This window comes from Felis catus, chromosome X, assembly GCF_018350175.1.
Source record: "Felis catus isolate Fca126 chromosome X, F.catus_Fca126_mat1.0, whole genome shotgun sequence".
Lineage (NCBI taxonomy): Eukaryota > Metazoa > Chordata > Mammalia > Carnivora > Felidae > Felis > Felis catus.
This window is the reverse complement of record NC_058386.1, coordinates 102973135-103045223: the sequence shown is the minus strand read 5'-3', so window position 1 is coordinate 103045223 and position 72089 is coordinate 102973135.

The window sequence follows — 72089 nt, the reverse complement described above, 5'->3', positions numbered from 1 at the left end:
TACTCAGTATTTACTCAAAGAAAATGAAAACACTATCTTAAATATTATATGTCCTCTCCATGTTTATACCTAAAATATGGAAGCAACCTAAATGTCCATCAATAGATGAATGGATAAAGAAAATGTTATATGTATCTATAACATTATATATAAATACACACACATATACACACAATGGAATATTGTGAAGCCATATAAAAAGATGAGACTATGCCATTTGTGACAACATGGATGGACATAGAGGGTATTATGCTGAGTAAATAAGTCAGACTGAGAAAAACAAATGCCATGTGATTTCACTCATATGTGGAATCAAAAAACCCAAATGAACAAAAAGCAGAATCAGACCAGTAATAATCAGGCCAATGCAGAGAAAAAACTGATGTTTGCCAGAGGGGAAGGAGGGAGAGTGGGCAAAATGGGGAAGGGTATTGGGACCTTCAGCCTTCCAGTTATAGAATAAGTAACAGGAATAAAATGCACAACATAAGGAATATAGTCATCGATAATGTAATAGTGTTGTATGGTGACAGATGGTAGTTACACTTGTAGTGAGCATGGCATAATGTATAAACTTATTGAATCACTGTGTTGTACACCTGAAACTAACAGAACATTGTGTGTCAACTATACTCAAATAAAAAGTTTTTAACACACTTATATTAATAAGCTATTCTATCTTACAGTAAATATTGAGAGTTAATGTTAATCTGTATTCTTTATCCCACATAAAACTCAATACAACATTTGGAAGTAAATTTTATTATACCTATTCACAGAATAGTAACCCAAAACTTAGAGAAATTGAGTAACTTGCCCCAGTTCACACAGGCAGTAAATTGTAAAGCTCAAATTCAAATCAGATTTGCCTGACTCCAAAATATATGCTTTTTTGAAGAGTGACTGTGGTTTATTAAAATAATTTACTTTTCACGTTTCTTTGTACAAAAGGAACTTTCCTTTTTCTGAATTTAGAAACCTAAAAAAAAATCCAATTTTAACATAACATTTATTCCTTGATGAGTTATATTTCTTCCTGATCCAGTTTTGGAAGGTTGTATATTTCTGGGAAATTTATCCATTTCTTCTAGGATTATCCAATTTGTTGGCATATAATTTTTCACAATATTGTCTTATAATCCTTTTTATTTCTATGGTGTCAGTTGTTATTTTTTTTTCATTTCTAATTTTATTTATTTGAGTCCTCTCTTATTTTAATAAGTCTTGCTAGTGGTTTGTCAATTTTGTTGAGCTTTTCAAAGAAACAGCTCCTGGTTTCATTGATCTGTTCTATTGTTTTTTTTTAGTTTCTATATCATTTATTTCTGTTTCTCTCATTATTTCTATTATCTTTATTATTTCCTTCCATCTACTGGCTTTTGCCTTTGTTGTTTTCCTATCTCCTTTATGTATAAGATTAGACTGTTTATTTGATATTTTTCTTGCTTCTTGAGGTATGCCTGTATTACTATAATCTTCCCTCTTAGTAGAGCTATTGCTGCATTCCAAAAATTTTGCATTGGTGTGTTTTCATTTTCATTTGTCTTTGTGTATTTTTAAATTTCCTCTATGATTTCTTGGTTGACACATTTGTTCTTTAGTAGCATGTCGTTTAACCTCCATATATTTGTGTTTTTTCAGATTTTTTATCGTGATTGATTTCTAGTTTCATACTGTCTAATCAAAAAAGATGAATGACATGATTTCAATCTTTTAATTTGTTGAGTCTTGTTTTGAGGTCTCATATGTGATCTATTTTGGAGAATGTTTCATGTGCACTTGAAAAGTATGTGTATTTTGCTGTTTTGGGATAGAATGTCCTGAATATATCTGTTAGGTCCATCTGGTCTAATGTGTTATTCAAAGCCACTCTTTCCTTGTTGATTTTCTGTCTGTATGATCTATTCATTGATGTAAATGGGGTGTTAATGTCTCCTACTATGACTGTATTACTATCAACTCCTTCCTTTATATCTGTTAATAGCTGCTTTATATATTTGTGTGTTCCATGTTTATTGCATAAATACATATTTACCCTTTATCATTATGTAGTATCCTTCTTTGTCTCTTATTATAGTCTTTGTTTTAAAGTCTATTTTTTCTGATATAAATATTGCTACCCAGCTTTCTTTTCACTTCCATTCATATGGTAAATGTTTTTCCATTCCTTCACTTTCAATCTGCATGTGTCTTTAGGTCTAAAGTTAGTTTCTTATAGGCAGCATATAGTTGGGTCTTGCTTTTTTATCCATTTAGTCACTTTATATATTTTGATTGTAGCATTTAGATCATTTACATTTAAAGTAATTACTGATAGGTAGATACTTATTGACTTATTGTTAGTTCTTTTATGGTTGTTTTTGTAGTTCTCTTTTTTTTTCCTTTTCTCCCCTTGCTCTTCCATTGTGGTTTGATAGCTTTCTTTAGTTATATGGTTGGATTCCTTTTTCCTTATTTTTGCATATGTATTACAGGATTTTGATTTGTGGTTACCATTAGTTTTATATATAATATCCTATGCATATAGAAGTCTATATTAAGTTAATGGTAGCTTAAGTTTGAACCTATTCTAAAAGCACTAAATTTAAAACTTTAAAATTTTTAAAAATGTTTATTTTTGTGTGTGAGAGAGACAGAATGTGAGCAGGGGAAGGGCAGAGAAAGAGGGAGACACAAAATCCAAACCAGGCTCCCCGCTCTGTGCTTCAGCACAGAGCCAGATGCAGGGCTTGAACTCACAAACCATGAGATCATGATCTGAACCAAAGTTGGACGCTTTACCAACTGAGCTACCCAGGCACCCCTAATTTTTAAAAATTAAAATTCTAAGTTTTAAATTTTAAAAGTACTTTCCCCCACATTTTATGGATATAATGTCATACTTTACGTCTTTTTATTTTCTGAATCTCTTGACTGACTTTTATGGATATAATTTATTTTATTGGTATTGTGCTTTAACCTCCATACTGGTTTTATTAATGATTAATCTACTACTTTTATTATGTTTGTATTTACCTGTGGAATTTTTTTCTTTCCTAATTTTCTTACTCCTGATTATGGCCTTTTCTTTCCAGTCAAAGAATATCCTTTAACATTTCTTGTGAAGCTGGTTTAGCAGTAAGGAACTCCTTTCTTTAACTTTTGTTTGGAAAACCTTATCTCTTCTTCTATTCAGAATGATGGCTTTGTTGGGTAAAATACTCTTGGTTGCAGGTGTTTTCCTTTCAGGATTTGGAATATATCATTCCACTCCATTCTGGCCTGAAAAATTTCTGCTAAAAAAATCAGTTGATAGCTTTATGGGGTTTCACTTGTATGTAACTTTATTTTCTCTTATTACTTTTAAAATTATCTCTATATCACTACTTTTTGCCATTTTAATTATGTGTGGTTGTGTGGACCACCTTCAGATGATGTTGGTGGTTCTCTGTGCCTCCTGGATCTTGATGTCTGTTTCCTTCCCCAAATTGGGGGAGTTTTCAGTTATTATTCTTGAAACAAACTTTGTGATCCCCTTTCTCTTCTTTTTCTGGGATCCCTATAATGTGAATTTTATTAAGCTGATGATATCACTGAATATACTGCTGGTTTTCCTGGTTTCTTTCCATTATTCTCTCTTCCAGCTCTCTGATCCATTCTTCTGCTTTCCTTAACCTACTATTTATTTGCTCTAGTGTATTTTTAATTTCAGTTTTGTGTTCTTTATCTCTAATGGGTTCTTTTTTATATTTTCTCTCTTTGTTAGAGGTTTCACTGAGATTTTCCACTCTATTCTCAAGTCCAGTAAGTATTTTTATGGCCATTACTTTGAATTTCCTAGCAGGCATATTGCTTATCTCCATTTCATTTAACTCTTTTGCTATAATTTTGTCCTGTTCTTTCATTTGGGATATATCCCTCTGTGTCCTCATTTTGTCTAACTCTCTGCATTTGTTTCTATATATTAGGAAAGTCAGATACATGTCCTGATCTTGAATGTAGTGGCCTTATGAAAAAGAGGTCCTGTAGTGCCCTGTACTGCAATGTCCCTTCTTCAAACCAGAACCAGGCACTTCAGGATGTCTCCTCTATGTGTTGTATGTGCCCTGCAGTTGTGGTTGAGCCATGTTTGCCTTCAGTCTAGTCACCTGCAATGCCTCTGTTTGCCTGTTGTGGGTAGAATTAGGTCCCTGTGCTATTAAGAGCCAGTCTGGGTCAGAACAGATGCCTACTCTCAGTCCATTGCTGGGAATGTGGTTGAACCAAATCGCAGGGTGTCTCCCTGCATTGTATCATGCATTGCATGAGAGGCTTTTGTTGGTGGGCAGGTCCTGCAGTCAGACCATATGTCGGCCCCCAGTCCATATGTTGGGGTTGCAGTGACCCCTAAAATACAGAGCTTTCTACTTGTGCTGCTTGCAGAATGAGATACACCAGGGACAGGTTTTGAGGGACTCCTACTGAGTGGAGTGTGTTGGATGGGGTGAGTCTGCAGAACACAGCACAGGGCACACTGTGTTAGTAAGCTATGCAGAGTGTTCTTGCTAGTTCTCACAGGTGTCTGGGTGTCTAAGCTGGAGGGTTGGGGGAATGATACCTGCCAGCTCTTTTGTTCTTGGAGAAGTCTCTTAAATATCCCTGCCTTTCCAGTGCACATTCTGAAATTAGAAAATAAATTTCCTTCCCATATACCCCAGGTGCTTTTCAAATTGCTGTTTCTGTGCTGTATCTTGGTGAGGTTGTTTGTTATGCTGTTTATTTCAGAGTAAAGACTCGGTTTTTCATACCTTCTAGCTCTTCCAGAGCTGCACCCACTGATTTTTAAAGTACCTGGAGTTAATAGAGAATAAACTGATGGTTACCAGAGGGGAGGTGGGTGTGGCAGGGGGGGATGGGTTAAAAAGGTGATGGGGATTAAGGAGGGTATTTGTTGTGATGAGCACCAGGTGTTGTATGTAAGTGCTGAATTACTAAATCCTACACCTGTAACTAATATTATACTGTATGTCAACTAACTGGAATTTAAATAAAAACCTGGTGAAAAAAATAAAGTAGCTGGAGTTAAGTCCCACTGGTTTTCAAAGCCAAATGTTATTGGGACTCATCTTCCCAGTGCAAGTCCACTGTGTCTGGGGTGCCTAGTGTGGGGTCTGTTCTTCTCCTTTCTCTGTGCTTGTGGTGTCCTTTCTGTTTGTGGTTAGTCTCCCCAAGAATGTTGTTCCTGACCAAGTCTCTACCCCTCCTACCATTTCTTTTCATTGAAGTATAGGTGATATACAACGTTATATTAATTTTAGGTGTATAACACAGTGATTTCACAATTCTATACATTACTCAATTCTCACCACAAGTGTAGTTACCATCTGTGACCATACAAGTTGTTATGATCTACTGAGAGCAAGACTTACTTTTCGGTAAGAGTAAGGCTGACCTCCTAATGCAAAGGTCCCAGGGTTCATACGTAACACATCCTGTTCTCTTTTTTATATTAGAGAGACAGCAAGTGGAGATAAAGGCAGAGGTGAAGAGAGAGAAAGAGAGAGAGAGAGAGAGAGAGAGAGAGAGAGAGAGAGAGAGAGAGAGAGTCTTAAGCAGGCTCCACGCTCAGCGTGAAGCCTGATGTGAGGTTCTATCCCACAACCCTGGGATCATGACCTGAGTCAAAATCAAAAGTCAGATGCTCAACTGACTGAGTCACCCAGGCACTCCACCCTGTTCTCTTTTACATTGCTAACAGGATTTCAACACTCTGAATATACATATTTTTAAACTACATAGCACACAGTATGTATCCTTTGTCCAATGTCTCTAAAACCTTTGACTTCCTGTCAGAAATTACTGCTGGATTCTATTTTTACAATCTTGCCTGTTGAAAGAAACACAATGCAGCAGTAGTGGAAAATGAAATTAAAATATATTGGGGAAAGTAACAGGAAAAGAACATGATTACTACTAGGCTGATTCATTCCAAACAGATTACAATAGTCATTATAATTATTATTAAGGTTCTGCTAGTATTTTCTTCAAATAGGATTACTATGTTCCCAAAAGGGGGTGGATTATTAGTATGTTGAAAAATAATAGTTATCCAAAATTGTAAAGTATGAGATATTTTAAAAGATTTCAAGCAAAATTATGAACTTTTGAAAAATGGAAACATCTTATTAAAGTTTCAACATGTTTGAGGGTAATATGTAGTTTACAAAGGTTCATGTTAATATCATCTAAAATGATATATTGGGCTTATTATTTAATTGTAATAATTTAGGACAAAAAGTAAATAAATCATTTTAAATAGTTTCCCCTTGAAAATATTTTAAGTGGGCTTGGTTTGTATATCAGAGTTAGCATTATACAGATTCAACTAATAATATAAAGAGCAATGATGACACTATTTCTACAAATCAGGAGTGAAGATGATTTCTCAATTCTTCCTTAGAAACAGTTCTTCAAGCTTAACTATGCAAGCTTGATGTATAACTGGCATAATGCATCTTATTTTTAGCAATCATACTAGAAACTGTGCATCCAATTATCTGAACTACCATTTGATGTAGTCAGCTTGGATGGTTATATGCTGATTATTATTACCAATTTAGTTATCATTTGACAGTCATAAAGGCCTGCCCAAATTTGTCAGCAAATTCAGATTAAAATGTTATGGCTTTCTCCATGAACTGAGTGTAATGACCTAAGAATTGCTATATGATGGGCCTACATTTCTACAAAAAAATTAGGGAAATCATATTTAATCTGAATTATCTCAACTCAGATAGTCTGAGAATGCTGCTTCCATGTTTCCTTAGATGTTAGATATTAGAATGTTTATTTAGAGGTTAGCTTCTCTGTTAAGAATAATTTCAAATTTAATGTCAGTTATACCTTGAGAAGTAGGTAAGTAAGATCATGTTATGCAAGATTTTCTTTGGAATAATGGGCACTTCTATATTTTCGTATCATATCCAGCAAGTTCTTTCCACTCTCTAGTTTATAAAAATAAAGTTATTTAGACTTCAAATCCAGGACATATTGACAACTTCATATATACCTGTAACTGAATAAGCAAGTAGACTGCAAATGGGTCCTGGTCCTAATGTTAGGGATATTTCAAGGGCAGTCTGGAATTCAGCAATACCATAGCACAAAGTCTTTGAATGTGGACCATCATCTTAGATTTGTGAAGCTATTTAGCCTCCCAAATTCTATTCTTTTCTGTTGATTGAAAGAGTAACAGAAAAGCAAGATACAAAATGCATTGAATGACATCAACTATAACTTTAAATTAAAGAATCTTTTCCAACATATTTGTTTTAATGAGTATAGGGATAAAGTTCCAAAAAAAGGTATCTGAGAATTCCATCCTATTTTCAAAGTCTAATTTCTTCATTTGCCACGAAGGGTAGTAGAGTCAGAATATGGTGAAATATGGTGAAATGTATTTTAAATCCAATGCTATTTATTAAATTAAATCTAATTGGCATAAGTAAAACAAGTGCCCCAATTAGTGGCAGTATATTATAATTTACCAGGATGTCTACTTAGGAGCCAGAAGAATATCATGTTACCTATTAGTGTTATTAGTAATATGAAAAAGGGTATAATGCATGTAAATAATGTAAATAATGGTGTCACCATGTATGAATATTAGTATAAATAAACACTTCAGGTGAAAATTTGTTTCATAGCCATAGCAATACTTAATTTTAGGCATAAATGGAACTCCCAAGGATTTTAGACTTGTGTCTAATCAGATCTGGAATTGGACAAATTGTTATGAACTGTTTAGTTTATTTTGAAATACCCTATAGGGTGTCATCCAATTGTTACATGTAATTTGAGACACTGAATTCAATGATTTAAGCCCTGTGATAATATATAGAGAGGAAAGCTGAAAATACTGAAATGTCAGTTCAATGTAATTCATGATCCTAACTGAACGCACCGAAGATTATATAGTATAGAGGAGTCAGATCAATGATCTAGAAAACAACTTGAAGTGAATTAACATCAGACTTTACAGATTCAAGTATTCTGAGAAAAATGTATCAAATATGATTTTCTGATTAGTTATGGATGCTTGGGAATGATTTCTCCTTTGAGACAGTGATGTGTGTCCCATTTTTAGGGTGTTCATAAAGGACACATTTAATACACACACACACACACACACACACACACACACACTTTTACTGAAGGGAAGATTTTGTGGACAGTCATGTGAAGTTTGAGATCTGATCTTTTAGTAAAGCTTATAATCAGAACCATATTTCTACAATGATGCTTATGCTCAACTTTCATGCAGTATTAGAAGGACAATTCTTCTAATAGGTGTTTAACTGATCCTGATAAGTTACATATTGTTCAGTCTGTGTGGTCAATAGTTCATTGTATTGTCAGAAATATGTATTTATAGTTTTCTTTTGGAGACTAAGTGATCTTGTATGTACTTAGTCACAATCACACAAATCAGTATTTATGAATTTGAAGCCTATGCTAGTATGATACAAGTTAAAAATTAAAGGCAAGAAAAAGAAGTAATCTAAGCCATGTGTATAAACAAAACTATATCTTTACCACAGTCAAAACAATAAAAGTAAGTATACATGCATAATTGATAAATCATTGCAGATAAAGTACATAAGAGTGTACTTTAAAGTGATGAGAATATGATATCCATTTGAAATCAAAGTGTTCAGTTGTCTACATAAAATGATTAAATATCCATAAGTAGACTCAGATGAAGATTAATGTAAGTATTTGGCAATGCACTTGCCCTTTAATTTAGGTTTCTTTAAGGAAAAATAAAATAAGATTCTTAGAGAACAAATGGTGATGTTTTTCTAGAGTGATATATCATGATGGAATGGTAATTATAAACTGTGTGTCACATCATGTAAAATGCAGAATTTGACAATCCCATATAAATGCACAGCCACTACTATATACCTTTGTAACATCAAAATCAGAACTGAGAAACATTTTTCATGAAAGCAATCCCTATAGATAGGTTGAAAATTCTTCCTGAGTTCTAAATGTCAGTAACCACAGTTCCTTGTCATTCTCATTTAATCCTCTTCTAAAGAGTGTCCAAAGAGTGGTTTAATCACAATTATTTTGACTACTCACATTGCAGTTATGTTTGCAATATTGACGAATTATGCTACTTTGTCATAAGTACTTTAAATAATTACAGTACTTGTCAGATATCTCTAAATCAGATTATTTCATGCAAAAGACAACTTGGTGTATCCATACCCAAATCATATTATATATTCTGTCCTTGATGTAATATCACATCACTTTGGTTGACAGATGATAACATTACAGATAAAGAAACCTATTTTATCAAAGAATTATGCCTGTCATGGTATAGGAGATTTAGTGTCACTCACTAGAAGCTAGTAACATACTTTTTGCAAGTTTGGGGAGTTAGGGATAAGGCTAGATGACAGGGTATCACAGTTTGCATCCTTCGGTGCTTTAATACAAATGGACCCACGAGTTTTCCCCATTTTAAAATTTTATATTTGAGTTTCTATGTTTCCACTTGAAAGATGAGATGCATGCCTATGATAGAAATGTTTCCACCCATACCTTTCTAGTTATTAAACTAGCTTCCAATCTGGAGAAGACATTTGTCACTACTTGTCAATGCCATGATAACAAGGAGACACTTCTTTTTAAACCCAAGATTCGATTTAATTCTTATATTCTGTACATAAGAGAGTATATGTAATGCTATAATATATGATTATAAAGATTGTCGATATTTATAATACCATGAATGAAATCTTGACTGATATATTAATAAAAAAGTATCAAAAAACATTAAGATTGTAGATGCTGTAGGTCTTCTCAAATGGTTTCTCCATGGTAGATCTAATTTATTATTAGGCACCTCAAATTTAATATATTCAAAATCTAATTCCTATCTTTTTCATGCTAAAAAGATTCTGTCTACAGTATTTTCTCATTTTGGCAACTCTTTTTCACTCCCCATACCCTATCAACAAATTATTCTGCCTTCTATGTAAATCTGGAACGTAAGAGCTTTTCACAACTTCTATTACTAGCACGACGATCCGAGAAACCATTATTCTTGATTGATTTAGAGCCTACTCTATCTGCCCCCACCCTTGTCCACTCCACCTCTGCTCACATACACAGTCTAGTATTCACACATCAACAAATCTTGTCATTACAAAGCCTCTTGATCTCACTTAGAGTGTAAACAAATGTACTTAAGGTGACCTAAACACTAAACAATTTTTATCTCCCCCGTTACTTTTCTCTGATTTCATTTCCTACTATTTGTCCCTTACTATATTTTTCTAGCCACAACCTTCCTTGAAGTTCTTTAATAAAAGTCTCCCTCTCAACTTTAGGCCTTTGCATTTTCTTTTCTTTCTATAATGCCAAGACAAAATTGACATACAATTTCCCTTTTTTTCATTGTGCTTAATAAAAGGATAAATTAATTATGTCAATTAGTTTTTGAAGTCTTGCATGCCTAAGTTGCCAATATTATATCATGGAAGCAATAATGAAGCATCTTAAGTTACCGGAGAACAGCTCACAGATTGGTAAGACATGATTCTATTGGATTACAGTTCATGCAAAAACATTCCTATGCTATAGTAGACATAATACATACATACTAGTATATAATAATGCTATAACAGACATAATACATACATATTAGTATATAATAGTACATAATAGAGAATTAAAACTGGGGCACCTGGGTGGCTCTGTCAGATAAGTGAATGACTTTGGCTCAGGTCATGATTTCATGGCTCATGAGTTCGAGCCCCGTGTCTGGCTCTGTGCTGACATCTCAGAGCCTGGAGCCTGCTTCAGATCCTGTGTCTCCATCTCTCTCTGCCCCTACCCCACTCAAGTGCAGTCTCTCTCTCTCTCCCAAAAATAAATGAACATTAAAAATTTACATAAAATACATAAACTTTGAATGCATTGGGTATCTTTGTGTGGTATATCTATAATATTTAGAAAATGATGGTAGAGAGGTGTTTTCATCTCAAAGTCATTTAATAGAAAACTTAACAAAGAAGTAGATTGTGGATATACATTTATGTAGGAAGGTAAGAGTGTCTATTGGAAATAAGTAACCTTTGAGGTTGATAAATTTCATAATTCCTAAAGACAAATAAAGCATACTCTACACAGAGAAAAAGAGAACATTGGTTCTCTTATTTTCCTAAATTTTCAAAGTACCAATATTCATTTAGACAATGCTATATTTTTGATTAATCAATATGCTTCCGATAGTCATAATGTCCTAAGTGTCATTAAGAATCTAGAAACTGGACTCCCTTAATTAGCAGCGTGATGTAGGAGCATGAGGAAGCAATGCATTATTTATTGATTTTGTGGGGGTGTTTTTGCATTAGTTATCAAATATACTCCAGAATAAAAATCAAATATACACAAAATATCAAGAATGGATCTTCTTTAAAATCAGTAAAAGAACTGTGAGTCCTATGGATAAATGACTGTAGTAGAGAATCCAACTTATTATTTAAGATAGGAAATATTTCTCAAATGTCAAATAACTTCTTTTATTTCAGGGGGCAGTATAGAAAGGAAAAAAAGGTATTTGAAAGTCTCTTTTGTCATGAGATTATCCTTTTAAGGCACATTAAAAAATATTAAAACCTGGAGCTAAATAATTGAGCTAGGTATAGTAGCATTTGTATTTTTAAGGAAGACTTTGTCTCACCAGTGCTTGTTAAGAAAAACCTTGCCACAGTAAAATAAAAGCTGACATTTATTTCATGCTGTTATAAAAAGGTTTGTGCAGCATGCTTGAAGTTTATTTTAATGATAATTCCTATTGTACAGTACATGGTCTACTGAAGGAGGCAAATGATGATAATAGCAATCATCAAAGTTATAATACTTCAAGAGGTATTAAAGTTGACTCTAGGAAAAAGCCATACTGTGTACTATTGGTTGGTGTGTTGTTAATTTTTTCTACTTTCCCTTGACTATTACTTGTTTGGTTTTGTAAAATTGTTAGGATGTTGAATCATTCTCTACAGACTCAAATATTAGACTGTTTTATTTCTATGAATGTACATTACAGAGGGAAAAGTTAGTATAAAACACCTGAAAGTCAAAGGAAAATTTTAGTTGGAACTATAAGACTTAACAAAATCTGGGTCTAAGCCTAATCCAGACATTTGTGCTAAAATCACTATTAAAATATGATTTTAGTATGTTATGTATATATTTTGTTGAATGAATAATGATGTCTTTTGCACATGCTTAAAGTGTCATTTTATGCGAACGTAAGCTACCTACTTTTGCAAAAATTGCCAATTTGAGCAACTAAGGAACACTGTACTTCATTTTAACTGAGTTCTAAAAGAAGGTTTTAGATAAGTTCTGATTGATTTGTTTTTAAATACTTTACTTAAAGCCAGATTTATAAAATCATCTGAGGAGAATGACTCCAAAATGAAAACTTCATATTCTTCCCAAGGAATTAATGTGTTATTTTGCTACAGAGTTTTGTTTGCCCCAAATCCAAAAGAATATTTGTTACCTCTGGTTATAGTTTCTTAGAAAAGTACTTAGAAAAGTAGTAATTTATTCCTGCATACACAGTTATTTATGATGTTTTACATGCTTGTTATGGTAATTCTAGCTTATTTGCAAAAAAGAAAAAACAGTGTGCACTAATAGAGAGTGGTGGGATTCTATTCTCACTGGGCATTATTAAGAATCATTATTAGCTGCCTACTCTTTTATAGCATAAATACAGTCTTCTGGTATTTAGTCAATATTTTCTCATAATACTTCATATTTAGTTAATCTCAAGGATAATAAATTGATGTTTTTCTCCCATTGTTTTAAGTTTAGCCTTGAAATAGAATTTTTCTGTTTTGTTATTTAGAAATGAAAAAAGTATTTATGGGAATCGTATTTAATCTGGTATGCATTTTTAAGCCATGGATAAAGATTAACTATCCCCTGACATTTCATGGGGTGAAATTAGCATATTCATTAATTGTGTTTCTATTTCCAGTTCTAATCCCAAAGCTAATTATTTTAAAGAAGTCTGACTTAATTATGTATCTTATAATCATTTCTGCCAGATATAAGACAAAGGAACCCATTTAAATATAATACCACAGATTTCATTCCATGGCTATAACATACTCGTGTGCTCATTTACACTATATGACCTCCTTTTTTTCTGAAGAATATGTTCATTGACATTTTATCAGTTGAGATTCAACTAGAGAAGTAGAATATATATACATATATGGAAGCTTCAGATTTTTCTGAATAAATTCTTATATTTATTAAAGGAAATTGGCTTACATGATTGTGGGGCTGGCTAAGGAAACATAAAATCCATACGTGGGCAGTAAGAGCAGGTTGGATACCACAGCCATGGGTTGTTGTCCACAGGCAAAATTTGTCTGTTTGTCAGGTCACCCTCTTTTTTTAAAGGTTTCCAACTGGTTAAATCTGGCTCACCCAATTTTGCAGTGCAATGTCCTTTACTTAATTAAAGTCAACTGATTAAGGACTTTACATCATCAGCATAACTTTCCAGCATCACCTAGATTAATGTTTGATTGAATAAACATGGAATATAGTCTAGTCAGTGATACATTTAAAGAAAAGCATAGTGATAATGCCTAATTTAAATCAATAAAAATTATTACCATTTGAAAATATTATACTAATTTAAGTTTTTAATGTATTGGCATTATATCTTTAGAAAGTGGGGCAGGAAAGTAGCCATTTGAACTGACAGGCCCTTTGATATTGGTAACAAGAGCAAGAGGAAATTAGAAGACTTATGAATAAAATATTTGACCAAGCATATCTAGAATATATTCCCTCGCACCCTGTATTCCAGATCAAATAAATAACTCCTCCAACCAAGGAAGATTGCAAATATGGTTAAAGGATTTAGCCATGAAATTTTATGTAACAAATAACATATCAAAATATATACATGAGAATTTCATTTCCAGCAGTGACAGATCGGCTTGACTCAGACAAACCATTCTACAGAAATCAACTGGAGAAGCTGTAGAAAATATTGTTTAAATATTTAAGGTATGAGTGAGCTACTATGGTAGTAAGAATCTGAAGGGCCAAGATCCAGAAACAAAAAGAAAAGTATAAAGGTAAGCAGGGCGTTTCATTTCCCCTTCAATCCATTAACTGATCACTCATTATATGGCTTCTGAGAGGCTGCGAAGACATCAAAGCTTTTAGCTATCTTATAAGCCTGGGGGAGACAACTGGAATTCAGGATCAATAAATAGAATAGTGTCTCTCAAACACACTTTATTTTCATTTTAGACTTTTCAAGGATCATCTTTAAGGAAAAGAGGATACTAGATATAGACACACATACACAAAGGATTAAATTCAGCTTCTAATGAGATTAATCACTGAATTTATAGAGGTGTTATGCCCATATTCTAATGATAGCAAGAATCAGAAGCAAATCTTCTTTGGGGAAAGACTATAATTCTGAACCTCAAAGAATCTTTATAAGATTTTATATGCCATTTCTGGCATCTAATAAAAACAATAAACATACTATTTTATGTAATCAATAAATAAACCATTTAAGCAATAAATATACTAAAACAGATAAAACAGGGGACTAATATCAACAGAAATCTAGATAATAGAAGTAAGTGTATAGGAAACCTAGATGGTGGAGGTTACCAAACACAAAATTTAAAATAACTATAACTAATATGTTTAAGATGAGAATTACAGCACATAATAGGAAGCTGTAAATAACAAATATATGAGTGCTTCTGTTTTCTGGTTCAGCATGTAAGGAACTTATAAGTCACCACTCCGTTTCAACAAGTAAAAATCTAAACAAACTGAAAAAAATTAACAACTCTTCTTGGATCTGTCAGAAAAGTAAGATCACAAGAAAACTGCTGACCCTCAAATTGAAGAGAAACAGACAGATATAGAGAAATACAGCTAACCAGCACAGAAACGAAGAAGCAGAAATCTCCTGGAACTAGTGCTAGGGTAGGAAAACCTGAACTGAAGTGCTAAAAGCTTAGTGTAAACAAGTTTGAGAGATAAAAACCTCAGGAGGCCTAGACATAGAGGTACCCCTACACTTTTGTGAGTTTTACCTCCAGGAGATCTACCCTATCTTCGCAGTGGTTACTAGATAAAAATATCCTCATAATATAACCAGAGATATGGATTGTTTAAGAAAGAATCATGAAGAAATAATGGAAATAAACACTAAAACTGAAATGAATAATGCCTTTGATGTGCTCATTAGTAGACTGGACAGCTGAGGAAAGAATTTCTGAGCTTAAGGAGATGACAATAGAAACATCCATAACTTAAAAGTACAGAGGAAAAAAAGAACAGAATGTCCAAGAATGAGGGACAACTACAAAGGGTATAACATATATGTGATGGGAATACCAGAAGAAGGAAGGAAGGAAGGAAGGAAGGAAGGAAGGAAGGAAGGAAAAGAAAAGAAAGGAAAAGAAAAGAAAAGAAAAGAAAAGAAAAGAAAAGAAAAGAAAAGAAAAGAAATATCTAAAGCAATCATAGTTGAAAATTAGCCCACATTAATGTTATGACATAAAACCACAGATTAGGAGGCTCAAAGAACACCAAACAGGATGAATAGCCCCCTTAAAAAGAAACCACACAACCAGGAATATCACATTCAAACTTCGGAAAATCAAAGATAAAGAAAAAAAATCTTGGAAGACAGAAGGGGAAAACACCTTCCCTATAAAGGAGTTACATTCAACTTCTCCTCAAAAGCCATGCAAGTAAGAAGACAGTTTCATGAAAGTATGGTATGGGAAAAAGTCCACCAACATAATCTGTAACCTACAAAATTATCCTTCAAAAGTGAAGAAAGAAAGACTTTGTATACAAATAATATGTGTGTGTGTGTGTGTGTATGCTTATGTATAAGTGAAATGACTGTCAAAAATGATACACAGGATGGGAAAAAAGAATTAAGAATCTTTTGTTATTATGAGGTACTTACACTATCAGTAAATAGATATAGTGTTATTTAAAAATGGTTGTAGATTAGTTGTAAACATATACGGCAAACTCTAGGGCAACAACTAAAATAAGTAAAAAAAAAAGAAGTATAATTAATATTCCAAGAAAGAAGAGAAAAATGGAATTAATATAAAATGCTCAGTTAAAACCACACAAGGCAGAAAAAGTGTGGAAGACAAAAATAAGAACAAAAAACAAGGACAACATATATAAAGCTAATACATGTGGTAGATATTAATCCAACATATAAATAATCACTTTAAATGTCCATGGTTTAAATACATCAATTTAAAAAGTTTGTCAGAGATCGTCGGAAGATGGCGGTATGGGAGGACACTGGGCTCACCACCCGTCCTGCTGATCACTTAGATTCCACCTACACTTGCCTGAATAACCCAGAAAACCAACAGAAGACTAGCAGAACGGAGTCTCTGGAGCCAAGAGCAGACGAGAGGCCCACGGAAGAGGGTAGGAAGGGCGGAGAGGCCGTGCACGCTACACAGACTGGCGGGAGGGAGCCGGGGCAGAGGGGCGGCCCACCGGCCAAGCAGAGCTCCAGAGTCTGGTTGGCAAAAGCGGAGGGGCCCGACAGAGTGTGTTCCGAAAGCAAGCAGGACTTAGTATCTGGGAGGTCATAAGTTAACAGCTCTGCTCAGAGAGCGGAAAGGCTGGAGGACAAAGGGAGGGAGAGTTGCTGAGCCCTGGGGCAACAGAGCTCAGTTTGGCGGGGAACAAAGGTGCTCCCCAGCGCCATCTCCCTCGCCCATCCCCCAGCCAAAGTCCCAAGGGAACCAGTTCCTGCCAGGGAACTTCTTGCTCCACGCAAACACCCAACGCTGTGCTTGTGTGGAGCCACCCCTCCGGCAGCGGGTCTGACTCCCTCCTGCTGCCACAGGGCCCCTCCTGAAGTGAATCACCTAAGGAGAAGAGAGCTAAGCCTGCCCCTCCTGCCCCTGTGCACCTTGCCTACCCACCCCAGCTAATACGCCAGATCCCCAGCACCACAAGCCTGGCAGTGTGCAAATAGCCCAGATGGGCCATGCCACCCCACAGTGAATCCTGCCCCTAGGAGAGGGGAAGAGAAGGCACACACCAGTCTGACTGTGGCCCCAACGGTGGGCTGGGGGCAGACATCAGGTCTGACTGCGGCCCCATCCACCAACTCCAGTTATACACCACAGCACAGGGGAAGTGCCCTGCAGGTCCTCACCACTCCAGGGACTATTCAAAATGACCAAATGGAAGAATTCCCCTCAAAAGAATCTCCAGGAAATAACAACAGCTAATGAACTGATCAAAAAGGATTTAAATAATATAACAGAAAGTGAATTTAGAATAATAGTCATAAAATTAATTGCTGGGCTTGAAAACAGTATACAGGACAGCAGAGAATCTCTTGCTACAGAGATCAAGGGACTAAGGAACAATCAGGAGGAGCTGAAAAACGCTTTATACGAGATGCAAAATAAAATGGAAACGACCACGGCTCAGATTGAAGAGGCAGAGGAGAGAATAGGTGAACTAGAAGATAAAATTATGGAAAAAGAGGAAGCTGAGAAAAAGAGAGATAAAAAAATCCAGGAGTATGAGGGGAAAATTAGAGAACTAAGTAATACACTAAAAAGAAATAATATACGCATAATTGGTATCCCAGAGGAGGAAGAGGGAGGGAAAGGTGCTGAAGGGGTACTTGAAGAAATAATAACTGAGAACTTCCCTGAACTGGGGAAGGAAAAAGGCATTGAAATCCAAGAGGCACAGAGAACTCCCTTCAGATGGAACTTGAATCGATCTTCTGCACGACATATCATAGTGAAACTGGAAAAATACAAGGATAAAGAGAAAATTCTGAAAGCAGCAAGGGATAAACGTGCCCTCACATATAAAGGAAGACCTATAAGACTGGTGATGGATCTCTCTTTTGAAACTTGGCAGGCCAGAAAGGCATGGCAGGAGGTCTTCAATGTGATGAACAGGAAAAATATGCAGCTGAGAATCCTTTATCCAGCAAGTCTGTCATTTAGAATAGAAGGAGAGAGAAAGGTCTTCCCAAACAAACAAAAACTGAAGGAATTAGTCACCACTAAACCAGCCCTACAAGAGATCCTAAGGGGAATCCTGTGAGACAAAGTACCAGAGACATTGCTACAAGCATAAAACATACAGACATCACAATGACTCTAAACCCGTATCTTTCTGTAACACTGAATGTAAATGGACTAAATGCACCAACCAAAAGACATAGGGTATCAGAATGGATAAAAAAACAAGACCCATCTATTTGCTGTCTACAAGAGACTCATTTTAGACCTGAGGACACCTTCAGATTTAGAGTGAGGGGATGGAGAACTATTTATCATGCGACTGGAAGCCGAAAGAAAGCTGGAGTAGCCATACTTATATCAGACAAACTAGACTTTAAATTAAAGGCTGTAACAAGAGATGAAGAAGGGCATTATATAATAGTTACAGGGTCTATCCATTAGGAAGAGCTAACAATTATAAATGTCTATGCGCCAAATACCGGAGCCCCCAAATATATAAAACAATTACTCATAAACATAAGCAATCTTATTGATAAGAATATGGTAATTGCAGGGGACTTTAACACCCCACTTACAGAAATGGATAGATCATCTAGACACACAGTCAATAAAGAAACAAAGGCCCTGAACGATACATTGGATCGGATGGACTTGACAGATATATTTAGAACTCTGCATCCCAAAGCAACAGAATATACTTTCTTCTCGAGTGCACATGGAACATTCTCCAAGATAGATCATCTACTGGGTCACAAAACAGCCCTTCATAAGTATACAAGAATTGAAATTATACCATGCATACTTTCATACCACAATGCTATGAAGCTTGAAATCAACCACAGGAAAAAGTCTGGAAATCCTCCAAAAGCATGGAGGTTAAAGAACACCCTACTAAAGAATGAGTGGGTCAACAAGGCAATTAGAGAAGAAATAAAAAAAAATATATGGAAACAAACAAAAATGAAATACAACAATCCAAACGCTTTGGGATGCAGCGAAGGCAGTCCTGAGAGGAAAATACATTGCAATCCAGGCCTATCTCAAGAAACAAGAAAAATCCCAAATACAAAATCTAACAGCACACCTAAAGGAACTAGAAGCAGAACAGCAAAGGCAGCCTAAACCCAGCAGAAGAAGAGAAATAATAAAGATCAGAGCAGAAATAAACAATATACAATCTAAAAAAACCGTAGAGCAGATCAATGAAACCAAGAGCTGGTCTTTTGAAAAAATGAACAAAATTGACAAACCTCTAGCCAGGCTTCTCAAGAAGAAAAGGGAGATGACCCAAATAGATAAAATCATGAATGAAAATGGAATTATTACAACCAATCCCTCAGAGATACAAACAATTATCAGGGAACACTATGAAAAATTATATGCCAACAAACTGGACAACCTGGAAGAAATGGACAAATTCCTAAGCACCCACACTCTTCCAAAACTCAATCAGGAGGAAAGAGAAAGCTTGAACAGACCCATAACCAGCGAAGAAATTGAATCGGTTATCAAAAATCTCCCAAAAAATAAGAGTCCAGGACCAGATGGCTTCCCAGGGGAGTTCTACCAGACGTTTAAAGCAGAGATAATACCTACCCTTCTCAAGCTATTCCAAGAAATAGAAAGGGAAGGAAAACTTCCAGACTCATTCTATGAAGCCAACATTACTTTGATTCCTAAACCAGACAAAGACCCAGTAAAAAAAGAGAACTACAGGCCAATATCCCTGATGAACAAGGATGCAAAAATTCTCAATAAGATACTAGCAAATCGAATTCAACAGCATATAAAAAGAATTATTCACCATGATCAAGTGGGATTCATTCCTGGGATGTAGGGCTGGTTCAACATTCGCAAATCAATCAAGATGATACATCACATTAATAAAGAAAGGATAAGAAACATACGATCCTCTCAATAGATGCAGAAAAAGCATTTGACAAAATACAGCATACTTTATTAATAAAAACCCTTGAGAAAGTCGGGATAGAAGGAACATACTTAAACATCATAAAAGCCATTTATCAAAAGCCCACAGCTAACATCATCCTCAATGGGGAAAAACTGAGAGCTTTCCCCTGAGATCAGGAACACGACAGGGATGCCCACTCTCACCACTGCTGTTTAACATAGTGTTGGAAGTTCTAGCATCAGCAATCAGACAACAAAAGGAAATCAAAGGCATCCAAATTGGCAAAGATGAAGTCAAGCTTTCGCTTTTTGCAGATGACATAATATTATACATGGAAAACCCGAGAGACTCCACCAAGAGTCTGCTAGAACTCATACATGAATTCAGCAAAGTTGCAGGATACAAAATCAATGTACAGAAATCAGATGCATTCTTTAACAATGAAGCAACAGAAAGACAAATAAAGAAACTGATCCCATTCACAATTGCACCAAGAAGCATAAAATACCTAGGAATAAATGTAACCAAAGATGTAAAAGATCTGTATGCTGAAAACTATAGAAAGCTTATGAAGGTCATTGAAGAAGATATAAAGAAATGGAAAGACATTCCCTGCTCATGGATTGGAAGAATAAATATTGTCAAAATGTCAATACTACCCAAAGCTATCTACACATTCAATGCAATCCCAATCAAAATTGTACCAGCATTCTTCTTGAAACTAGAACAAGCAATCCTAAAATTCATATGGAACCACAAAAGGCCCCAAATAGCCGAAGTAATTTTGAAGAAGAAGACCAAAGCAGGGGGCATCACAATCCCAGACTTTAGCCTCTACTACAAAGCTGTCATCATCAAGACAGATGGTATTGGCACAAAAACAGACACATAGACCAATGGGATAGAATAGAAACCCCAGAACTAGACCCACAAACGTATGGCCAACTCATCTTTGACAAAGCAGGAAAGAATATCCAATGGAAAAAAGACAGCCTCTTTAACAAATGGTGCTGGGAGAACTGGACAGCAACATGCAGAAGGTTGAAACTAGACCACTTTCTCACACCATTCACAAAAATAAACTCAAAATGGATAAAGGACCTAAATGTGAGACAGGAAACCATCCACACCCTAGAGGAGAAAGCAGGAAAAGACCTCTCTGACCTCAGCCGTAGCAATCTCTTACTCGACACATCCCCAAAGGCAAGGGAATTAAAAGCAAAAATGAATTACTGGGACCTTATGGAAATAAAAAGCTTCTGCACAGCAAAGGAAACAACCAACAAAACTAAAAGGCAACCAACGGAATGGGAAAAGATATTTGCCAATGACATATCGGACAGAGGGCTAGTATCCAAAATCTATAAAGAGCTCACCAAACTCCACACCCGAAAAACAAATAACCCAGTGAAGAAATGGGCAGAAAACATGAATAGACACTTCTCTAGAGAAGACATCCGGATGGCCAACAGGCACATGAAAAGATGCTTAACGTCGCTCCTTACCAGGGAAATACAAATCAAAACCACACTGAGATATCACCTCACACCAGTCAGAATGGCCAAAATGAACAAATCAGGAGGCTATAGATGCTGGAGAGGATGTGGAGAAACGGGAACCCTCTTGCACTGTTGGTGGGAATGCAAATTGGTGCAGCCACTCTGGAAAACAGTGTGGAGGTTCCTCAGAAAATTAAAAATAGACCTACCCTATGACCCAGCAATAGCACTGCTAGGAATTTACCCAAGGGATACAGGAGTACTGATGCATAGGGGCACTTGTACCCCAATGTCTTTATAGCAGCACTCTCAACAATAGCCAAATTATGGAAAGAGCCTAAATGTCCATCAACTGATGAATGGATAAAGAAATTGTGGTTTATATACACAATGGAGTACTACAGGGCAATGAGAAAGAAAGAAATATGGCCCTTTGTAGCAAAATGGATGGAACTGGAGAGTGTGCTGCTAAGTGAAATAAGCCATACAGAGAAAGACAGATACCATATGGTTTCACTCTTATGTGGATCCTGAGAAACTTAACAGAAACCCATGGGGGAGGGGAAGAAAAAAAAAAGAGGTTAGAGTGGGAGAGAGCCAAAGCATAAAAGACTCTTAAAAACTGCGAACAAACTGAGGGTTGATGGGGGGTGGGAGGGAGGGGAGGGTGGGTGATGGGTATTGAGGAGGGCACCTTTTGGGATGAGCACTGGGTGTTGTATGGAAACCAATTTGACAATAAATTTCATATATTGAAAAAAAAATAAAAATTAAAAAGAAATAAAAAGTTTGTCAGAGTGGATCAAAAAACAAGAGGGGAGCCTGGGTGGCTAAGTAGGTTAAGTGTCCAACTTTGGCTCAGGTCATGTTCTCAGGGTTTGTGAGTTTGAGCCCTGCATTGGGCTCTGTGCTGACAGCTTGGAGCCTAGAGCCTGCTTCAGATTCTGTGTCTCCCTGTCTCTCTGCCCCTCCCCCAGTCATGCTCTGTGTCTCTCTCTCTCTCTGTCAAAAATCTGAATAAACGTTAAAGATTAAAAATAAAACAAGAAACAACCACCAATGGGTACATGGTGTCAATCACAAACCATTTTAAGTAAAGATTTAATCTAGACTTAAACTAAAGGGATAGAGAAACATAGACCATGGTAACAGTAACCAAAAGACAGCAGGAATTGCTATATTAATTTCAGACAGAACAGAATTCAGTAAAAGGAAATTTATCAAGAAAGACGTGCATTACATAATAATAAAGGGGTCAATATTCTAAGATGACATAACAATCTTTAAAGTGTATGTGGCAGTAACAGACCATCAAAATGTGTGAGGCAAAAACAACAGAACTGCAAAGAAAAATAGATGAATTCGCTATGATAGTTGGACACATTAGCACTTCTCTATTAGAAATGGACAGATCCAGCAGGCAGAAAATCAGTAAGGACATAGTTGAATTTAACAGCAACATCATACAAGTGGATATAACTGATTGCAACGATTGCAGATTAAATATTCTTCTGAAGCTCATACGGAATAGTTACCAATATCGAGCACATTCTGGCTCATAAAACATACCTTACACACTACCATCTGGGACGATTTTCCTTTGGACTAAAAAAGACTTCAGTATTTCATTTTGTGCAGGTGTGAAAATATTTTTAACTTGCCTTCCTTTTTGAAGACTATATTTTCCTAGATATGGTATTATGGGTTGGCAGTTGTTTTCTTTCAGGATGGTGAAGATGTCAAAATATTGCTTTCTAGCTTCCAGAATTTATGTTGTTGAGTCAGCTATTAGTATTATTTTACCTTCTTTGAGATTACTGTCTTTTTTTCTAAGATTTTTCTCTTTGTCTTTCATACTTAGGACTTTTAATATGATTCAGCTAGTTGTGGTTTCTTTGCATTTATCCTCTTTAGATTTTTGTCACTTCTTGAATCTGTGGCTTGATGACTTTTCATAAGTTATAGAAATTCATCAACCATTCTCTTCTAATATTGCTTCTTCCTCGTTATTCACCTCTGGAGCACCCATTACAACTATTAAGAACACTTTGTCTTGTTCTATATATGTTTTATATTTTTGCCTGAGTTTTCCTTTTTTTTTGTTTCTCTCAGTGATTCCATTTGTACTCACTAATCATTTATTTGTGTCCAATCTGCTGTTAAACCCATTCACTGAGTTCTTAATTTAAAATGTTGTATTTTTCAGTTCCAACCTTGCCATTTGTTTCTTTTTTATTTTAATTGCAATTAGTTTTTTAAAAATTTGAGTATAATTGACACACCATGTTACATAAGTTTCAAGTGTAAAATATAGTGATTCAATTTCTCTATATGTTATGCTATGCTCATCACATGTGTAGCTACATTGACCATAGTCTCTATGCTGTGCCTTTTATTCCCATGATTTATTTATTCCATAACTGGAAGTCTATATCTCCCACTATCCTTTGCCAATTTTACCCATCCCCCCCACCTCCTCCCCTCTGGCAACCATTTATTTTTTTTTTTAATTTATAAACTTAATTTTTAGAGCACTTTTAGTTTCACAGAAAAATTGAACAGGAAGTGCAGAGAATTCCCTTATACTCCCTGTTCCCACACAAGCACAAACTCTAGCACTATAGACATTCCACACTACAGTGGTACATTTGTTACAATCAATGAACCTACACTGATACGTTATCACCCAAAGTCTGTAGTTTACATTTAGGTTTACTTTTGGTACACATTCTATGGGTTTTGATAAATTAATATTTACATGTACCCCCCAATGTAATATACAGTATTGATTCACTACCCTAAAAATCCTCTGTGCTGTTTTTATTCACCCTCTTTTCCCCATAAGATCTGGCATGTACTAATCTTTTTATCATTTCCAGAGTTTTGCCTTTTCCAGAGTGTCATATAATTGGAATTGTACAGCATTTAGCCTTTTCAGATTCTTTCACTTAGTAATATACATTTAAGTTTCCTTTATGTCTTTTAATGGCTTAATAGCTCATTTCTGTTTAGCACTGAGTAATATTCCATCACCTCGATGTACTACAATAAATTTTCCATTCATCTAATGAAGGAAATCTTGGTTGCTTCCAAGTTGGTCGATTATAAATAATGCTGCTATAAATATTCATGTGCACTAATGGTGTGGACATAAGTTTTCAATTTACTTAGCTAAATACCAAAGGAGTACAATTGCTGGATCATATGTTAAGAGTATGTTTAGTTTTGTGGGCATCTGCCAAACTGTCTTCCAAAGTGCCTGTAACAATTTGCATTCCCACAATAAATAAGAGTTCTTATTTTTCCAAATCCTTGTCAGCATTTGGTATTGTCAGTGTTTTGGGTTTGGCCATTTTAAAAGGTATGCAATGATATTTCATTGTTGCTTTTTATTAAAATTTTTTTTTTACATTTTATTTTTGAGAGAGAGAGAGAGAGAGAGAGAGAGAGAGAGAACGAACAAGTGGGGGAGGGGCAGAGAGAGAGGGAGACACAGAATCCGAAGCAGGCTCCAAGCTCTGAGCTGTCAGGACAGAGCCCAACGTGGGGCTCAAACTCACAAACTGTGGGATCGTGACCTGAGCCGAAGTCTGATGCTTAACTGACTTAGCCACCCAGGCGCCCGTTATTTCATTGTTGTTTTAATTTGCAATTCACTAATGTCACATAATATTAAGCTTTTTTTTTCATATGTTTACTTATTATCTGTATATCTTCTCTGGTGATGTGTCTGTTAAGGTTGTTTGTCCATTTTCATTCTTTAAAATCTGGTTGCTCATTTTTATCCTGTTGAGTTTTAAGAGTTCTTTGTATATTTTGGAAAACAGAAAACATCCTTTTTCAGATATTTGCATCTGATGTTGCAAATATTTGCTCTTAGCCTGTTGCTTGTCTTCTAATTCCCTTGATATTGTCTATCCCAGAGCAGAAGTTTTAAAATTTTCAAAAAGTTTATTTATTTATTTATTTATTGAGAGAGAGCGAGAGAGAGGGAAACAAGCAGGGGAGGAGCAAAGACAGAGGGAGAAAGAGAGAATCCCAAGCAGGCTCTGTGCTGTCAGTGTGGAGCCTGAGGCAGGGCTCAAACTCATGAACTTTGAGGTCATGACTTGAACAGAAACCAAGAGTCATATGCTTAACCAACTGAGCCACTCAGGCCCCCCTAGAAGTTTTAAATTTTAGTGAAGTCCAGTCTATCGATAATTTCTTTCATTGATTGTATCTTTGGCATTGTATCTAAAAGGCATCACCATACCCAAGGTTATCTTCTAAGAATTGTATAATTTTGCATAGTACATTGAGGTCTGTGATCCATATTGAGATAAATTTTATGAAGGATGTAAGGTCTGTGTCTAGTTTCTTTTTTCTTTTCTTTTCTTCCTTTTTTGGGGGGTAGGGGGTATGTGAATGTCCAGCTTTTCTAGCACCATTTGTGGAAAAGACTATCTGTTCCATTTTATGCCTTTGCTCCTTTGTCAAAAATTGGTTGACTATTTATATGGGCCTATTTATGTGCTCTCCATTCTGTTGTATTGATCTATATGTCTTTTCTTTTGCTAATACTACACTGTCTTTATTACTGTAGATTTATACTAAGTCTTGATGGCAGGTAGCGTCATTCTTCTGACTTTGTTCTTCCCCTGCAATATCAAGTTGGTTATTCTGGGTCTTTTGCCTTTCCAAGTTAACTTCAGAATCACTGTATGAATATACACAAAATAACTTGCTGAGATTTTGATTGAGATTGTATTGAATCTACAGATCAAGTTGGGAAAACCTGACATCTTGACAATATTGAGTCTTCCTACCTGTGAACATGGAATATCACACCATGTATTTAGTTTTTTTATGTCTTTCATCACAGTTTTGTAGTTTTCATCACATATATCTTGTATATATTTTATTATATCTATACCTAAGCATTCAATTTTGGAGGAATGCCAATATAAATGGTACTGTGTTTTTAATTTCAAATTTCACTGTTTAATTATTGGTATATAGAAAAGCTGTTGAATTTTGGTATACCAAACTTGGATCCTACAACCTTGCTATAATTGCTCATTACTTTTAGGAGGGTTGTTTTTAGTCAATTCTTTTATATTTTTCTACATAATCATGTGGTCTGCAAACAAAGACGGTTTTATTTCTCATTTTTCAATCTATATACCTGTTATTTCCATTTGTTGTTTTATTGCATTAGCTAAGACATTCAACATGGTGTGTAAAGCAGTGATGAGAGGGGAAAACCTTGCTTTATTCTTGAGCCTAGTGGGAAACTTCATGTATCTCATCATTAAATATGTTGTTAGCTGGGGTTTTTTGTGTGCATATGTAGTTGTTCTCTATCAAATTGAAAATGTTTCCCTCTGTTCCAATTTTGCTGAGATTTTTTTTTTTATCATGAATGGATGTTGGATTTTGCCAAATGCTCTTTCTGCATTTACTGATTTTTTTTCTTTAGTCAATGGATTACATTGATTGATTTTTGAATTTTGAAATAGTCCTTCATACCTGGGAAAATATCACTTGATTGTAGTGTATAAATATTTTATTCATTGTTAGATTTCATATGCTAATATTTGTGAAGGTTTTGTGTCTATGTTCAAGAGAAGATATGGCTCTATAGCTTTCTTTTCTTGCAATATTTTTCTGTAATTTGGTATTAGGGTAATGTTGTCCCTATAAAATGAATTAGGAAATATTCCCTCTGTTTCTACATTTTGGGAGAGATTGTAGAGAATTAGTATAATTTCTTGTTTAAGAATTTGGGAGATTTTACCACTGAAACATTTTAAGGCTGATGCTTTCTATTTTGGACAGCTACTGATTATTGATTCAATTTCATTAATATATATCAGCCTTTTCATATTGTTTATATCTTCCTGTGTGAGTTTTGGCATATGTATCTTCAAAAAATTGGTCCATTTCATCTACATTTTCAAATTTGCAGGAATAATCATAGTATTCTTTTTTTTTTAATTTTTTTAATGTTTATTTATTTTTGAGACAGAGTGAGACAGAGCACGAGTGGGGGAGGGGAAGAGAGAGAGGGAGACACAGAATCTGAAACAGGCTCCAGGCTCTGAGCTGTCAGCACAGACCTAATGTGGGGCTTGAACCCACAAACCGTGAGATCATGACCTGAGCCAAAGTGGGACACCCAACCAACTGAGCCACCCAGGCACCCCTATAGTATTATTTTATTATCCTTTAAATGCACATATAATCTGTAATGATGGCTCCTTTTTCATTTCTAATATTAATAATTTGTGTCTCCTCCTTTTATTAGTTAGCCTGGCTAGAGTCTTCATAATTTTATTGATCTTCTCAAAGAACAAATTTCAGGATTTATTGATTTTTCTTATTGATTTCATGTTTTAAATTTAATTTATTTCTGCTCTAATTATTATTTTTCTTTTTCTCATTTTGGGTTTAATTTTCTCTTTTTTATCTAGTTTCCTAAGGTGGAAGCTTAAACCATTTATTTTAGATCTTTCTTTTCTAATATATACATTCAATGCTATAAATGTCTTGCTAAGCATTGCATCTCATGAATTTCACTAAGTTGTTTTTGTTCATTTTCATTTACTTCAAAATACATAATTTTTTGAGATGTGAAAATTTAATGAAACAAGTGGTTAACAATTACACATGCATGTTAGGCAATATCCAAAGTTTATACACATATAGATATACCATCAATGAATTCAAAATATAAAACACAAATTCATGTAAGACACCAGACACTATATATTAGGTGGCAATAATACCATCATAGTAGTAAAATGGTACTTTAAAATATTTTAAAATTTCTCTTGAGATTTCTTTTTTGATCCATGTGCTATTTAATCTCCAATGTGTCATTTAATCTCTAATAATTTGGGGGAATTTCCAACTACTTTTCTGTTTTTGATTTCTAGTTTAAATCCATTAATTGCGGTCTGAGGGAGAGAGAGAGAGAGAGAGAGAGAGAGAGAGAGAGAGAACAGAAAAAAAAACCCAGAAAACACAGAACTTACAAATATTTTTAAAAATCATAAAAATCAAAAATCATAAAATTACAAACAACTCGATGCCTACACATTTGAAAGTTTAGATGAAATGGACAATTCCTAAGTTGACATAAGATTTAGAAAAGTTAAAACATTCTAGAGATGGGGCACCTGGGTGGCGCAGTCGGTTAAGCGTCCGACTTCAGCCAGGTCACGATCTCGCGGTCCGGGAGTTCGAGCCCCGCATCAGGCTCTGGGCTGATGGCTCGGAGCCTGGAGCCTGTTTCCGATTCTGTGTCTCCCTCTCTCTCTGCCCCTCCCCCGTTCAAGCTCTGTCTCTCTCTGTCCCAAAAATAAATAAACGTTGAAAAAAAAATTAAAAAAAAAACATTCTAGAGCTATTTAAAAATTGATTTTATAAATTTTACACAAAAAAGCTTTTTGTATTTATAGAATACAGTTAATGTAACAGTTTTAGTGGATTCTTCTTTCCATGTTATTTCTCAGTTGGTTTTCCCTGATTGATTTTTCCCTCATTAAAAGTTGTTTTTCCTGCTTCTTTACTTGTCTTATTTTTTTTAATTGGATGTCAGACATAATTTACATTGTTAGATGCTTTACATTTTTGTTTTCCTATAAATATTCTTTAGCTTTTTTTAGAATGTGGTGAAGTTACTTGGAAAGAGTTTGATCCTTTTGAGGCCTGTTTTTAAATTTTGTTATGCAGGACCAGAATACCATTGTCTATGGCTATTTTTAGCCCATTACTGAGGCAAAATCCTTAGTGCTATAGTATATGCTGTGTGGATTATAAGGTGCCTCATTTTGATTGAAGGGAACTAAAACTTCCCAGGCTTGTGTGACCTCCAAACATAATACTCAGCTGAAGACTTAACAGATATTTTAGATTTCCAGATTTCTCTTTCTCTATGCTTCTCTCTCCTTTCCAATACTCTGAATATTGAACTATAGCCAGCTTGGTGCCTCTGACTCCCAGCTCTGTCTTCTAAAGTAAGGAGACTACTGGGCTGTCCTTGTTTTCTCTTTTTGCATGACATGTCCTGGAAGTTCTTTCCAGGCAGAAATCTGGGGCAAATGTAAGCCTCAACTCATTTGTTTCCCAGATCTCAGGGACAACTTCTTCACTGTGTGATTTGCAATGTATTAAGAATCATGCTTCTTTTAATTTTTATATTTTGCTTGGAACCTTAATTCTGTCTGGAGAAAGGGTAAATATGACACCTATTACACAATCTTAACCAGAACAGAAGTTTTATAGTTTTGAATAAAAATAAATTGGACTATAATATATTAAAGTAATACTATATTCATAAGAAAATCAGACATTTCCATAGAGATGCTACAATAGATTTTATTTTCATGTATGAAAAAAAATCTTCACCTGGCAATACATAATAATACTTCAATGGTCTCCAGAATTTCAAATGTGAGTGTATAATACATTTGAGTTTATATCTCATTTTTAAACAGTAAAGATCTTTTTCAATGACAAAATTCTAATTCAAATCAAATCGAGGTTTCTGTAGAATAGTTTGAACAACACTGGACTATCCTACACTTGAAAACAACTAAGATATCTAAAAAGTAAAAGTTTAGTAGGTTTATGGCTCTTTCTGTATCACCTTTTTCATGAAGTCCTTTCTAGTCTTTAGTAATTTTCTCTCCTTTTTGCTCTTGCTCTTGCTTTCTACTTTAAACTGCCATAGGTATACTTCAGAGTTTCCATTTCTCCTTTTACATTTAAATTATTTTTTATAACCATTTGTATAATTATAGGCTTCTAGAGGATAAGAATTTATTTTGGAACTTATTTTTAATACATGCAATTTTGGCATAGTGTATCTTCACTAAATTGAATTGAATTGACATTTACTATACAGAATCCATCCAAGTGTATTTTGCATCAATGCTACACAGCGATTTCCTCTTCTGAGGGAGGGAAATGTTCGAAAGTGTAGAGCCAGACTAAATCAAACCCCTAAATCACTTTTTTCTTTTTTCTTCAATGTTTATTTTTGAGAGAGAGACACACACAGAGTGTGAGCGGGGGAGGGGGAGAGAGAGAGAGGGAGACGCAGAATCTGAAGCAGGTTCCAGGCTCAGAGCTGTCAGCACAGAGCCCGACGCGGGGCTCGAACTCTTGAACCGCAAGATCGTGACCTGAGCCTAAGTCGGAAGCTCAACTGACTGAGCCACCCAGGCACCTCTAAATCACTTCTTTCTAACACATTAACATTTTGGTAATCACCTCTCTCATTTTCCAAATTTGGAGTCTGTGAAACTTTCCACATAATGGTTCTGAAATAAGTACTTTGTAGAACTTGAGGCAAGATGATTTCTGTAGGAAATTTTAGGGAAGTTTCTTATGCTCCTTGGTTAAATTGAACTTGAGATGGCTTTTCTGCCTGAAAAATGGTTCAAGTGTTGGTTAGGTTTATCTCTCCTGAATTATCTCAGTAGATCATTACATTTAATTTACAAAACATTTTCCATAGATGACATTGAATCCTATTCATTTTATACCTAAACGATATTTATTTATATATATGCACACTTTAAGACTGTGTCCATATAACTGAGAGAAAAATGTTTCTCTAAACCAGATATTGCTTTATTTCATAAATGTATAGATTTGTGCTTAAAATTCCATAGATGAATAATTCAAAATACATATAACCATGTTCCTAAAATGGTTACATAAATCAGAATAGTAAAGCACACTGATTTAAAAAAAAACACTTAAAGGGATATTATTGGAAATCTATATTTAAAGCTAATGATTATTTTATGAAATGAAAAATCATTTCCTATATATTTAGTGGTTAAGTTAGCAACACCTGCATTATAAAACACAATTTCTGTATTGGCTTGGAATGGGACATCCCTCATCTCATTTAAATCTAGATGTAAGTAACATTTCATTTTTTTATACATGAGAAAATTGAGGCTCAGGAAACTTAAAATAATGTCCAAACTCACAATTTGGTAGGTGGTAGAGCTACATTTGAACACAGTGTTGCTTTGTACCTTCATATGTGTAGTTTCTAGCTTTGAGTCTCTAACATTCTTTAATATTGTCAAGAAAAATTACTACATATAAATAACTAAAGCCTGTAGTCATGAAGATTTACTAGAATTTTTTAATTATTTCCTTTTCTTGTTTACTCTTCCATGTTTGAAGACTCAATATCTTAGCAACATGCTTGCTATCTTACAAAATATAAGGGTCTTTCTCAAGGAGACATACACAATTAATTCCTATACTATTCATTGTTGTGGTGATCTTCAATTTCTGTTTTGTAATCAACCAACAATGATTGAATTGTTAGTATGTGCTTAGCAGTATATTAAGTGTTGTGGAAATACAAAAGAGCTAACCTTAACTAAACTAACAAAAAATGTAGCACCTCCATCTAATGTATTTATAATCTAATTTCACATACAACAATTATTTTGAAAATATCAATCATTAAATAATGCTGCCTAAGATCTGCTTAATTCAGATGCTCAAAAAGGAGTTTTTCCGGCCCTAGAGCCTGGTTTTCCTATGCCCACACAAGAAGCTAAATAACAGTTCCACTCACTATGAAGTATGTCTCTGGCTCCATCCGATCTGGTAACAACTCCTGGAAGCAGTGCAGCACAGAAGCCCTCAAACCAAGAGACAAGGAGGCAGAACTGATCATCCCCAGAGCAAAGGCAATACCAGGCATGGAGTGTTCCTATGCTATGCAAAGGTAGGATTAATTCATAGCCAAGGCTGCGGGTAGATCCCAACCTCTCCCAACCACAGAATGTTCTTAAGGAATTGAGAATAGCTAAAACATAGCCCCACTTGCTGTGGAAAGAGATTTTTGGCCCCATCTGACCAGAAGGGCTGGGAACACCTCCTGGAGGCTGTGTAACCCAGTGACACTCCAGCCAAGAGGTAGGTGAGCAAAGCTGATCACCCACAGAGCAAAACGAGTACTAGTCATGGAGTATTCCCATGTTATACACAGGAATGAGGATTAATTCACAGTCAAGGCTGAGGATAGTTTTCAGAGTAAAACCAGTGGCCCTGTTTGACAGGGAACGTGGGGTGCAGGTCAGCTTGAGTTAAGACAACAAAGAAAGAGTTTTACTTGCTTTTTAAAAAGAGCTTTACTGGCTTTAGAGCTTTCTTCTGTTGTACCTGGACAGGGAATCTATTTATAGCCTTCCTTATTGCTGAATATAGCCTTCAGCCTTTCTGACCAGTGAACTTAACCAAAGCACATGAAAATCTGCATAGCCCATTTAACAGCCCTATATACAGTAGCACTTGAACAGAGAGCACAATGCATATCTTCCCCTGTATGCTGAGTAAAACCAGTGGCCTCACCTGAGCGGGAAATTCTGTGTATACTTTGACTTGTTTCAGCTCTCCAAACAGTGAGCTATATACAGGCCTTGAGTCCTGCCCTGCTGTTCTGCCAGGTCAGGGAAGCTAATTCATCTCCCTATCTACTACTGAATATAGTACCTATTCCCGAGCATCTAGTAAGCCTGCCAAGAGAATCCAGACAAAGGCAGAGCCTATCCTACAGCATCATTTGGGTAGGGAACAAAGCCTTTAGTTCTATCCAACTATTCTCATCCAATCAAAACCTCCATCCCAATCCTCAGAGCTTGAACAGATGCCTTGCCCTAAAATAGACCATAACAGCAGGTTCCACCTGCCTAAGGACATTACCAGCAGACACACCTAGAAACTCAAACTGGGCTTACTGGTGAATAACTATTTCTGCCAGGCAAATTTGTAAATTTTGGAAGAGGAGTCCAATTACTCAAGTGCACAGATATCAACATAAGGAATCAAAGATCACAAAAAATTAAGTAAATGTGACACTACCAAAGGAAACTTATAAAGCTCCAATAACTGAACCTAAATAAATGGAGATCTATGAACTGCTAGACAAAGAGTTCAGAACAATTCTCTTGTGGAAATTTAGTGAACTACAAGAAAACAGAGATAACTAAACAAAATTAAAGAAACAATGCATTGGGGCACCTGGGTGGTTCAGTCAGTTAAGCATTCAACTCTTGACTTCAGTTCAGGTCATGATTTCATGGTTTGTGGATTCAAGCCACACATTGGGCTTTGTGCTGACAGCTCAGAGCCTAGATCTTGCTTGCATCAGATTCTGTGTTTCCCTCTCTCTCTCTGCCCCTCCCCCACTTGTGCTCAGTCTCTCTCTCTCTCTCTTTCTAAAAAATAAATAAACATTTAATTTTTTTAAAAAAAGAAAGAAAAACAATGCATTAACAAAACAAGAAGTTTGGCATTAACTAAACAAAACAAAAAGAAATCTCAGAGTAAAAAAAAAATGATGAATGAACTGGAGAATTCAATAAAGAATTTCAAAAGTATACTTGACCATGTAGAAGAATTGACAACCTGGAGGATAGAATATTGGAAATTACACAGAGAAGCAGAGAATGAAAAAGAGTGAAGAAAGCTTATGGGAATTATGAGATATAATGAAAAGAAACAATATTTGCATTATGGGAATTCCAGACAGAGAAGAGAAAGAGAAAAGGACAGAAAGTATATTTAAAGCAATAATGGCTGAAAAGTTCCCAAATCTGGGGAGAGACATTGACATCCAGATCTATGAGGCCCAAAGGACCTCAAATATGTTGGACCTGAATAGGGTCACACCAAAACACATTATAATTACATTGTCAAAAGTCAAAGACAATTTTAAGAGCAGCAAGAGGGTAGAGAGATATTAAATATATCAGAACCTCCATAAAACTTTAGGCAGATTTCTCAACAGAAACTTTTCAAGCCAAGAGAGAAAAGGATGATATATTCAAAATATTAAAAGAAAACTATTTTCAACCAAAAATTCTGTACCCAGTAAAGCTGCTCTTCAGAAATGAAGTTGAGATAAAGACTTTTCTGAACAAACAAAAGCTGAGGGCATACGTTACCACCAAACCTGCCTTATAAGAGGTGCTAAAGGCAGTTCTTTGAGTGGAAGTAAAAGAAGGCTGTGTAACATCATTAAAACATGAAGACGTAGTGTATATCCCACTGGTAATGATGGATATATAAATAACCATAATTCAACAATCTGTATAATATATTACACAATATAAAACACATGTAACAGCAATAACCTAAAATTTGAGGAAGAAAAGTAAAAGTGTAAGGTTTATGAATTCCATTGAAGTTAATTTATTATCAGTTTAAAATAGAGTGCTATAAGTTTAAGGTATTTTTTGTAAGCCTCATGGTAATAACAAGGGAAAATCTTGTAGTAATTACAAAAAGGAACACAATAAAGAAGACAAAACATAGAGATACCAAAAGGCATGAAAACACAAAAAGAAAGCAAGATAAGAAACAAAGAATATAGATATACAAAACAATAAAAAAAGATGGACAAAATGGCAATAGTCTTTACCTATAAATAAGTACTTTAAATGTAAACAGATTAAATTGTCTAATCAAAAGACATACATTGGTTGAATGGATTAAAAAAAGAAAAAGATTCAACAATATGCTGCCCACAGGAGACTCATTTTAGCCTTAAAAACACACATAGATTGAACATGAAGGGATGGAAAAGATATTTCAAGCAACTGGTAATCCCCACCCCCAAAAAATCAAGGCTGCTATGTTTATGTTAGACAAAATAGGCTTTAAACTAAAAAATGGTAAAAAGAGACAAAGAAGGTCATTATATAATGAGAAAGGGATCAACACATCAAGAAGATATAAGAATTATAAATATTTATACACTCAGCATTGGGGGATCCTAAATATATAAAGAAAAAAATAACAGAAATACAGGGAGAAATAAATAGCAATAAAACAATAGTTGGGGGCTCTAATACCCAACTCTCAATAATGGATAAATCATCCAGATATAGAATCAATAAGGAAACAGTGGATTTGAACAACATTATATACAAAGTTGACCTAACAGAGATATATAGAACATTCTAACCAACAACAGCAGAATACACATTCTTCTCAAGTGCACATGGAACATTTTCTTGGACAGATCATATGTTAGGACACAAAACAAATCTTAGGAAAGTTAAAAAGATTGAAATCATACCGGGTAATCTTCTCTGACCACAATGATATGAAACTGGAAATGAATAACAAGAGGAAAGTGTAAAAGTCACAAGCACAGGGAAATTAAGCAACATTCTCCTGATCAAACGGTGGATCAAAGAATAAAGTGGAAATAAAAAAGTTTCTTAAGACAAATTAAAATTGAAACACAACATACCAGAACTTATGGGATGCAGCATAAGCAGTTGTAAGAGATAAGCTCACAGCAATTAATGCCTACATTAAGAAGCAAGAAATATCCCAAATAAGCAGCCTACTTGTATGTTTTAAGGCACTAGAAAAAGAGGAAAAAACTAAGCCCATAGTCAGCAGAAGAAAGGAAATAATAAAAGAATAAAGCAGAAATAAATAAAAAATATATAAATAACTCATACAATTCAATAGCAAAAAACAAAAAAAAACTAATTAAAAGATGGACAAAGGACCTAAATAGGCATTGCTCCAAAGAAGATAAATGAAAGACCACAGGTACTTGCACTAGTCATTAAGGAAATGCAACTTAAAAGCACCATAAGGTATCACCTCAAGATGGTTAGAATGGCCATCATCAAAAAGACAAGAGATAACAAATGCTGACATGGATGTAGAGAAAAGGGAACCCTTGTTCACTGTTAGTGGGACTACAAATTGGTAATAGCCATTATGGAAAATAGTATGGAGACTCCTCAAAAAATTAAAAATAGAGCTACTATATGGTCCAGCAATTCCACTTCTGGGAATACATCCAAAGAAAAAAGAAATACTAATTCCAGCAGGTATCTACACCCCCATGTTCATAGCAGCATTATTTACATTAGCCTAGAGATAGAAACAACCTAACTGTCCACTGATGGGCCTAGCAGCCTTCCACTATGCAACTCTTCTAGTTTTTAACTGTCCATTGATGGGTGAATGGATAAATAAGTTGTGAGATTCACACACACACACACACACACACACACACACACACACACTATGGAATATTATTCAGCCACAAAAAAATGAAATCTTACCATTTGCAATACGAATGGACCTTGAAGGTATTATGCCAAATAAGTCAGACAGAGAAAGGCAAATACTGTATGATTTCACTTATATGTGTGATGTAAAAAAAACCTCATAGAAAAATAGGTCAGACTTGTAGTTATTAGAGGTGGAGGGTGGGAGGTGGGAAATTAGAGGAAGGTGGTCAAAAGTTGCATTCTTCCAGTTATAAGTACATGATGATTATAGCTAACACTGTTGTATAATCTATCGGGAAATTGTTAGGAAAGTAAATCCTAAGAGTTCTCATCACCAGAAAAAGGGTGTTTTTCTTTCTTATTATCTTTCTTTCCTTTTTATTGTATCTATATGAGAAGATGGATGTTAGCCAAAACTGTTGTGGTAATCATTTCACAACATATGTAAATCAAACCATCATGCTGCATGCTTTAAATATACACAGTGACCTATGTAAACTATTTTTCAATAAAACTGGAAAAAATAATGCTGCTTAATAAGGTACTATTTGAGTAATAAAAACAATGGATATATTAGAGTTAAAGAAGTGAGAGATAAGTGTTAACTGGAATTATCAGACCAGTTAATAGTATTTGTCAATATTTGTGATTAAATAAAATATATCAATAAGCCAAGTTTATAAAAATATACAATAATGAAAAAGAAAAGTTTCCATGCACATGCAATTTTCATATTTATAAGAAAATATCAAAATATATTTGGAGACAGGGCTAACCTTGCTGACAGTACCTCTATAAAAGGAATACCAAAGAAAGAAGGTCAAGTGTTATGCCATCATTATGGCAGAATAAGTTTTCTAACATCTTCTCTCCAAGAAACACTGATTTAGGCGATCACCCGTGGGTGACAGAGTCTTTTTGGAAGTCTAGGAGTCCAGAATAGAAGTATTAGTAAACCATTGGGACAAAAAAAAATCTGAGATTAGACATATTGAAGAATGTATAAGAAGCAGTCTCACTTTACCCACATAACCCCTACCCACAGGCAGCACAGCTTAGAGACAGAGACCTACTTGGTCTGAGATTTCTTCTGTGGGGAAAAGTGAAAATGTGTAAGTGGGCACCCAAATTCTCCAGCTATGTGGAATGCTGCCAAAGAGACTCACTTCTTTCTTGCCCCATCCAGAATACTGAAATATGCTGCATGACTAGAGAGCAGAAAGCACATGGGGGAATAGCAGAAGGACTTCTCAGAGGTAAGCAAAGGGACATGGGTCTTACTTACTGCTTTTCAGACTCCATCAAAAAGTCTGACCAAGAACTACTTAGTATGCCTTGCCTTCAGATCCCCCCAACTGACCCACAGACACACTCATTTCTCAATAATCCTTACCCACCTACATCTCCCACCCAATGTTTGGATCCCTTTGTACATACCCAATGGCAGTGAGTGACCTTTTGCAGATGTCTAATGAGCATATGTAGAAAGCCTGCCCAAGTATGTGGACCTGGGAGAAATTACACAAACTGTAATATTCAACACCACCTTAAGAAAAGTAGAAGGGATGTTGTCAATAACTGGCCTGGTTTTGTAGGATTGAAAGAAAGCAAACAAGCTTAAGAATTCTGCCACAGGGGAAAAAGGAAGTATGAAAAAGAAGTATCCATAGAAATGGTTTGAGAAAAGCCTTAGAATTTGAAACAGGGCTGATGGAATATATTTCACTCCCAAAGTGAAATATAAGTAATAGGGGAGGTAAGTAAGTAATAGGGGAGGTGAGTGCTTCTTCAAATGTAAACACAGCAATACAAGACTGTAAACAACATGAAAAAAGTGATACTACCAGAGGAGCACAATGTTCCAGTAACCAAAACAAAGAAATGGAGATCTACAATTTGCCTGATAAGGAAGCACAAAATAATTGTCTTAAGGAAACTCAGTGAACTACATGAAAACACAAAGACAAGTCAATAATATCAGGACAATACATGAACAACATAAAAAAATTAAAGAAATAAAAATCATAAAAGAACCCAGAAATTCTAGAGCTAAAGAATATAATAAATGAAATGATAAAAATGTAATTAAAAGCATCAATATCAGACTTGATCAAGCAGAAGAAAGAATATGTGAGTAGACAGTTTCTTTGAAATTATCCAAAAAGGAAAAAACTAAAAAAAAAAAAAAAAAGAAAAGAAAAAGAGTGAAGAAAGCCTACATAAACCATCAGACACCATTAAAAGAAACAATCTATACATTATTGGAGTCCCAGAAGGAGAAGAATGAGAGAAAAGGGCATTATAACTTAAAGCAAATGGTTGAGAAATTTCCAAATCTGGTGAGAGATTTGGACATCCAAGTTCATGAAGATCATAGGAAACCCCTAAATATCAACCACAAACATTCTTCTCCAAGATAAATTATAATAAAATTGTCTAAAATCAAAGACAAAGAGATAACTTCATAGGTTTTATTTTTAAGTAATCTCTACACCCAACATGGGGCTGAGACTCACAACCCCAAGATTAAGAGTCACCTGCTCTACCAACTGAGCTAGCCAGGTATCCCTTAGACAAAGAGAGAATTTTAAAAGTAGCAAAAGAAATCCTCACATACATGGGAAGAAACATAAGGTTATAACTGGATTTTCTGCAGAAATCTTACAGATCTGGAGAAGCTGGGATGATATAGTCAAGGTGCGGAAAGGAAAAAAAATTGCCAATCAAGAATATTTTATCTTGTGGGGCACTTGGGTGGCTCAGTCGGTTAAGCGTCTGACTTTTGGTTTCAGCTCAGGTTATGATCTGGTGATTTCATGGGTTCAGTCAAGCCCCTTGTCGGGTCTGCACTGGCAACATGGAGCCTGCTTGAGATTCTCTTTCTCCTTATCTCACTGCCCCTCCTCCTTTTATGCTGTCTCTGCCTCTCCCAAAATAAAATTTAAAAACCTAAAAAAGAATATTTTACCTTGTAAAAATGTCTTTCAGAAATGAGGAAATATTAACACTTTCCTAGACAATCAAAAGCTGAAAACATTCATCACCTCTAGATCTGCTTACAAAAATTGCTGGAGTTTTTAAAGTTTAAATGAAAGGATGCTAAGAATTAATATTAAAACATGAAAATATAAATCCCCCTGATAAAGGTTAATTACATAGTCATGAAGAATAATAGTGTTATATTTTGGTGTATTAACCATTTTATTCTATTATAAAGATTAAAAGATATAAATATTAAAAATTACTATAGCTATAATAATTTGGAATGGGAGCAAAGTTAAGTTATCAGCCTCAAATAAATTGTTATAAGATGTTTTATGTAAGCCACAAGGTAACAACAAAGTAAAAACCTGAAGTAGATGTACAAAAGGTGAAGAGAAGGGAATGAAGGCATACTATTCTGGGAAATCATCAATTCACAAAGGAAGATAGAAAGAAAGGAAGAAAAAAAAACAAGGGAAGTATGAAACAGCCACAATACAATTAATGAGATAGCATCAATAAGTCCTTACCTGTCAATAATTACTTTAATGCAAATAGATTCAATTCTATATTCAGTAACAGAGAATGGCTGAATGGATAAAAAGAAAGATTACACGATGTCTATGAGAGAATAATTTCAGTTTAAGGACACACATAGCTTCAACATGGAAAGATGGAAAAAAACCTTTTTCCATGCAAATGAAAATCAAAAGAACATGGGTAACTAAGCTTATATGAGAAAAAAATAGATTTTAGTTCAAAATCTCTAACCGGAGAGAAAGAAGGTCCTTATACAATGATAAAGGGATCAATCGATGAAGAGAATATAACAATTATATAAGTAACCAACATTGGAGCACCTAAATATATTAAACAAATACTAACAGCTATGAAGGGAAATACACAACACAATTTTAGTAGGGGACTTCAACACCCCAATCTCAACATTAGATAGATCATCAGACAAAATCAAAGAAAAAATGTTGGAATTGAACTAAATTTTAGGTCAAATGGACCAAACAGACCTATACAGAACATTCCATCCAACAATAGCAGAATAAACATTCTTCTCAAGCACAAATTAAACATTCTCCAAGATACAGAACATGTCTAAGCAAACATAAGACTGAAATAATACTAGGAATCATTTTGGCTGCAATGGATTAAAACTAGATGTAATAGGATATAATGTGAAAATTCACAAATATGTAGAAATTAACAATAAGTCAAAGAAAAAGTCATGAGAAATTAAAAAAATTTTGAAACAAACAAAAATGAGAATGCATCATCCCAAGACTTATGTAATGCGGGAAAAGCAGTTCTAGGAAGGAAGTTTACAGCAATAAATGTCTAAAGAAACTTAAAAATTAAATAGGACCTTTAATTTGTATCATATGTGAAAATTAACTTAATTTGGATTAAAGACTTAAATGTAAAGACTGACACCATAAAACTCCTAGAAAAAGACATAGGGGAAAAATCTCCTTGACACTCATTTTGGCAACAATTTTTTGAATGTGACATTAAAAGCACAAGGAACAAAAGCAAAAACAAGTGGGGATACATCAAACTAAAAAGCTTCTGCACAAAAAACTAATCAAAATGAAAAGGCAACCTATGAAATTGGAGGAAATATTTGCAAACCATATATCTAATAGGGAATCAGTATCTAAAATATATAAGGAATTCATACATCTCAATAGCAAAATAAAAATTCTATTTGAAAATGGACACAGGATCTGAGTAGACATTTTTCCAAAGAAGACATCCAAATGGCCAACAGGTAACTGAAAAGATGTTTGACATCACCAATCATCAAGAAGATACAAATCAAAACCACAGTAATCTATTCCCTCATACTTGTTAGAAAGACTATTATCAAAAAGACAAGAGATAACAAGTGTTAGGAAGGATGTAAAGAAAAAGGAACATTTGTGTGATGTTTGTTGGAATGTAAATTGGTACAATCATTATGGAAAACAAACAGTATGGAAATTTCTCCAAAAAAATTAAAACTAGAATACATATGCTCCAACAGTCCCACTTATGGGTATATATCCAAAGGAAATGCAATTGCTATCTTAAAGAGATATCTGTGTGTATATATATATATATATATATATATATATATATATATATATATATTAGAATATTAGTCAGCAATAAAAATGGAAATCCTGCCATTTGTGAAAATATGGATGGACCTTGGATAAGCCAGATAGTGAAAGACAAATTCTGTATTATCCTACTTATGTTTGAAATCTAAAAAAGCCAAACTTACGGAAACTGGTGACTTCCAGGGATGAGGTTGGGGGAAATGGGATGTTAATCAAAGTTTATAAACTTTCCTTTATAAGATGAATAATCTCTGAGGATCTAATCTATAGAGTGGTGACTATAGTTAACAATACTGTATAATATACTTGAAAGTTGCTAAGAAAGTAAATCTTAAATATTGTCACTATAAAAAGGTAATACTTATGTGAGGTGATGAGTTAACATCTGTTAACTAACCTTATTGTGATAATCATTTTGCAATATATGCATGTATCAAATCAGTAAGTTGTACACCTTAAACTTACAGAATATTTTATGTCAATTATATCTCAATGACACTGGAATAACAATTGCACAGAAAAAAAGTGCCTATCTATGGATGCAGTGTTTCCTACCACATAGAGCAAACTTGTCCATAATGAAAAAACAAAGCTAACTCTTGGTGAGGAGTAAAAACATTACAATGGTACTGCTTCCAAAAGTTCCATAAACCAAGCTGCCTCACAGTGCCCTCCTGCAATTGAACTCTGTATGCCCTATTACTTGAATTCTGTATGCCAATAAATACCTTATTAGCCTAGGCAACACAAAGTTGTATTTTTGTCACTATCAACCAAACTAATATATTTGTGGTTTTTAGTTTCCAAAAGATGAATCAATTAGTTTCAAATTCTGGCTTTTTTGTTGTTGTTGTTCCTTCTGGATTTGACTCCTTTCTGGAAATCTGTTTGGTACCTAGAATGTTTCAGACCAAACTTTAACTAAAATGAGGTGATTGAGAATTGCTCCAGGCCACTGAAATTTAGATTTGAATATCTATGAATTGAGATAATCTTTGAAAAAATGGTGGAGTTCTAAAAATTTGTGGAAAGAAAACCCATTTATGGAGGTGTTGTCACTCAAACATGAAGTGAAGGATGTCACATCATGCTGTCACTTGATTTTGATAGAAAAAAATGTGCAAAAATATGACCTATTTTTTGTTTATGCTAATATTTTTTGCAGAATTGTTAGTATAATCAAAATATTAAATACATCAAATGTAAAAATAATAATAATAAAGGAGTATCAAAAGCTTCTCCTTTCCAAACTTCCTATATTGAACTCTCATGGTGCTCTGAATTTCAACAATTAGTTCTTTATTTGGATTATAAGCCCCTTTTAAGTGTAAAGAATAAGACTTTATCAGCTTTTAGTCCTTTATCAGGTATTAATTACCCAGTTTGTGTAGTGAGTAAATTTCTATAGAATAGGCATAATGAATGAAGTTTGGATATATTAGAGAAGTAAAGAAAGGAAACTTCTGAAATGTGGAGTACCATCTCGAGAATTTAGTCCTGGATGTGGACACTCAGTGACTAATGAAATGGTGTTATAAATGCATTTGGTGTTATCTCCTAATATCTAATGAATTTATATTGTCCATTTTAATGTATGTGTGTATATATAGGCATGTATGTGTTTTGGTGACAGAGAACAAATATAAAAATTAATGAAAACTTAGGTAATTAACCATTACCTATTTATGAGTTTGTCTCTTTTAGTAACACTAAAAGGTAGAAGAAGAGCAAAGGAAATGCTTTAAGATATGATCTGGTATAATAACCAAAATAAATAATATTTGTGGAATACTTAATAAGTACTAGCCACTGTGACAACATGCACTATGAGGGAATAAGAGTTATGTTTTCATAGTCATTCAGGGATGTCGGTTCCTTCCTTCATTTGGTTCTCTAGGTTCTCAGAGTCCTTGGATGAAAAGAAAGGGAAATAATGGAAGATTGAATAGGAGGATTTTATAGATCAACCTAGAAGTGGTATATGCTGCTTCTGTTCACATTCCATAGGCCAGACCTAACTGCTCAAGAGGCTGAGAAATTCAGTTTAGTGGTGTGCCTAAATGGAAAGCAATGATTTTGGTGAATAGTTAGCCAGTGTCTGCCATAGTCTCATAGGTAACACCAGAGGAGTGAGAACTGTCTTGCGGATGCAATGAGAGTGGCCAATGAGAAGAAACAGGATAAAAGGTTTAATAATTAACATGCTAAAGTGCTCAATCAGTAAAAGTATAGGAGATAAGCTATACAATTTGTCAAAAGAACTTGTCAGGTAAAGTCCAGAGGAAACAAAACCCACACAAATCATAGTAGGTTTTTATGTAAGGAGACTGCAAAGATAACTGGATAATATAATTATTTTCAATATGATACATTGGATATGTAAAATAAATATAATTATTTTCAATATGATACATTGGATATATAAAGTAGTGTAAACTTTTAGAGAATACTGTATTACGTTAGTTAATAAATAGGATAAAAGGGCTAATATAATACTGATATTTTAATTAAAATGGTGTTGGTACTATAGATTGAAATAATATAGGTATAAATTTATCCCCTGAATTTCAAATAATTCTGAGATAAAGTAAATAGAATACAAACTGGTACTCTAAAACATCTCAGAAATATCTGTACCAAAATTTTCTATATGGCACTAAACATTAGAAGCTACTTTGGAATTAGTAAATGGGCTTCCTTCCATTTGCTCCTAAGATAGGCATTTCCATGTGTAATCTCTATAATTAATCAGTGAGGTATCCTTGCCTGACATCCCATACATGCTCCAAATCTTTTGTTATTGGTCGTAGGGAGTTGCTATTTCAGGTTCCTTGCTCTCCATCCTAAGTAACTTGGATTCCAAGTTACATTAAAGTAAGGCAGGGAGAAGGAGTGATTGGTAAAGTTTCAAATGTAGAGTCTGACTAGTATATGGTATAAATAAAATAAAAAGACTTGAAGTCTCAAAACTGGTTACCCAGTCATACTACCCTGTAGCTCTGAAACTCTGAGAGTCTTAAGTGTCACAATCACAATACCCATTCTGGAAATTCAAATACCAAATATTAGTTTCTAATTTTCTTTAGGCAACTTATTAGCTATACTTAGCTGCTTATTAGCAAACTAATAAAAATTTCTGAATCTTACTTTACTCGTTGGTAATGATACTTAAATTGTAGACATGTGTGGATTAAGATAATTTATTTGAGAGTCGCCTGGGTGGCTCAGTTGGTTAAGCTTCTAACTTCGGCTCAGGTCATGACCTCATGGTGTATGAGTTCCAGTCCTGTGTTGGGCTCTGGGCTGACAGCTCAGAGCCTGGAGCCTGCTTTGGATTCTGTGTCTCCCTCTCCCTCTGACCCTCCCCCGCTCGCACTCTGTCTCTCTCTTTCTCTCAAAAATAAATAAACATTTTTTAAAAAAAGATAACTTATTTGAAAATGGCTTGTCTAATGCCAGATTCATAGAATGCACTTATTAACTATTAGTTTCCTTTCTTCTTCTATTCCTCTGATCATTCCTCATTCATACACTCACTCATTTTTTTCTATACTCCCTCCCTTATTTCCTGTTTTCTCAATAGAGACCTTCATCAAATGGGCCCATCAGTATATAGGCATGCAAAATTCAGTTATGGCTTCCTTCTTTAAAAAAAAAAAAAAAACTTTCTTGACTTCATTCCCTCTCTAGCTAACATTCTTTTTAAAAATGTATTTATTTAATGGGGCGCCTGGGTGGCTCCGTCGGTTGAGCGTCCGACTTCGGCTCAGGTCACGATCTCACGGTCTGTGAGTTCGAGCCCCGCGTCGGGCTCTGGGCTGATGGCTCAGAGCCTGGAGCCTGCTTCCCATTCTGTGTCTCCCTCTCTCTCTGACCCTCCCCGTTCATGCTCTGTCTCTCTCTGTCTCAAAAATAAATAAACGTTAAAAAAATTTTTAAAAAAAAATGTATTTATTTAAATTCAAGTTAGTTAAGATACAGTGCAGTATTGTTTTCCAGAGTAGAACTCAGTGATTTATCACCTATACATAATACCCAGTGCTCATCCCAACAAGTGCTCTCCTCAATCTAGCATTCTTATCTCCTCTCATTTAAAGTAAAACTTAAAAGAATTGTCTGTATTAGCTGTATTCAATTTCTCCCCTCTCATTCTCTAGTGATCTTATACCTACTTGGTTTGATCCCAACCACCCCACTGAAGCTGTTCATGCAGTCACCAATGAGCTGGTTTCTAAACAGAAAATAATCAGTGTTGGTGAGCATGAGAGAAAATTAAAACCCTTGTTCCCTTTTGGGGAGATCATAAAATGGCACCCCCCATGGAAAACAGTATACAATTTCCTCAAAAAATTAAAAATAGGACTAACATATGATCCAACAATCCCACTTCTGGGTATAAAGCCCCAAAAGTGAAATCTTTTGAAGAGATATCTGCCTATGCATAATCATAGCATCATTATTTGCAATAGCCAAGAGGTAGAAGCAACCCAAATGTCCATCTGGGATAAATAAATACACAAACTGTAGTAAACATGTGCAATGGAATATTATTCATCTTTAAAAATGAAGGAAATTCTGCCCCATGCAACATCATGGATGAAACGTGATTACCCTATGCTGAGAGAAATAACTAAGTCACAAAAGGACAAATACTGTAAAATTCTACTTTGTATGAAGCATCTAAAGTAGTCAAACTAATAGAAACAAAGTAAAATGGTGGCTACCAGGGGCTGGAGAGAGAAAAAGAGAAGTTGTTGTTTAAGGGGCATAAAGTTCAGATTTGCAAGATGAAAAAGTTCTAGAGATCTATTTCACAACAATGTGAGTATTTTTTAACACTAGTGAACTATATATTTAAAAATGGATAGGGTGTAAATTTTATGTCTTTTTTTTAACCACAATAAGTAACTATGGATGTTATCCTTCACTTCTCTTTCCCACTCCACATCTGTTTTGTCAATAAAATCTGTTCGCTCTACATTAAGAATATATGTTTATTTCAACCAGTTTTAACACCATCATTGCTACCACTTTGTTTCAAGCCTCCATCATGTCTCACCTGGACATTTTTTCTATAGCTTCAAAATTGGTCCCCTCCTCCCTCATTTGACACTTTTACAGTCTCTTCTTGTACAACAGCTGAGTGATCTTAAGGTCAAAGAACATGTCACTCTTCTCAAAATTCTTCAATGAATGGCTTTTAATAAATTCAGAATAAATTCTGGGTCTTTATCATGTCCTTCAGAGTTTAACATGATTGGGTCCCCTGTTAGGTCTCTGATTGCATCTCTCTCTTATTCAACTATTTCTAGTTACTTTGGCATCCTTGCTTCTCCCCAGATATACATTTGAATCTCCAAATTTAGAGCCTTTGTATTGGCTGCGCCCTCTGAAACATTCTTCCCCAATTATCTATTAAGTTAGCTTCTTTATCTGTTCAAGGCCTTTGTTCAAATTTTATTTTTTCAAATAAGTTTATTCTCACCACTCAATTTGTAATTGTAGTATAGTTGTCTTCATCCTCACAACTATTGATTTCCCTTACTCTGTTCTATTTTTACCATAGTATTCATCTCCTTCTAACAGAAAACATACGTTGAAATGTATCTTTCATTACCTTAACAATCTAATAGCTTCCCATCTCATACAGATAACAAGACATGTTCATTACTATGGTCTTCAAGTCCCTACGTGATTTAGCCCTCTATTACCATTCTAATCTCATTTTCTAGGACTTTCATCTTTCAAACTTCCTTAATCTTTGTTATCTAGCCACTCAAGTTTCTTCTTCTTCTTCTTCTTCTTCTTCTTCTTCTTCTTCTTCTTCACACCTGCTTTTCACACTCTGGCCTTAGGGTCTTGTATATGTTGTCTCTCTCTCTGGAAGTATCTTTCCTCAGCTATACTCATGACTAGTTCCCTCCATTTATTCAGGTCTTTACTCAAAAGCCACCTTCTTGAACTTTCCTCAGTGCCCACCCCCCACTTTAATTTTAGGCACACCAATATTTCATATCATGCTCCTTGGCTTTATTTATTTCCCTTATCATTTATTACCATTTAACATAATATATATTTTATTTGTTTTGATTATTTTTTGCCTCACTCATTAAAATGTAAACTTCATGATATCATGGATTTTTGTCCTTTTTCTTCACTAATGCAACCTCAAATCTAGGTTTGTAGGTGCGAAATAAATATTTATTGTATAAAATCATATAGCACTATACTATTACAAGCAATTGGGGTTTTGCACTTCATGTAAACAAAAGGTGGTATATCTTCATTGAAAAAACCTAGATATTTTTAGTTTTATGCTGTTATCTGAGGCCTAATATGTCGTAGGGAATAGGAATATGTTCCTCTAAACAAAATGGATATCAATGTACAGTATATTTTTATATAATATTTTTGAGCTATATTAAACTTTGTTGTAATTTTGTGTTAAAATAAGAAAAAAATATTTTGTTGTGAAATCAGTTCAATTTTAGCCACTGCTGTATTTGCAAAATATGTATGTTAATTTCTTTCCTCTAAAACAGAGTGCAGATTAAGTGGCAATTACCATCCTACATACCCTTTATGTTTAATGAACAGAGAATCTTAGGGAATATATAATTACTGTGCATTGTGGATGCTTGTCATTTGTGCTAACAGTACAGAGAGAGAATTTGGCTAATATAAATTTTTCCTTATACATATTTTCTGCCAACAATTTAAGTGTATGAGACACGACTTAAAGTAACAAGACTGATTTTTATGTATGACTCCTAAATTAATCTATGGACAGTTCCAAAAGATGTAAAAAATGTTTTATATAAAAGTTCTGGTAGGCTTTTTTTAGGCAAGCACTCAAACAAAAGTGCAATGCCTCTCCCACAGAGCCAGAAGAGCCATGTTGCTGGTATTGGGACAAAGACACCAGAGTGCGGTGAAACCTGGTGCCAGCTGTGTATTGGGATTTGCCATCATCTCTGAACCTCTGTAGCTGCACAATCACACAAACGTTTTTTGGGGCAAGCTGGCACCTGTCCATTGCTCAGTGAGACTCTCCCCCAGAGAGAGCGTCAGCATGGATCCAAGCCACAAGGGTCTCTGAAGTGTGGGGTTTTGAAACACAACCCCATCTGAGATAAAACTCCGGAGGGAGGTGCCATCTGGCAGGCGGGCAGCTTGGACATGGACAGGGTAGAGGCGGGGAGTGGATGGAGGCCTGAGACAAAGGATGGGTGCTTGATTGCAGGCTGGTGACAACACAAAGTTCCTGTGCAAGAAACTAAGGAGCTGAGTGAAGCAATTTCCACCTCTCCCACTCAGCATGTGAACCATACTGATCCATCCCAGTAAGCTAAGCAGCACCACCTAGTGGAAAATGGAACCATTACACCAAGCCCCATTTAACTGTGTCCTCTAAGCACATCCCCTAGAAGACAACACAAGTCACTTCACCTGCTTAGTGTAAGGACTCTACAGGGCTTCATAGTTTCAGTTCTAAAGGAAACTGGAAGTAACTTAATTTGGGTTTCATTCTGTTTGCTGGTTTGTTTATTCATTTTCTTTGCTTCTGTTTTTGCTTAAATTGCTTTCTTTCTTTTTTTCCTCATTTTGAATGAAGAAAGAGAAAAATTTATTTTTAGTTATATATTTTTATATTTATAAATTTTTTATTCTATTTCATATTCTTTTCTTATATGAAATATATTGTCAAATTGATTTCCATACAACACCCAGGGCTCATCCCAACAGGTGCCCTCCTCAATGCCCATCACCCACCCTCCCCTCCTGCCCACCCCCTATCAACCCTCAGTTTATTCCAGTTTTTAAGAGTCTGTGATGGTTTCATTCCCTCCTGCTCTAACCTTTTTTTCTTCCCCTCCCCCATGGTCTTTTGTTAAGTTTCTCAGGATCCACATAAGAGTAAAACATATTGTGTCTGTCTTTCTCTGTATGACTTATTTCACTTAGCATAACACTCTCCAGTTCCATCCACGTTGCTACCAAAGGCCATATTTCATTCTTTCTCATTGCCACGTAGTATTCCATTGTGTATATAAACCACACTTACCTTATCTATTTATCACTTGATGGACATCTAGGCTCTTTCCATCATTTGGCTACTGTTGAAAGTGCTGCTATAAACATTGGGGTACAAGTGCCCTTAGCATTAGCACTCCTATATCCCTTGGGTAAATTCCTAGTAGTGCTATTGCTGGGTCATAGGGTAGATCTATTTTTAATTTTTTGAGGAACCTCCACACTGTTTTCCAGAGCGACTGCACCCATTTGCATTCCCACCAACAGTGCAAGAGGGTTCCTGTTTCTCCACATCCTCGCCAGCATCTATAGTCTCCTGATTTGTTCATTTTAGCCACTCTGACTGGAATGAGGTGGTATCTGAGTGTGGTTTTGATTTGTATTTCCCTGATGAAGAGTGACATTGAGCATCTTTTCACATGCCTGTTGGCCATCTGGATGTATTCTTTAGAGAAGTGTCTATTCATGTTTTCTGCCCATTTCTTCACTGGATTATTTGCTTTTCCGGTGTGGAGTTTGGTGAGATCTTTATAGATTTGGGATACTAGCCCTTTGTCCGATATGTCATTTGCAAATATCTTTTCCCATTCTGTCAGTTAGTTTTGTTCATTGTTTCCTTTGCTGTGCAGCTTTTTATCTTCATGAGGTCCCAATAGTTCATTTTTGCTTTTAATTCTTTTGCCTTTGGAGATGTGTCAAGTAAGAAATTGCTGCGGCTGAGGTCAGAAAGGTTTTTTCCTGCTTTCTCCTCTAGGGTTTTGATGGTCTCCTGTCTCACATTCAGGTCCTTCATCCATTTTGAGTTTATTTTTGTGAATGGTGTAAGAAAGTGGTCGAGTTTCATTCTTCTGCATGTTGCTGCCCAGTTCTCCCAGCACCATTTGTTAAAGAGACTGTCTTTTTTCCTTTGGATATCCTTTCCCGCTTTGTGAAAGACTAGTTGGCCATACGTTTGTGGGTCCAATTCTGGAGTCTCTATTCTATTCCATTAGTCTATGTGTCTGTTTTTGTGCCAGTACCATGCTGTCTTGATGATTACAACTTTGTAGTAGAAGGTAAAGTCTAGGATTGTGATGCCTCCTGCTTTGGTCTTCTTCTTCAAAATTACTTAGGCTATTCAGGGCCTTTTGTGGTTCCATACAAATTTTAGGATTGCTTGTTCTGGCTTCGAGAAGAATGCTGGTGCAATTTTGATTGGGATTGCATTGAATGTGTAGATTGCTTTGGGTAGTATTGACATTTTATCAATATTTATTCTTCCAATCCATGAGCACGGAATGTTTTTCCATTTCTTTGTATCTTCTTCAATTGCCTTCATAAGCTTTCTATAGTTTTCAGCATACAGATCTTTTACATCTTTGTTTGGTTTCTTCCTAGGTATTTTATAATTCTTGGTGCAATTGTGAATGGGATCAGTTTCTTTATTTGTCTTTCTGTTGCTTCATTATTAGTGTGTAAGAATGCAACTGATTTCTGTACATTGATTTTGTAACCTGTGACTTTGCTAAATTCATGTATGAGTTCTAGCAGACTTTGGTGGAGTCTATCGGATTTTCCATGTATAATATCATGTCATCTGCAAAAAGTGAAAGCTTGACTTCATGTTTGTCAATTTTGATGCCTTTGGTTTCCTTTTGTTGTCTGCTGATGCTAGAACTTCCAACACTATGTTAAACAACAGCAGTGAGAGTGGACATCCTTGTTGTGTTCCAGATCTCAGGGGGAATGTTCTCAATTTTCCCCCATTGAGGATAATATTAACTGTCAGCTTTTCATAAATGGCTTTTATGATGTTTAAGCATGTTCTTTCTATCCCGACCTTCTTGAGGGTTTTATTAAGAAAGAATGCTGAATTTTGTCAAATGCTTTTTCTGCATTGAATGACAGGATCATATCGTTCTTTTCTTCTCTTTTATTATTAATGTGATGTATCACATTGATTTGCAAATGTTGAACCAGCCCTGCAGCCCAGGAATGAATCCCACTTCATCATGGTGAATAAGTCTTTTCATATACTGTTGAATTCGATTTGCCAGTATCTTATTGAGAATTTGTGCATCCATATTCATCAGGGATATTGGCCTGTAGTTCTCTTTTTTTGTTGGGTCTCTGTCTGGTTTAGGAATCAAAGTAATGTTGGCTTCATAGAATGAGTCTGGAAGTTTTCCTTCCCTTTCTATTTTTTTGGAATGGCTTGAGAAGGATAGGTATTATCTCTGCTTTAAATGTCTGGTAGAATTCCCCTGGGAAGCCATCTGGTCCTGGACTCTTATTTGTTGGGAGATTTTTGAGAACTTATTCAATTTCTTCACTGGTTATGGGTCTGTTCAAGCTTTCTATTTCTTCCTGTTTGAGTTTTGGAAGTGTGTGGGTGTTTAGGGATTTGTCCATTTCTTCCAGGTTGTCCAATTTGTTGGCATATAATTTTTCATAGTATTCCATGATAATTGCTTGTATTTCTGAGGGATTGGTTGTAATAATTCCATTTTCATTCATGACTTTATCTATTTGGGTCATCTCCCTTTTATTTTTGAGAAGCCTGGCTAGAGGTTTATCAATTTTGTTTATTTTTTCAAAAAACCAGCTCTTGGTTTCATTGATCTGCTCTACAGTTTTTTTTAGCTTCTATATTGTTTATTTCTGCTCTGATCTTTATTATTTATCTTCTTCTGTTGGGTTTGGGGTGTCTGTGCTGTTCTTCTATTTCCTTTAGGTGTGCTGTTAGATTTTTTATTTGGAATTTTTCTTGTTTCTTGAGATAGGCCTGGATTGCAATGTATTTTCCTCTCAGGACTGCATTTTCTGCATCCCAAAGCATTTCAATTGTTGTATTTTCATTTTCATTTGTTTCCATATATTTATTTAATTTCTTCTCTAATTGAGGGTGTTCTTTAACCTCCATGCTTTTGGAGGTTTTCCAGACTTTTTCCTGTGGTTGATTTCAAGTTTTATAGCATTGTGGTCTGAAAGTATGCTTGCTAGGATCTCAGTTCTTTTATACTTATTAAGGGCTGTTTGTGACCCAGTATGTGATCTATCTTGGAGAATGTTCCATGTGCACTCGAGAAGAAAGTATATTCTGTTGCTTTGGGATGAAGAGTTCTAAATATATCTGTCAAGTCCATCTGATCCAATGTATCATTCAGGGCCCTTGTTTCTTTATTGATCCTGTGTCTAGATGATCTATCCATTGCTGCAAGTGGAGTATTAAAGTCCCCTGCAATTACCACATTCTGATCAATAAGGTTGCTTATGTTTGTGATTTTTTTATATATTTTGGGGCTCCCATATTTGGCACATAGACATTTATAATTGTTAGCTCTTCCTGATAGATAGACCCTGTAATTATTATATAATGCCCTTCTCCATCTCTTGTTACAACCTTTAATTTAAAGTCTAATTTGTCTGATGTAAGTATGGCTACTCCAGCTTTCTTTTGACTTCCAGTAGCATGATAAATAGTTCTCCATCCCCTCACTCTCAATCTGAAAGTGTCCTCAGGTCTACAATGAGTCTCTTGTAGACAGCAAATAGATGGGTCTTGTTTTTTTATCCATTCTGATACCCTATGTCTTTTGGTTGGAGCATTTAGTCCATTTACATTCAGTGTTATTATAGAAAGATATGGGTTTAGAGTCATTTTGATGTCTTGAGGTTTCATGCTTGTAGTGATGTCTCTGGTACTTTGTGGTCCTTGCAACATTTCACTCACAGAATCCCCCTTAGGATCTCTTGTCGGGCTGGTTTAGTGCTGATGAAGTCTTTCAGTTTGTTTTTTTGGGAAGACGTTTATCTCTCCTTCTATTCTGAATGGCAGACTTGTGGATAAAGGATTCTTAGCTACATATTTTTTCTGTTCATCACATTGAGGATTTCCTGCCATTCCTTTCTGGCCTGTCAAGTTTCAGTATATATGTCTCCCAGTAGTCTCATGGGTCTCCCTTTGTAGGTTATAGCCTGTTTATCCCTAGCTGCGTTCAGAATTTTCTCTTTATCCTTGTATTTTGCCAGTTTCACTATGGTATGTCATGCAGAAAAACAATTCAAGTTACATCTGAAGGGAGTCCTCTGTGCCTCTTGGATTTCAATGCCTTTTTCCTTCCCCAGATCATGGAAGTTCTCATCTATGATTTGTTCAAGTACACTTTCAGCCCCTTTCTCTCTCTCTTCAGCTCTTCTGGAATTCCTATGATACGGATGTTGTTCGTTTGATTGCATCACTTAGTTCTTTAATTTTCCCCTCATACTCCTGGATTTTTTTTATGTCTCTTTTTCTCAGCTTCCTCTTTTTCCATAATTTTATCTTCTAATTCACCTATTCTCTCCTCTGACTCTTCAATCCGTGCTGTGGTCACCTCCATTTTATTTTGCACCTCATTAATGCATTTTTTAGCTCCTCATGACTATTTCTTAGTCCCTTGATCTCTGTAGCAATAGATTCTCTGCTATTGTCTATGCTTTTTTCAAGTCCAGCGATTAATTTTATGACTATTATTCTAAATTCTTGTTCCGTTATATTTCTTGAATCGTTTTTGATCAATTCGTTAGGTGTCGCTACTTCTTGGAGTTTTTTTTTTTCAGGAGAATTCTTCTGTTTCATCATTTTGGGTAGTCCCTGGGGTGGCTCCAAACTTCAGGGCACTTCCCCTGTACTGTCCAGAGTAACTTGTGTTGGTGGTCGAGGCCACAGTCAGACTCGATGTCTGCCCCCAGCCCACTGCTGGGGCCACAGTCAGACTGGTGTGTACCTTATCTTTCCCTCTCCCAGGGGCAGGACTTACTGTGGAGTGGTGTGGTCCCTGTCTGGGCTACTTTCACACTGCCAGGCTTGTGGTACTGCTTCAATGGGATCTACCCAAGGGCATATTAGCCAGGGTGGATCCGCAAGGTGCACAGTGGCAGGAGGTACAGGCTTAGCTAGCTTTGCCCTGGGTGGTCCCCTGTGGGAGGGGCCCTGCAACACGTGAGGGAGGCAGGCTCATCAGAGGGATGGATCCAAGGAAGCATAATGTTGGGTGTTTGATGGTGCAACCATGTTTGGTGACTGGAACTGGTTCCCTTTGGAATTTCGGCTGGGGAATGGAAGAGGGAAATGGTGTTTCTCAGCACCTTTGTTCCCCGCCAAGCTGAGCTCTGCCTTCCGGGGCTCAACAACTCTCCTTCCCTGTGTCCTCTTGCTCTCCCACTCTCCGAGAGCAGAGCTGTTCACTTTTAACATTCCAGATGTTAAGTCTTGCTGGCTGTCAGATTTCATGGAGTACAGCCCCTGTGCTTTTGCAAGGTACTCTGCCTTGCTGGGCGGGCTGCCCCACCACCACCCCGCCTCCCTCCCACCAGTCCAAGTAGCACACACCACCTCTTGGTCCTTCCTACCCACTTCTGTGAGCCTCTTGTCTACACTTGGCTCTGAAGAGTCTGTCTGCTAGTCTTCTGGCAGTTTTCTGGGTTATTTAGGCAGATGTGGGTGGAATCTAAGTGACCAGCAGGACAAGGTGAGCCCAGCATCCTCCTAGGCTGCCATCTTCTGCTAATATCACTTTAGTAGTCAGCCTGGTAGCAGCCCCTTTTTCAGGAAACACTGTGCTCAGTGCATGTACCAACAAGGTATCCTGATTGATCTAAGCCAACCATGGCAGTTTCATTCTCCTTGCCCTATTTCATTTTCTTTATTTCATTTTTTCTATTTTATTATGTAATTATTTTAAGTATTAAAATTTTTTCTTACCTTTTTTTTTCTTTCCCTTTTTTCTCTATTCTACCAAGCTTCCTTCAATAAGCAGACCAAAACACATCTAGGATCTGGCTTCCTTTATTTGATTTTTTGTTTTAATTTTAATTTTTAATTTTTATTTCTTATTTTATTATTTTTTTCTTCCTCCAAAATGACAAATAGAGTAATTCACCCAAAAAAAGGAACAGGGAGAAGTGACAGCCATGGGCTTAATCAACACAGATAAAAGCAACATATCTGAACTAGAATTAGAATCACAATAATAAAAATACTAGGGGTCACTGGGTGGCTCAGTTGGTTAAGCATCCAACTTTGGCTCAGATCACGATCTTGTCATTCACGAGTTCAAGCCCCACATTGTGCTCTGTGTTGACAGCTCAGAGCCCGGAGCCTGCTTCTTGGATTCTGTGTCTCCTTTTCTCTCCACCCTTCCCCTGTCCATACTGTCTCTCTGTCTCTCAAAACTAAATAAAACGCCTAAAAAATTAAAAAAAAATACTAGCTGGGGTTGACAAAAGTATAGAATCCCTTTCTGCAGAGATAAAAGAAATAAAGTCTAGTGAAGACAGAAATAAAAATGCTACAACCAAGATGCAATCTCGACAGAATGTTATGATGGCAAGCATGGACAAATGCAGAGCAGTGAATCAGTGATTTAGAATATAAAAGTATGGAGAATAATGAAGCAGAAAAAAGGGAGAAACAAAGGCAAAAGATCACACTACAAGACTTTGAGAACTCAGTGACTTATTAAAAAGGAATAACATCCAAATAATAGGCATCCCAGAAGATGAAGAGAGAGAAAAGGGTGCAGAAGGTTTATGGGAGCAAATTGTAGGGGAAAACATTCCTAAACTGGCAAAGGACACAGACATCATCATTCAAGAAGCACAGAGAACTCCCATTAGATCAACATAAACTGACCATCAACAAGGCATTTCATAGTCAAATTTACAAAATACAGAGACAGGGAAAGAATTATGAAAGCAGTAAGGGAAAAAAGTTCTTAACCTGCAAAGGAAGACATAACAAGTTCACAGCAGACTTATCCACAGAAATGGGGCAGGCGAGAAAAGAGTGACAGGATATATTCAACGTGCTGAATCAGAAAAATATGCAAAGAAGAATTTCTTATCCAGCAAGACTGTCATTCAAAATAGGAGAAATAAAAAGTCTCTAAGACAAACAAAAACTAAAAGATTTCATGACCGATGAACCAGCGTTGCAAGACGTTTTAAGGAGAAATCTTTGAGTGGAGAAAAGACCAAAAAAAAAAAAAAAAAGACTAAAAGCAACAAAGACTAGAAAGGATCAGAGAACATCACCAAAGCCACCAACCTAACAAGCACCACAATGGCACTAAATTCATATCTTTCAGTACTCACTCTAAATGTCAATGGACTAAATGTTCCAATAAAAAGACATGGGGTATCAGAATGGACAAGAAAATAAGATCCATCTCTATACTACTTACAAGAGACTCATTTTAGATCTAAAGACACATGCAGATTGAAAGTAAGGGGATGGAAAACCATCTATCATGCTAATGGTCATCAAAAGAAAGCTGGTGTAGCCATACTTATATCAGACAAACTAGATTTAAAAATAAAGACTAAAACAAGACATGAAGAAAGGCATTATATCATAATTAAGGGGTCTATCTACAAGGAAAATCTAACAATTATAAATATTTATGCCCCCAACGTGGAGATTCCCAAATTTATAAATCAATTAACCACAATTGATAATGTGGTCATTGATAATTATACCATGATAGTAGGGGATTTCACCACCTCATTTACAGCAATGGACAGATCATCTAAGCAGAAAATCAATAAGGAAACAATGGCTTTGAATAACACACTGGACCAGATGGGCTTAACAGACATATTCAGAGCATTTCATCCTAAAGCAACAGAATACACGTTCTTCTTGAGGGTACATGGAACATTCTCCTTAATATATCACATACTGGGTCACAATTCAGCCCTCAACAAGTACAAAAAGATCGAGATCATATTTTTTTTTCCTTTCTGTAAATCTTTATTCCAAAATAAGTTTAAAAAAATCTGGTTTTTCCTTTTAATTTTGACTGTAAAAAATTAGTATTGTGTTTATCAGTCTTGCAGAATTCAACCTTCACTTCTAAAGAGTCTTTGAATGATGTTTGGCTCATTTTCAAGCTTAAACACTTTTAAACATTTTAAACTGTATTTATGAATTTAATATATTTGATTTCCTTCTTTTTTTTTTATGAAATTTATTGACAAATTAGTTTCCATACAACACCCAGTGCTCATCCCAAAAGGTGCCCTCCTCAATACCCATCACCCACCCTCTCCTCCCTCCCACCCCCCATCAACCCTCAGTTTGTTCTCAGTTTTTAAGAGTCTCTTATGCTTTGGCTCTCTCCCACTCTAACCTGTTTTTTTTTTCCTTCCCCTCCCCCATGGGTTCCTGTTAATTTCTCAGGGTCCACATAAGAGTGAAACCATATGGTATCTGTCTTTCTCTGTATGGCTTATTTCACTTAGCATCACACTCTCCAGTTCCATCCACGTTGCTACAAAAGGCCATATTTCATTTTTTCTCATTGCCACGTAATATTCCATTGTGTATATAAACCACAATTTCTTTATCCATTCATCAGTTGATGGACATTTAGGCTCTTTCCATAATTTGGCTATTGTTGAGAGTGCTGCTATGAACATTGGGGTACAAGTGACCCTATGCATCAATACTCCTGTATCCCTTGGATAAATTCCTAGCAGTGCTATTGCTGGGTCATAGGGTAGGTCTATTTTTAATTTTCTGAGGAACCTCCACACTGCTTTCCAGAGCGGCTGCACCCATTTGCATTCCCACCAACAGTGCAAGAGGGTTCCCGTTTCTCCACATCCTCTCCAGCATCTAGAGTCTCCTGATTTGTTCATTTTGGCCACTCTGACTGGCGTGAGGTGATACCTGAGTGTGGTTTTGATTTGTATTTCCCTGATAAGGAGCGACGCTGAACATCTTTTCATGTGCCTGTTGGCCATCCGGATGTCTTCTTTAGAGAAGTGTCTATTCATGTTTTCTGCCCATTTCTTCACTGGGTTATTTGTTTTTCGGGTGTGGAGTTTGGTGAGCTCTTTATAGATTTTGGATACTAGCCCTTTGTCCGATATGTCATTTGCGAATATCTTTTCCCATTCCGTTGGTTGCCTTTTAGTTTTGTTGGTTGTTTCCTTTGCTGTGCAGAAGCTTTCTATCTTCATAAGGTCCCAGTAATTCACTTTTGCTTTTAATTCCCTTGCCTTTGGGGATGTGTCGAGTAAGAGATTGCTACGGCTGAGGTCAGAGAGGTCTTTTCCTGCTTTCTCCTCTAAGGTTTTGATGGTTTCCTGTCTCACATTTAGGTCCTTTATCCATTTTGAGTTTATTTTTGTGAATGGTGTGAGAAAGTGGTCTAGTTTCAACCTTCTGCATGTTGCTGTCCAGTTCTCCCAGCACCATTTGTTAAAGAGGCTGTCTTTTTTCCATTGGATGTTCTTTCCTGCTTTGTCAAAGATGAGTTGGCCATACGTTTGTGGGTCTAGTTCTGGGGTTTCTATTCTATTCCATTGGTCTATGTGTCTGTTTCTGTGCCAATACCATGCTGTCTTGATGATGACAGCTTTGTAGTAGAGGCTAAAGTCTGGGATTGTGATGCCTCCTGCTTTGGTCTTCTTCTTCAAAATTCCTTTGGCTATTCGGGGCCTTTTGTGGTTCCATATGAATTTTAGGATTGCTTGTTCTAGTTTCGAGAAGAATGCTGGTGCAATTTTGATTGGGATTGCATTGAATGTGTAGATAGCTTTGGGTAGTATTGACATTTTGACAATATTTATTTTTCCAATCCATGAGCAGGGAATGTCTTTCCATTTCTTTAAATCTTCTTCAATTTCCTTCATAAGCTTTCTATAGTTTTCAGCATACAGATCCTTGACATCTTTGGTTACATTTATTCCTAGGTATTTTATGCTTCTTGGTGCAATTGTGAATGGGATCAGTTTCTTTATTTGTCTTTCTGCTGCTTCATTGTTAGTGTATAAGGATGCAACTGATTTCTGTACATTGATTTTGTATCCTGCAACTTTGCTGAATTCATGTATCAGTTCTAGCAGACTTTTGGTGGAGTCTATCGGATTTTCCATGTATAATATCATGTCATCTGCAAAAAGCAAAAGCTTGACTTCATCTTTGCCAATTTGGATGCCTTTGATTTCCTTTTCTTGTCTGATTGCTGATGCTAGAACTTCCAGCACTATGTTAAACAGCAGCGGTGAGAGTGGGCATCCTTGTCGTGTTCCTGATCTCAGGGTAAAAGCTCTCAGTTTTTCCCCGTTGAGGATGATGTTAGCTGTGGGCTTTTCATAAATGGCTTTTATGATCTTTAAGTATGTTCCCTCTATCCCGACTTTCTCAAGGGTTTTTATTAAGAAAGGATGCTGGATTTTGTCAAAGGCCTTTTCTGCATCGATTGACAGGATCATATGGTTCTTCTCTTTTTTTTTGTTAATGTGATGTATCACGTTGATTGATTTGCGAATGTTGAACCAGCCCTGCATCCCAGGAATGAATCCCACTTGATCATGGTGAATAATTCTTTTTATATGCCGTTGAATTCGATTTGCTAGTATCTTATTGAGAATTTTTGCATCCATATTCATCAGGGAGATCGAGATCATATCTTGCATATTTTCAGGTCACAACACTATGACACTTGAAATCAATCGGAAAAAAAAATTTTGAAAGACCATGAATACTTGGAGATTAAAGAATATTCCACTAAAAATGAATGGGTTAATGAAGAAATTAAAGAGGAAATTTAAAAGTTCATGGCATCCAACATCCCAAAACCTCTGGGATGCAGCAACGGCAGTCACAAGAGGGAAGTATATAGCAATCCAGGCCCTCCTAAAGAAGGAATAAAGGTCTCATATATACAACCAAACCTTACACCTAAAAGAGCTGAATAAAGAACAGCAAATAAAGATCAAAAGCAGCAGAACAATGGAAATAATAAAGATTAGAGAAGAAGTCAATGATATAAAAAAAAACCCAACAACAACAATAAAACAGATCAATGAAACCAGGAGCTGGTTCTTTGGAAAAATTAACAAAATTAATAAACCCCTAGCCAGAGTGATCAATAAAAAAAGTGAAAGGATGCAAATAAATAAAATCATGACTGAAAGAAGAGAGATCCTAACCAACACCACAGAAATACAAACAATAATAGATTATTATGAGCAATTATATGCCAAAAAATTGGGCAATCTGGAAGAAATGGACAAATTCCTAGAAACATTAAAAACTACCAAAGCTGAAACAGGAAGAAATAGAAAATTTGAACAGATCCATAACCAGTAAAGAGATTGAATCAATAATCAAAAATTTCCCAACATACAAGAGTCCAGGGCCAGATGGCTTTTAAGGGGAATTCTACCAAACATTTAAAGAGGAGTTAACCCTTATTCTTTTGAAACTGTTTCAACAAATAGAAATGGAAGGAAAACTTTCAAACTCATTCTACAAGGCCAGCATTACCTTAATTCCAAAACCAAAGACCTCACTATAAAGGAGAACTACAGACCAACTGCCCTGATGAACATGGATGCAATAATTATCAACAAGATACTACCCAACGGTATCCACCAATACATTAAAAGAATTATTCACCACAATCAAGTGGGATTTATTCCTGGGAGGCAGGGATGGCTCAATATCTGAAAATCAATCAATGTGACACATCACATTAATAAAAGAAAAGGACCACATGATCCACATAATAGATGCAGAGAAAGCATTTAACAAAATACAGCACCCTTTCTTGAGAAAAACCCTCAATAATGTAGGGATGGAAGTGTCATACCCCAAGATCATAAAAGCCATATAAAAAGACCCACCACTAATATCATCACCAATGGGGAAAAACAGAAAGCTTTTTCCCCTAAGATCAGGATCAAGGCAAGGATGTCCACTCTCACCACTGTTATTCAACACAGTGTTGGAAGTCCTAGCCTCAGTAATCAGAGAACATGAAGAAATAAAAGCATCCAAATCACAAGGAGGAAGTCAAACTTCCACTCTTCACATACAACATGATACTGTATGTGGAAAACCCAAAAGACTCCACCAAAAAACTGCTAGAACTGATACATGAATTCAGCAAAGCCGCAGGACACATAATCAATGTATAGACATAGGTTGCATTTCTATACATGAATAATGAAGCAACAGAAAGAGAAATCAAAGAGTCAGTCCTATTTAAAATTCCACAAAAACCCATAAAATACCTAGGAATAAACCTAACCAAAGAGGTAAAAAATCTATACACTGAAAACTATAGAAAGCTTTTGAAATAAATTGAAGACAGAAAAAAGGAAAAACATTCCATTCTCATGATTCAAATATAAAATATTGGTAAACTGTCAATATTACCCCAAGCAATCTACATATTCAATGAATCCCTATCAAAATAACACCAGCATTCTTCACAGAGCTAGAACAAACAATCACAAAATTTGTATGGAACCAGAAAAGACCCAGATAGCCAAAGCAATCCTGAAAAAGCAAACCAAAACTGGAGCATCACCATTCCAGACTTCAAGATTTATTACAAAGCTGTAATTATCAAGACAGTATGGTACTGGCACAAGGACAGAAACATAGATCAATGGAGTAGAATAGAAAACCCAGAAGTGGACCCACAAAATGTATGGCCAACTAATCTTTGAGAAAGCAGGAAAGAATATCCAATGGAAAAAAGACAGTCTCTTCAGCAAATAGTGTTGGGAAAACTGTACCACGACATGCAGAAGAATGAACCTGAACCACTTTCTAATGCCATGCATAAAAATAAACTCAAAATGTATGAAAGACCTAAATGTAAGACATGAAGCCATCAAAATCCTAGAGGAGAAAACAGGCATCAACCTCTTTAACCTCAGCCACAGCAACTTTTACTTGACATGTCTCCAGAGGCAAGGGAAAGAAAAGCAAAAATGAACTATTGGGACCTCATCAAGATAAGAAGCTTCTTCACAGAGATGGAAACAATCAGCAAAACTACAAGGCACCTGACAGAATGGGAGAAGATATTTGAATATGACAGATAAAGGGTTAGTATCCAAAATCTATAAAGAACTTATCAAACTCAGCACCCAAAAACAAATAATCCAGTGAAGAAATGGGCAAAAGACATGAGTAGACACTTCTCCAAAGAAGACATCCAGATGGCTAACAGACACATGAAAAAATGCTCAACATCACTCCTCATCATAAGAACGAAGATCAAAACCACAATGAGATACCACCTCACACCTGTCAGAGTGGCTAAAATGAACAACTCGGGACACAACAAATGTTCGCGAGGACATGGAGAAATAGGAACCCTTTAGTACTGCTGGTAGGAATGCAAACTGGTGCAACCCCTCTGAAAAATAGTATGGAAGTTCCTCAAATAATTAAAAATAGTACTACCATATGTCCCTGCAATTTCACTATGAGGTATTTACCCAAAGGATACAGGAATGCTGTTTAAAATTGGCACATGCACCCCAATGTTTATTGTAGCATTATCCACAATATCCAAATTATGGAAATAGCTTAGTGTCCACTGAATGATGAATGGATCAAAAAGATGTGGTATACATACCCAATGGAATATTATTCACTCATAAAAAAGAATGAAATTTTGCCATTTAGAATGATGTGAATGGAACTAAAGTGTATAATCTAAATGAAATAAGTTAGAGAAAGACAAATACCATATGATTTCACTCATATGTAGAATTTAAGAAAAAAACAAAGGAGCAAAGGGAAAAAAGAGAAAATAGCCAAACAAAAAACAGACTCTTAAGTATAGAGAACAAACTGAGAGTTACCAGAGGGGAGATGGCTGGGGAGATGGCTGGGGAGATGGGTTAAATAAGTGATGAGGGGGCACCTGAGTGACTCAGTTGGTAAAGGGTCTAACTCTTGATTTTGGCTCAGGTCATGATCTCATGATCATGAGTTCAAGCATCAGGTTTAGCGCTGGGCTTGGAGACTGCTTAAGATTCTCTCTCTCCCTCTTCCTCTGCTCTTCCCCCACTCAAAAATAAATAAATAAAATAAATAAGTGATGGGGATTAAGGAGTGCAGTTGTTGTGATGATCACTGGGTGTTGCATGGAATTTCTGAATCACTATATTGTATACCTGAAATTAATATTACACTGTATGTTAACTGAAATTTAAATAATTTTTTTAAAAAATCTCAAATTTGAAAAAAGAAGCTACTTTTTGAGTGGGTGTTTACTTAAAATGCCAAAACCTTTTTGTGAAGTGTTTCTAAACAGTACATTTAAGTTCTAGCCTATGAAGGATTCCCAAATGTGTTATTATGTTATTACATACATATACTAAATTAGAAAACAAGCTGCATGAAATACCTTAATATTTAAATAATTGTCTGTCTTCCCATATATATCAAATTTATCTGTGGAAAACAAATCATTCATTCATTTAAAAATATTTGTCTATTATGATTTCTACTTGGAATATACATAGCTGAAAAGAGCATCACTTCCATCTTTACAACAACAAAACAGCAAAGCCAGACAAATTGCAAATTCATAATTTCTTTAACCTATCAGAAAACTGAGGTGACAAGACACAGGTCATAATGACTTGAAATCTAAGGAAAGACAGGATGAGAAGAGGCAAGAAGAAATCAAATGCAAAGACTTATATAAAAAAGATATTACCAGACACCGTTAAGAGAGGTAAGCAATTTTTTTAAATTTTTTTTTTAACATTTATTTATTCTTGAGACAGAGAGAGACAGAGCATGAACGGGGGAGGAGCAGAGAGAGGGAGACACAGAATGGGAAACAGGCTCCAGGCTCTGAGCCATCAGCCCAGAGCCCGATGCAGGGCTCGAACTCACGGACCGCGAGATCGTGACCTGGCTGAAGTCGGACGCTTAACCAACTGCGCCACCCAGGCGCCCCAGCAATTTTTTTAGTGAATAGTATAGTACCAAGAATAATTTCTTAATTGTGATAAATGTTCTATGGTTATGTAAGATGTTAACAAAAAGAGAAGATGAGTGAATGGTTTACCCACAGGAACACTCTACTATTTTGCAGGGTTTTTTTTAATCTATAAAATCTATATTTTGTATAGCCTAGTATAAATCCTTGTAAATCTCTAAGAGTATCTCAATTTTAAAAGTTGATTTACAAGTTGTTGACAAATTGTTAAAAGCTGACTATGGCTGGAGAGAGAATTTAGAACCCCTGAAGGCACAGGTATAACAGGAATACACACTCATTGCAGGCTTTTCTCCATAGACATCATCAGACACTCAAAACAAAGACTGTTGAGATCCTTAAAAGGCATTCCTCATAGAACAAGTCTGGGTGAGGAAAATATCAGCTGCAAATCCTACCCAAATCTGTTTTGCCTGTTTCACCTATGGAACAACAACTTTAAACTGGGAGAGAGGAAAGGGCAACACAAAATGTGAGCCTTAAGGAACTGGTGAAAATGCACTACAGCAGGTAAATGGGAACAGGGGAAAAAAAAACTGTACCCATAGGGAGGACAGGAGAACTATATTTGAGGAGGGGCAAGAATAATAAGTCCACATCTTCAAGACCCAAGGACACAGTTCTTGCCTAGGATAGAGGATTAATTAGAACAAAGGAGAGCACCCTAATCCTCAGACTAACAGGAGGCAAGTAAAGAAACAATGTAGTAATGATGAAAGTCTTGTAAGAACCTGAAAGAAGACCCTCTTTGAGGCACAGCCCAAAGGGAAGACCTACAGCTGTGGTGCAGACATTAATAAAAAGCCTTGGGCAACTGGAACCCACTCTAAATACAATGTATCCCTAGAGGAAACTGAGACCTGGAACACCATGGTAACAAGATTAACAACAGCAGCAAGAAACTCCAAACCCTATTCCACTCTTGACTAGAATTATACACACACAAACACACACCACAAACACACCAATAGCCTAGTATAAACAAAGGCATGCCAATTTCTAGACATAAGAACTATTTGTTTTAATCTCTACTGTTTTGTATGAGGTGTGCAGGTTTCAACATAAAATTATGAGGGATATTTAAAAATCAATTAACAATATACTGCCAAGAGATAAAGCAATCAATAGAACCAGAATTAAGTATGAAATGAATGTTGGAACTATCTGAAAGAAAATTAAAATATCTATGATTAATATATTAGAGGTTCTCATGGATAATGTTGGCAACATGCAAAATCATATGGCAAATTTCAGCAGAAAATTGAAGCTATATGAAATAATCAAGTAAAGTGTTAAAAAAGAAAAACAGTAAATGCAATACAGAATACCTTTGATGGGCACATCAATGGACTGAACACAGCTAGGGAGAGAACCAATGAACTTGAAGATATGCCCATAGAGATTATCCAAACAAACATAAAGAGGAAAAGGGTGAAAATGAAAACACAAAGCAATCAATTTGAAGGACAATATCAAATTATTTGTCATATGTGCAACTGGAATCCAAAAATGAGAAGAAAGAAGAAGGAAAAAGAAATATTTGTGGAGACATTGGATTTGCTGCTATTATTCCTTTCATCCAGACTTATACTACGAAGAATCTCACCAATCACCAATACTCAGGATCTCACCAATCTTTGTTTTGAGTGACTAATGACATTAAACAGCCTGCAATGAGTGTGAATTTCTCTTATACCTGTGCTTCCAGGGGTTCTAAATTCTCTTTCAAGCCATAGTCAGCTTTTACCAAACTGTCAAAATTAATGCCACACAACAAACCACAGAGTGTTGAAGCTCAGAGAAAACCAAGTACAATAATTACCAATTACACACAAATATGCATACACACAAAACTGGACTTATATTCAATCAGGTGAAAATGTAAGTCATCCAAAGAAAAAATATACATTACATACAGAAGAACAATGGCAATAAAAATAAGATTTCTTGTCAGAAACCATGTAACACAAAGAGTATTGGAATGATATTTATAAAGAGCTGAATGTTTTTCTAAAAACACCCCATAGGTCTATACCCAGTGAAAATATCTTTCAAAAATGAGAAAGAAATAATTTCCATAAAAATAAAACCTGAGTGAATGTATTGCTACATGCCTATATGACAAGAAATGTTAAAAGATGTCCATTAAGCAGAAGAAATATGATACCAGGAAGAAGTCTGAATCTTCACAAAGAAATTAATATCCCTGAAAATTAAAATAATAATAATAAAGGTAACTTTTTTGTCTAAATTCTATTTCCTCTAATTACTTCTATGTCTTGCTTTACTTGTCTAAAACAAAAATAGTACCAAAGCACTGTGTTTTTAAAATATGTGTAAAAGTGGAAGTTAGTACAAAAATAGCACAGAAGTTATGAGGAAAGAATTTGTAATATACACTTGTAAAGACCTTATACTATACCTGAGGTAATATATTATTTAAAGGTAGACTCTAATTAATTAAAGACATATGTTTTAAACTGTAGAATAACCACTAATATTAATACAGAATAAGTAAGTAATGGAGATAAAATGGAATCATCAAAATACTCAAATAAAAGTAAAAAAAAAAGAGGAAAAAGAACAGGTGGAACGAATAAAAAGAGCTAACAGAATGATTAACTTTAATCAAACCATATCAATAATCACATTGAAAGTAAATTGTCTAAATGGAGGAATTAAAATAGAGATTTCCATATTGAATACAAAATTCAAGACCAACATATATTATGTATATAAGAAAACCACTAGATAGATAGATGATAGATAGATAGATATAAATATATAGATAGATTTAAAAAAATATGCACAATTTAAATACTGATAAAAAATAAAGCTGAAATATCTTTACTAATATCATACAAAGTAGACTTCAAAACAAATTACCAAGGAAAAGAAGGACATTATATAATAATAGAGGCCAGTTCTCTAAGAAGGCATAACAATTTAAATGTGTTCACCTAACAACAGAACTTCAAAATACACGTGGAAAACATGAAAGAACTATAAGGAGAAATTTAAAAATCTAGAATTACAGTTGGAGACATCAACACTCTTCTCTCAGTAATTGATACACCAAGTAGAAAATCAGTCAGAATAGAGAAGACCTGAAAAACATTATCAAGCGACTTGACCTAAAACACATTTATAGAACATTCAATCCAAAAATAGAATATATTTATTTTATGTACATGTAATATTCAACAAAATACAGCATATTCTTTTTTTAATGATTATTTATTTTGCATGAGCAGGGGAGGGGCAAAGAAAGAGAAAAGGAGAGAGAGAGAGAGAGAGAGAGAGAGAGAAAGAGAGAGAGAGAATCCCAAGCAGGCTCCATGCTCAGGGCAGAGCCTGATACTAGACTCAAAACCACGACCGTGAAATCACAACCTGAGCTGAACTCAAGAGTCAGACACTTAACTGACTGAGCCACCCAGGTGCCCCTGCATATTTTTAAACATAAAGCAACACTTAAAATTTTAAAGAACAGAAATCATAGAGTGAGTGTTCTCTGACATTGAATGAAATAGATTTAAATAAAAGGAAGATACCTGAAAATCCCCAAATATATTGAAAATAACACATTTTTAAAGTTTATTTTATTTCATTTTTAATTTTATTTAAATCCAAGTTAGTTAGCCTATAGTGTAATGATGGTTTCAGGAGAGAATTTAGTGATTCATCACTTACATATAACACCTAGTGCTCATCCCAAGTGCCCTTCTCAATGCCCATCACCCAGTCAATCCCCCCACCTACCTCCCCTCTAGCAACCCTCAGTTTGTTCTCTGTATTTCAGAGTCTCTTATGGTTTGTCTCCCTCTCTGTTTTTATCTTATTTTTCCTTCTCTTCCCCTATGTTCATCTGTTGTGTTTCTTAAACTCCACATATGAGTGAAATAATATATTTGTCTTTCTCTGATTGACTTATTTCACTTACCATAATACATTCAGGTTCCATCAACTTTGCAAATGGCAAGATTTCATTCTTTTTGATCACCAAATAATATTCCATTGCATATATATATATATATATATATATATATATATATACATATACATATATATACCACATCTTCTTTACCCATTCATCAGTTGATGGACATTTGGGCTCTGATTTTTAAATGACCATGTGTCAAGAAGGAAGTCTCAAAGCGTGTTAACAAATTATTTGGAACTAAATAAAAACAAAACTATAATATATCACAATTTGTGGAATGCAACTAAAGCAGTACTGAGAAGGAAATTTATAACATAAATGGTTATACTAAAGGAAGAAAAGTCCTAAATCAGTACACTAAAAGCAAGCAAACAAAAAAGATATTAAACCCAAAACAAGCAAAAGAAAGGAAATAATCAAGATCATACCTGAAATCCATGAAATTGAATTATAAAATAGACAAATGCAACAAAACCTAGTTCCTTGAAAAAAATTTACTAAAATTGCCTTACTTACCAAGAAAAAAAGAAAGACACAAATTACCAATATCAGAAATTACTTAGGTAAGAGCATTGCTGCAATACATATAAACATTAAAAAGATAATAAAGATATACTAAGAACAGCTCTATACCAATAAACCTGACAAGATAGATGGAATGGGAAGACACATTAAAGGACATATAATACCAAGCCAATAAATAAATAAATAGATAGATTACAGATAAATAGAGGAAAAAACAAAAACAAAAGCAAAAAGTAATCTCTGGGCTCCTGGGTGGCTTAGTTGGTAGAGTGACCGACTTTGGCTCAGATCATGATCTCAGGTTTGGTGGGTTTGAGCCTCACATTGGGCTCTCTGCCGTCAGGGCGGAGCCCGCTTTGGATGTCTCTCCCCCTCTCACTGCCACCCCGCTCATGCTCTCTCCCTCTCAAAAAATAAATATTTAAAAAGAATTTTAAAAGCTCTACAAACCATGAATAGAAGGGAACTTGATTAACTCAAGTGGTATCAACAAAATACTGACTGCTAATATCATATTACATGCTGAAAATGTGAGTGCTTTCCCAACAATATTGGGAATAAAAAAAGAATGTTCACTCTCACCACTGATGTTCAACATCATATATTAACTACTTTCAATGCAATAAGAAAAGGAAATAAAGGCATATAGATGGAAAAGGAACACATTTTCTCTATTTGCATATAGCATAATTGTGTACATAGAAAATCCCAAAAAGTCTACCTGGAAGATACTAGAACAAACAAGTGAGTTTACCAAGGCCATAGGGCCAAGGTCAATATTCATAAAGTGTATTCCTGTACAGTAGTAATCAACTTAGAAGTCAAAATTTATAAAACATACTCATTAACAATAGTACCAAAGATGAAATACTTTTGTATGAATCTCAACAAGATACATGCATTATCTGTATGCTAACAACTACAAAAGACTATTTGCAGCAACTGCAATGTTCATATCTCCTCTCAGGAATGCAAATGGTATAGTTACTTTGGAAGGTAGTCTGGCAGTTTCTAATAAAGGTACTCATATATTTGCCATAAGAACTAGCCAACCCACTCCTCAGCATTTACCCAAGAAAACCAAAAACATATGTTTACACAAAAACTTGTGTATGTAATTGTTTATAGCTGTTTTATTAATATTTGAAAAAAAGAACTAGAAACAACTCAAATGTCCTTCAAACTGAATAGATGTACAAATTGTCAGACACCCAAACAATGGAATACTACTCAGCGATAAATAGGAATAAACTATTAATACATGAAACAACATCAGTGACTCTCAACTGCATTTTGCTTAGTGAAAGAACTCAGTCATGAGGTTATATATCAAATGATTCCATTTGTCATTTTCAAGGAACACAGATCAGTGGAAGCCTTGATTTGGGGTTGGGAGACCAGTTAAATTACAAAGGGTTGCACAAGGGAATTTTGGGGTGAGATGGACTCTTCTGTTTTGATTGGATATTATAAAAGCTAAAGACAAAAGGAACTATTATGTTTTTTTTTCTTATAGGGGTATCAGTAAGTAATTATACAACTTCTTACAACTATACTGTGAATGAACAAATAAGTAAATACGTTATGGATAAGGAGAGTCTCAGAAAGAAGTCACAATAAGATGAAAGGCTAGAATAAATCCATTGGTGCTGAAGTGGCATCAAAGATATCAATAAGAACAGGTATAGGGATGACAGATTAGATAGATGATAGGTAGATAGATAGATAATAGATAGATGGATAATACATAGATAATAGATGATAAACTGAAATAAAGATATGAGGTATTTTGGTTACTGTGCATACATATATTTACTTGATCTCCTAGATCCTACAAATTAGTTGGCATGAGTCAGACAATAAACATATAATTTGTTCTGTCAGATAATAATAAATGCATTGGAGAAAGAAGATAGATATAGGGAATACAGGGGTGTGTGTGCATTGGTATTTTATATATATAGACCTCATATAGATGATATATATGATATATTACATGCAATATGTAATATAATATATAATTGTAATATAATACATTAGTATATATATATATACTATATAATATATATATTATATACTATATATATATATTATATATATATAGTATATAATATATATACTATATAATATATATATAGTATATAAATTATATAGTATATAAATATATATATAGTATATAAATTATATACTATATATATTATATACTATATATATACTATATATATATACTATATAATATATATATTATATATATATATAAAATATATAATATTTTATATATATAATAAATAAAATATATATACTATATAATATATATAATATATATACTATATAATATATATATAGTATATAATATATATATTATATAGTATATATATATAGTATATATATAGTATATAATATATATAGTATATAATATAATATAGTATATAATATATATAATATATATATAGTATATAATATATATATATTATATATATATAATACATTAGTATATATATATTACTATAATATATAGTATATATTATAATTATATATTTGATATATATTTACTATATATGCTATCTGAGAAGTTTTCACTGATAAAGGGATATTTGATCAGAGACATGAACAAAATGAAAGGCACCATCACACAATTATTTGAGGAAACAATATTTTAGCAGTGGGAGGAGTGAGTACAAAGGTTGTGAGCAAAAGCATGACTGGAATGTTATTGCCAATAATCTAATCTACATAGGAAACTGTGGATATTTTACCACCAAAACCTTGTTAACTTTTTTCTTCTCTTTTAAACAAAGTCCTTTTCAAATTTTAACATTATGACAGGCCCAAATATTAACACAGATTGGTGGGAGAAAATTTAAACTTTATTTAAGAAAGGTAATATTTCAGGGTGCCTGTGTGGCTCACTCAGTTAAGTATTGGACTCTTGATTTCAGCTCAGGTCATGATCTCAAGGTCATGAGATCGAGGCCTGCATTGGGCAAATTGTTGGATATGGAGTCTGCTTAAGACTCTCTCTCTCCTTCCTCTGCTCCTCCCTTTCTCATGATCTCACTCTTTCAAAAAAATAATCAAAGAAAGGTAATATTTCATATTCCGTTGTTATTCATTTTCAAAATACCTTA